Below are 72,089 nucleotides of genomic sequence, written 5' to 3'. Positions count from 1 at the left end.
GGACCGACCCTACACACGCGTGTGTACGGTCCGAACTACTATGGAGTACACGTACGCGAGCACCCCCATAGTGATAGGGACCGTACACACGCGTGTGTACGGTCTGAACTACTATGGCGAACACGTACGCGAGCACCCCCATAGTGATAGGGACCGTACACACGGTCCCTATCACTATGGGGGTGCTCGTGTACGTGTACGCCATAGTAGTTCGGACCGTACACACACGTGTGTACAATCCCTATCACTATGGGGGTGCTTGCGTACGTGTACGCCATAGTAGTTCGGACCGTACACACGCGTGTGTACTGTCCCTATCACTATGGGGGTGCTCGCGTACGTGTACGCCATAGTAGTTCGGACCGTACACACGCGTGTATAGGGTCGGTCCGTATCACTCTGGCATATACGCCAGCACCACCATAGTGATAGGGACCCTACACACGCGGTACGGTCCGTATCACTATGGCGTACGCATACGCCAGCACTCCCATAGTGATGGGGACCGTACACACACGTGTACGGTCCGTTGCAATGCATTTGGGATGCCCTAGGGCTGTGGAACGCACCGTACCTGTGTTGTGACATAGGATTGACATAGGGGACACATGAGGGACAAGTATAGGGGCCTAAATGCATGCTGGTTGTCATGGAGACCGAGTTTCAGGTTTGAACTTTGCATCATGTGGCCAGCAGAAGTCGGTTGGAAACAATATACTTTGTTGCAATGTGGTTGTTGACATTACATCATGCTCAATTGTAAAACCATGCAAAGCCTGTCACTGGGGTAGTTTTAAAATGATTGGAGGACACGTAGGATGCAAATATGACTGAGCCAATCACTCTGTACTCCTGTAAATGAGACAGGCCAGCAAGGAAGATATAAGGCAGCCAGGTCCCTTGAGAGAGCACTTGCCTGCACATCCTTTAATTCCACAACACTGCTGCTGCTTGTGATTCCTCTGGCACCATGTCCAGGTCTGTGGAGAGGGCCCAGCCATTCACCATGGAGGAGAATATGGCTATGGTGGATGTGATCCTCCCACAGCACACCATGCTGTATGGTCGACCAGGGGAGCAGGTGAGTGCAGACTCCACTAGCTTAAACCGTGCCCCTTTTTGTGACTGTGACTTCTGGCATTGTGTCCAGGTGTGACAGACATGCAGGGTTCTTCATAGTGGTTCCCAGGGGGGGGAAGGGCTCATGTCTCCCATGCAGAACATGCTGTAGTTCCTGTGTGCACAACGCACTAGCATGGTGCTTACTGTGACGATCACTGCATGGTGCATGCCGCTTTCAGACTGCCTAATCCTCCTGGAAATGTTGTTTCTACAGTCCTGATGTGAGTCTGTGCTCCCCCAGGGTGACAGGTGCCAGTACCCACAGATGTGTGTCTGTTCAGTGTACCTGTGGTGAGAGTGTCCAAATGATGTGGTCGTCCCCTGGACATTGGTGTGTGTGTGTGAGTCCCCTGTCATGTGGTTGTGTGCATATGTGGAGTGTTGCACCCCAGCTGCATGTGGGATGGATACACCCTGCCCATCTGATGTGAGCAGGGAGCTGTGCTGGATGTCTGCCGTGCTGAGACAGCCCCACATCTGTGACACCCCCAGTCTTGTGGCACATGTGCAGAGTGAGGTTTGTAGCGGCAGTTGCCAATGCCAGGTGATTGTTCAGTGCCTGTGTGTGTCTGTGTACTCTGCTGAGGTAGCGTAAGTGGGATGGGGCATGTGACTGCTTAGGGGTACTGTTCAGATTCCTGTTGAAGCTTGGGATGCACAGTGTGAGCCTGCATCATTGATTGTGTTGCACCCCTCATGCCACCTGTGTACTTTCAATGGCACCTACTGCATTTGCTCATTCCCAGGAGGATGATGTCACTATGACAAAGGTGCAATGAGTTGGCTGCATACTATGGCCAGTTCAAACATGCATGATTTGTAATATGTGTGTCTCTGTATCATTGATAAGGTGTATTGATGTATTGTCACTTTTGCATCCTCACAGGTAGGCGTCTGTGCCAAGGGGGAGATCTGGAAGCAAGCCGTCAGTGTCGTGAGGAGGACGGAGGGTCGGAAGCGGCACCTAGCCCAGGTGAGGAAACGCTGGCAGGACATCCGGTGCTGGACGCGGAGGATCGCACGGGTCCTGCTGGGGGACTCACCTGTGAGCCACAAAAACCGTGGGTGCCGGCGTCTGACCCACATCCATAAGCGTGTGCTGGCGGTGGTCTTCCCCGACTTGGACAGGCGCTTACTGGAGAAGCAGCAGCAGAAAGGGGGTAGGTACATGTGTGTTTGTTGTGTGTGACCAGCTTTTGGAAGTGCGCAGTTGCATGGATACACTGCCAGGGTTTAAATGTGCAGTGCATATCCTGTTCCCCAAAGTAAAGCGGTGCTGTTCTTCCTCCCTTCCCCTCCTTGCCATGTGTTCCCTGGTCTGTGTGTAGTCACTCTTGCACAAGGTCATCTAGGCTGGCAGTTACTCCAAGTGCCCAATGCTTGCAGCATCATGTGTGGGGGTGGTGTGTAACAGGTTTTTGCACGTTGCCTGTGCCCTGGCCAGTTCTGTCATTGTGGGGTCCATGTTAGTTGGCACTGATGCTGAGTCCCGACATGGGAGTTTGTGTTTCATGTGTACTGCCTTACTGCCTGCATGTCGAATGTTGTGCCCTCTGACATGATGTGCTTGAGTGTGAGATATGCATAGTGCAGGGATGGTGGCTTGTGTTCCAGTCATATCCATCCAGGGCCATGGAATAGTGTGGCCACTACAGTCCCCTGGGGCACCTTTTCCTAGGTATCATGTGTGTCATCAGACAATGTGGACATTCTCTGTGTCTTCAGCATAGTTTGGGCCCTGTGGCATAGTACCCTGGCCTCATTTGTATTCAGGTATACTGTGCTACATGTGTCCACTGTACAGGGTGACCTAATTTAGCTGGTGCATACTCACAGGGGCCAGTGCCTGTGTGTCTTGGTACAACTATCTGATGATGGTTGTTTGTCAGTGATATATGTGGACAGGCGCACCAGGGGTAGTTTGTGTACGATCAGGATTAATTGCAGGCCATGTGTTTTCATCCCAGACTAAGAGGTGTAAGTACTTCCTCTGTCTCAATCACATTGTCTCAGGTAGGGGGGGGTTGGTGCGGGCAAGGCCTACATGTCCAAACCTGAAGTGTCCTTGCTCGGTCTGGCCAGTGTGTGATGTTTGTGTGGCCAAACACTCAAGGTGCAGTGCCCCAGTCATGTTGACCATGGTTTTCAGTATTACCTTTGCAGCATGTCCCAAGAGTTGATAGACATGGTTCCTGCTCATCCCTTTCTTGGCTACGCTGTGTGTCGCAGATGCTGTGCTAGATTGTCCCCAGAGCCTGGCTCCTCTGTCCAATTTGATATCAAGTTATTTGCTATTGTGTCATGCTCTCCATATTTTACCAGTGGCATGGAGGGTCAACAAACTGTGTGTTGCAAGGACTACATATGTACCTTGTATTGTAGATGTTACTCTTGTTGCTTTTGAGGCTATGCACTGTGACCTATGTAGAGTTGACTCATGTGACATATGTATACAGGTGTCTGATTTCTCCTGTCTCTTCACCTTGCCCACAGCATCGTCAGGGCACTACGAGGGAGACACTGGCACGGACCGTGAGGAGGGAGCGAGCACCAGTGCCAGCAGTGCTGAGTTGGCTGGCACATCGAGTGGCGCGGAGGCTGACGGGAGTGCAGCGGAGGACCTGTCCAGTCAAACCACCACCGACTATGACGCAGACGGGTCCGAGGCTGAGCACTCCGAGGGGGCGGAGGCTGCTCCCACAGCTGACACCAGCACTCCATCACTACCCGCCCCCTCCATTCCGATCACCGGCCTCCCACTTGCTCGTGTTCCTTCCCGCCGTGCTCGGTCACCACGTGTCTCCTTCTTGCCAGGCACCGCACCCCCTGCCCCTGTCTCCACTGCTGCCAACAATGCCGAGTCTGTGGACATCCTGCGGCAGTTGCAGGTTGGTCAGTCTGCGATGCTTAATGTCCTCCATGGCCACAGCCGTGTGCTCAACCAGATGGAGGCATACATGGAGGGCATTTCAGCTGCGCAGTCTGACCAACGCAACTTGCTGAGGTCCATAGACTCGACACTGACTGCAGCAGTGGGTCTCCTGCAGCACTACGTCCCCCCCTACCCCTGAACCATCCACACTTCCCACTCCCATGCCTGTCCAAAGCACACCCAGACGTCCCCATTCACACACACCACCAGACACAGGCACCACACCACCAGGGAAGGCAAAGCGCACACCTCCTGGCACGCACACACAGGGTGAAGTAGGCACACCCACTGGGTCGGGGGGAAACGGAAGACACGCAGCCAGAGTGGGAGTCAACATTCCTCACGACCACCACCCTCCAAATCCACTCCCCTCAGCTCTCCTGGCCAAGAGTCGGACACAGGGTCAGTCCTGCCCAGTGTGTCCATCAGCCCTAGTGTGGCACCACCCCGCAAGCGGTGGAGGCAGGACACCGGCAGGGGAGTTGGGTCCCCCCCCTGTCCACACCCTCCCCCAGTAGCGCTGCGACCCATCCCTGCGACCCCCCCCTCCTTGGGGCCTGTGGTTCCTTCGGGTGCAGGGGAGACGCTGGGCGACCTGGCAGTAGTGTGCAGCTCCGTGCTCAAATCCACCTTTGGCGCTGCCCCACCCCCTGTGTTGGAGTCGTCCGTCCCTGCAACCACAACACCTACCCTTGCCCCTCCTGTCCCTGCGGTGCCTGGTCCTTCCCCCCACATGATGCCCCCCCCCTTGTGGATGACAAGTAGTCTGAACTGTGCAGGCAAGCTAGGGGACACGCATCCCAATGTGTCCCCCACCTGGATTGGAACTATGTACTGGGCCTTGTGCATATGGAACTCTTCATACAATACATTTTAGAACATTGCTGAATAAAGCGATTTATTTTCCTTCGCACACTACTGCTTTTCTGGCATTGCTGTTGGTGGTGCTGCTCCATGATTTGGGGTGGCGATAATGTGTTAGGTGTCTGGGATATGTTGTAGTGTGCTGTTCGTGGGGTGGACCCTGTTATCTGTGTGCCATCACACGGTATTTGCTATCAAACTTTGCTCATGTGAGCTGTTAGTGCATGGTGACATTGTCCCAAGGTGTGTCCCTTCCTCTGTGGACCCTGACATCTTCCCTGCAGGGTGTTGTGAAGACATTTGTGCAGTGCTGTGTCTACATTTGCTGGGTGTGTGATGGACCCCTTCAACTTTGGCCATGCATGCTGGGCAAGGTCTCCACCTGCATCATTTGTGTCATCCTTGGGGGTCACTGTACTTGTGACTGGAGTATATTGACAGGACTTCATGTGTACATGTTACCTTTTCCGCACTATGCATGTGTGTACTCCCAGCCTCGCACACATGTGTTTCGTGTTCTGCTGGGTCTTTGAGCACCTGACTGACAATTGTGGGCATTGTATCTGTGTGTACTCAACCCCTTTCTTTCCATGGGCACAGCTGGGGGGGCTCTGCACCCACACCTCCTGTGTTTGGGCACTGCTGGGAGGACTCTGCACACACCCCTCCTGCGTCTGGGCACTGCTGGGAGTGATAGGCACCCACCCCTCCTATGTCTGGGCACTGCTGGGAGGACTCTGCACACACCCCTCCTGTGTCTGGGCACTGCTGGGAGGACTCTGCACACATCCCTCCTATGTCTGGGCACTGCTGGGAGGACTCTGCACACACCCCTCCTATGTCTGGGCACTGCTGGGAGGACTCTGCACACACCCCTCCTGCGTCTGGGCACTGCTGGGAGTGATAGGCACACACCCCTCCTATGTCTGGGCACTGCTGGGAGGACTTTGCACACACCCCTCCTGTGTCTGGGCACTGCTGGGAGGACTCTGCACACACCCCTCCTATGTCTGGGCACTGCTGGGAGGACTCTGCACACACCCCTCCTACGTCTGGGCACTGCTGGGAGGACTCTGCACACACCCCTCCTGCGTCTGGGCACTGCTGGGAGGACTCTGCACACACCCCTCCTAAGTCTGGGCACTGCTGGGAGGACTCTGCACACACTCCTCCTGCATCTGGGCACTGCTGGGAGTGATAGGCACCCACCCCTCCTGTGTCTGGGCACTGCTGGGAGGACTCTGCACACACCCCTCCTGCGTCTGGGCACTGCTGGGAGTGATAGGCACACACCCCTCCTATGTCTGGGCACTGCTGGGAGGACTCTGCACACACCCCTCCTGCGTCTGGGCACTGCTGGGAGTGATAGGCACCCACCCCTCCTATGTCTGGGCACTGCTGGGAGGACTCTGCACACACCCCTCCTACGTCTGGGCACTGCTGGGAGGACTCTGCACACACCCCTCCTGCGTCTGGGCACTGCTGGGAGTGATAGGCACACACCCCTCCTATGTCTGGGCACTGCTGGGAGGACTCTGCACACACCCCTCCTGTGTCTGGGCACTGCTGGGAGGACTCTGCACACATCCCTCCTATGTCTGGGCACTGCTGGGAGGACTCTGCACCCACCCCTCCTGTGTCTGGGCACTGCTGGGAGGACTCTGCACACACCCCTCCTGTGTCTGGGCACTGCTGGGAGGACTCTGCACACACCCCTCCTATGTCTGGGCACTGCTGGGAGGACTCTGCACCCACCCCTCCTGGGTCTGGGCACTGCTGGGAGGACTCTGCACACACCCCTCCTATGTATGGGCACTGCTGGGAGGACTCTGCACCCACCCCTCCTGCGTCTGGGCACTGCTGGGAGTGATAGGCACACACCCCTCCTGCGTCTGGGCACTGCTGGGAGGACTCTGCACACACCCCTCCTGCATCTGGGCACTGCTGGGAGGACTCTGCACACACCCCTCCTGCATCTGGGCACTGCTGGGAGAACTCTGCACCCACCCCTCTTGTGTCTGGGCATGTACGGTCGGGACATACACAGGTGTGGGTACACTCCATTCATACACGGGTGTGGGTGCGCTCCATTCATACACGGGTGTGGGTACGCTCCGTACATACACTGGTAGGGTGTGGGTACGCTACATTCATACACGGGTGTGGGTACGCTCCATACATACACGGGTGTGGGTGCGCCCCATTCATACGTGGGTATGGGTACGCTCCGTACATACACTTGTGGGGTGTGGGTACGCTACATTCATACACGGGTGGGGGTACGCTCCATTCATACACGGGTGGGGGTACGCTCCGTACATTCCCGTACCCACGATTTGCAGGCCTGGGTATGTACTGTACGCAGGCCTTGAGAGCGTGGGTACGAGTCGTACCACGCCCACCACTACATACCCACGTTCTAATGGCCTGGGTATGAGCCGTACCAGCATTGTTGGGGTGATGTAGGGGTACGCGTGGTACGACTCGTACCCACGCTCTGAAGGGCAGGGTACTGTGCGTACCCCTACGGCACCCCATTGGGGGTCTGCACCGTACCCAGGCCTTCAGAGCATTGGTACGGGTCGTACCACACCCACCCCTACGTCACCCCAACATTGGCGGTACGGCCCGTACCCACGTTCTTAAGGCCTGGGTACGGACCTTACCAGCATTGTTGGGGTGATGTAGGGGTATGCGTGGTATGACCCGTACCAACGCTCTGAGGGCCTGGGTACGGTGCAGACCCCCAATGGGGTGCCGTAGGGGTACGCACCGTACCCAGCCCTTCAGAGCGTGGGTACGGGTCGTACCACGTGTACCCCTACATCACCCCAACAATGCTGGTACGGCCCGTACCCAGGCCATTAGAACGTGGGTACGGGCCGTACCGCCATTGTTGGGGTGACGTAGTGGTGGGCGTGGTACGACTCTTACCCACGTACGTACCGGTATTGTTGTGTTGCCGGTTCGCGTCAACATCCACTTCCGTTGTGGCGGACGCTTGCGTTGCTGGACACGCCCCCACCCCCTCGAGGTGACCAGGTCCTGCAGGTCAGGTATGGCCAGGGCATGGGTAATTTGTGACTTGTGTGGGTGTTATGTGTCCTGCCCCTGCCCCCCCCTTTGCCCCTGGGTGTTATTCTGACCTTCTGCGGCATCTGCGTCGGTGCCTGTACAGCAGGTGGACTGCTATGAGGGCTGGGATGACACGTAGGTTCGGGTCCATGGCTGTCCGTCGCGTACAGGTGGTCCTTGTGTGCGTCGTCCTGATTTCCCGGCAGTTTTTGGCAGCCGGAAAATATAATCCGTGCGGGGTGACGTCGGTGCGGATCGTACTTCCTGGTTCGTGAACCGCAGCCTGAATGCGTCCCAACGTCACGTCGGAGCATTCCCGGATCACATTCGTATGTATATTTTCGTTGGTCGGTGTTTTGTACGATTCGTACGGAAATGGTGTTTCCATACGAATCGTACTTGCATGTTTGTAATGTTTATTTCCCGGGTACGAGTCGGACGGAGAAAACGCTCCGACCGACGGTTCATACCCGGTTTCTCCAGGATCCGAATCAGCACCTTATTTGTGATTCTTTTTTTACAGATACTGTTTTTCAACGTAAAAATAGAGAAATCATGCCAGAAAAGGAAAAGAAACTCAGAAAGGCACAGGAGCAGGAGTGTTTCTCATCCGTTTGCACTCTTCTCGTGCAAGATTGTTTGGATGAAGGGTCCTTAGGTGTTTCATCACACTTGCCGTGCCGTACGAGTAATTCTTGTTAGGATCCCCTCGCGACAGAACTCTTTTGCAAATCTTGCATGTGACCAAGGTGGCATTGGTCTTTGCTTGCCCCTCTGTAAAAGTAAAAAATTTCCACACCTCTGAACAAAAACGTTGTGGGCATGGTGCCTTCTCCAAAAATGTATCCTCAGATTCGGTGAATATTTTAAAGCGGCAACATTTACAGTTTTTGTAAGTTAAACTTATAAAATTTTGTTAGCCGTAAGCATTTTATATATCTGTGATTTGGATCTTGTGGTATTTTGCTGAGAATAGCATGTTTTTTTTTTAACAGTTTTTCTGATTGTTTTTTTTTTGCCCGCTGTTAAGTGATGAGTACGATTGAAATCACTATTTTTAGTGAAATTCAATATATTCTGAGAACAGCAAAAAAGGCAAACAAATTACTTTGTGGAAATTATGCTGTGTTGTAAAAAATGTATTATTACATGTTATAATTTTTTTTCCCTTTCTTTCACAGATCCAAATTTTAAAATAAGCTATTTATATGAATTTAGATTGCAATGAAAATCTGAAAAAAATGTATACCATTTTTTATTGCTATTACTGTGAAGGTAAGTTTAACTAAGTCTCAATATGCAGAATGAGGAGGTCTGCAAGAAGCTACAAAGTTGTAACACGTTTCTAAAAACACTCTGTTTATACCTATGTAGTTTTGATATCTGACCATAATCAGATATCACGAGACCTGCAAAAAAAGAGATTTGAGGGGTTCATAATATTTCCCATTGTACCTATTGAAGGACCACAATCATTTCAATCATTCTTCTTTGAACATCTTTGCAGACAAAACTCTGTGCTTACCTTCTATCATTCGCAAGGAATTTTAAAACCGGAAGTATGTCACTTTTTGTAACATAGTTATTGCGCAAGATACTCTTTCATATTTACAAAGACAGGAAAAGGCACTCTGTGCACTTTTTATACTCCATGTAAATACAACCTCATTATGCACACCAGTTTGCGTTGAAAGGGTGTTCTATAAGTGTTGTTGTGCATGATTGCACTGAATACTCATAGAACAAGACACATGTCTAGATTTATCAGAAATCATAAATCTCGATATGTGTGTGAATGCTGCACCATTCTAAAATTGGTGTAGGAAAGCACAACAAGGAGAATTGTTTTCATTTCTCCACATTTTTATATCTTCAATGCATGGTACAATGCTCAGCATACATTGAAAGAGAAAAATGCCTTTACTGATTGTTTTTGTGCAGGAAGGTGTGTCTTCCTGCACAAAAACAAACAGCACATGGCACAGATATCCTTGCACTATGGTGCAAGGGTGCCTGTGTCACCACAGGGCTGCAGTTTAAGCAGCCGTGCAGAGAGAAGCATAGATTTGAAACATATTTATGTACATATGTTGCATCCCTGTGCTTCGGAAGTACTACAGCACACTGCAGTTAAAGAGGTTACTGTGTGATGCTGCAGCACTTCCTCATAGTTCTGCACTTATACATTCACCATTCGCTACTAATGCATTCATTCAGTCAATTAAATACTACACATACATTCATCTAAACTTTCACACACTAACAAAGAAATTTTGCTCTTTTTTTAAACCAGGAAAGTTAGTTCTTACAAGAACTTTTTTTTTTTTTTTTTTTTTTTTGAGGGGTTTTCTGAACAATTTTTAATTTATTTTGGTTTTTCTGTAAAAACAAAACAAAAAACAAAACAGGCGGAACCAAACAATGAACTTCAGGGAACAATAAAAAAATAGCAAATTTGACTGTCTTGCCTGCGGCAGATCAGATCGATCGACTACTCACCGTAGCACAAAGTCGCATTGTACTTAGTGCAGAGCACTTTTAAAAATTGAAATTGAGAACGGATGTCCAAATTTTGGGCTGATGGATGCAGTCTTGAAGTGCTCGGCTGCGATGAGGTGGAAGGCGCAGGAGCAGGAGTGTTTCTCATCCGTTTGCACTCTTCTCGTGCAAGATTGTTTGGATGAAGGGTCCTTAGGTGCTTCATCATACTAGCCGTGCCACACGAGTATTTCTTGTTAGGATCCCCTCGCGACAGCACTCTTTTGCAAATCTTGCATGTGACCAAGGTGGCATTGGTCTTATTCTGCCCCTCGGGAAAAGTAAAAAATGTCCACACCACTGAAGAAAAACGTTCTTTGCGTGGTGCCTCCTCCAAAAATTCATCCTCAGATGTATGAGGAGATGCAGGTGATGCCTGCTGCCCTGAAGCCATTTTTAGTTGAAAAAAGTTAGAGCTAAGTGTAAACTTAGTCTAAAAAAATCTTCTTCTCTGCAAAGAGATGCTCCTCCATAGAAGGTCAAAGAAGAATGATTGAATTGGGTGGGGTCTTTCAATAGTTAGAAGAGGAAGTGTAATGAACCAATCAAATCTCTTTTTTTTGCAGGTCACATGGGATCAGCGCACCCCGCGCATACGCAGCACGCACCCAGCGCGCATCCGCGAAATCGAATTAAAAAAAACTATAGGATTAGATGTTAAAATATATTAGTTTTAAGACTAGTTTAGAGTTTGTCTTCAATTAATATTCACATGAAATACATATATATATGTTTTTTTAAATGTTAAATATTTTGCGGGATCCACGCACCTACCACGTCATAGACGCAGATGACGCAACGCGGAAGCGCGTAAACGTCGCATTACGTACATCGAACGTGTTGCGTATAGGCTGAGAGTCGTGTACCTGTCGCATTGCGATCGCGCACTAAACACGTACCCAACGCATACCATGCGCGGATGCTAACGCGTAGGGATCGAGAACGGTGCGCATAGGGTGCGCGGATCCAAAAACATGGAAAAAATTTATATAAAATAAAGTTTTGAACATATAGTTAAAGAAATATTTTTAAAAATACAAAAAAATATGTTTGAAAAACCCAATAAAAACAAATAATATTTTTTAATTTTTAAAAGAATTAATTAAAAAAATAAATTAAAAAAATGGTGATAAAAAAGAATTTAAAAAATATATAATTAATTAAATTGACACTGAATTTGAAAAATATAGAAATAAAATGAAAATCATTAAACATGATATCTTTAGAGATAACTTATAGATAGGAATTAGCATTTAAAAAACCTTTGAAATTCACTGAAAAAACCATAGGTTTCATACACGTTATAGTTAGGAATTGGCATTTAAAAAACCTTTGAAATTCACTGAAAAAACCAAAGGTTTCAGGGGCGTTACAGTTAGGAATTGGCATTTAAAAAACCTTAGAAATTCACTAAAAAACATAGGTTTCAGGGGCATTATAGTTAGCTGGACATGTCCCTCGTACAAAACCCTAGAAATTTCCCTGTTATAGTTAGTTCAGCTAACTATAACTCACGCCCCCGCAATGCACTGCTGATGACGTCACATATTACATCACTCATGACATGGTCTGTGACATCACTGATGACATCACTGATGACATCTCAAATGACATCACTGATGACATCATCCACGTGATAAATTAGTGCATCTTCTCACACCCTAATATAACCTTTGATACACCGACTCAAAATTTCAGACGGCCATTCTCAAAACCATAGATACTCCAATACCAATAACTACATACCCACTCATTGACTCTTAGGTCTACATACATCTCCACTCACTCACCTGTACAGTCACTCATACTTACAGTCACTCCGTACAAGACTATCATATGCATTTATACACCTATATAGACACTCACACACCGCCAATCATAGATTGAGGTACTGACACACCTAGTCAGTCATGCAAATAATTAAACACAGTCCAATTTACTCACCTATACAGTTAAACACACTCAAGTTCACATACTCATAAAAATACTAACAAATTCTGATGCTCTTATACAATTACTAATACAAGCACACACTCATCCATACAGCCACTCCCGCAATCACACACTCTCACATATAGATAGTTATATACTCTTACACACATATACACTGTGTTTCACATATGTAGTTACTGACACATGTACAACTGAGATATACATTCAATCACTAACACACCCATACATACACTCACCCAACCATACAGTCCATCACAAATGCACACTTAAAACCATGCACCCACTGAATCACCCTCTCACACATCTATGCACAGAGTCACACACACCCTACCCACACAAACACTCAGGCACCCATACAGATACTCAGACAACCAATCAATAACCCATATAGACACTCATATAGCTATTTACAAAACCATGCAGCCACTTATACACCAACACACAGACACATACAGACATTCACACAGTTTAGTCACTAGTCTGCAGTAAGATACATTTAATGACTCACTTATAGAGTCAGTTACGCACCTAGAAAATCACCCATTCACACACTTATACACCCACTCATTCTTCCATAGGCCTTTCACTATAAATATATAAAACATATTTAAACTTTTCAGAAAATCACACATTAACTGGATGATGTCATCAGTGATGTCATCAGTGATGTCATTTCAGATGTCATCAGTGATGTCATCAGTGATGTCACTGACCATGTCATGAGTGATGTAATATGTGACGTCATCAGCAGTGCATTGCGGGGGCACGAGTTATAGTTAGCTGAACTAACTATAAGAGGGGAATTTCTAGGGTTTTGTACGAGGGGAATGTCCAGCTAACTACAATGCCCCTGAAACCTATGGTTTTTTTAGTGAATTTCTAAGGATTTTTAAATGCCAATCCCTAACAATAATGCCCCTGAAACCTTTGGTTTTTTTAGTGAATTTCAAAGGTTTTTTAAATGCCAATTCCTAACTATAACGTGCATGAAACCTATGGTTTTTTCAGTGAATATATATATATATATATATATATATATATACAGCAAATTCAATGTCCCATGTCAGTCAACAAAAGTATAACGAGCCCAGATCCGTTCAAGCGTAGTTATTTTTAATCAAACAAGTGGCAAAAACAAACGCCCGAAGTGTTTCGGTGCTGCCGCACCTTGGTCACGGTGCCGGCTCACGGGTACGCTTGAACGGATCTGGGCTCGTTATACTTTTGTCGACTGACATTGGACATTGGATTTGCTGCATTGTTGAAGTTTGCGCCCTCTAATGAGCCTGCCGCCGTGAGAGGCAGAGAGCACACGCAAAGCATTGTGGTGTATATATATATATATATATATATATATATAAATATTACCTACTGGCAGTCACAAGTAGGTAGTTATAGTTAGGACCTATTTTCCATATGAAATCTGCAACATTCTATTTGGAATAACGTTGGCGCCGATTGACGAATCTTCGTGAAAGTTTCCAAACTTTTGGCCAGCTCTGGTCCGCTCCTATCCGGAAAATTTCACGGTGATTCATCAAGCAGGGGCCGAGAAAAAAGGGGGGCCCCAAAATGCGTTTTCCCCATGCATTTTCCCATAAGACCTGTTGATGCAGCTACAGCCCAAACTGCTGAACGGAATTACACCAAATTTGGCAAAGAGGTAGTCCTCAGTTCAGACTCGTGCCTTTTGCTTAAATGGTGTAAATCCGTTTAGTAGTTCCTGAGAAAACTAGAGTTAAAAAGATAGATATATCTGGGTGGAGCCTAACCTCACATCTCATCGTGAGATCTGATTGGCTGTCAGTACTTCATCCAAGAAGTGTTGGCAGCCATCTTGGGACCAATATACATGATAGCACCTCATTAAAAAAGCATTGCAGTTAATAGAAGGTTTTAAGACTTTAGTTACATTATAAATCATTTGTTGATGGTACCATACTCATTTTAGGAATTGTAGTGTGTTCTAAGGTGATTTTACCATGTGAAAAAGCCTTCTGCTGTGATATCATGAATCATGTTTGAGAGAAAACTATTTTCTCATGCTTTTCCCACAGAGGTTTGGAAGGTGATCTATTAGCTAAACTGAGAGCATATTTTCTGTAAATTCACATTATCTTTCTCAGTCATGTGAGAATGAAGTCTGACATTCTCAGTAAAACATGTACATCCAACAAGGGCAGAGACTGTCAGTTGATTCCTTTGTGTTCTACTGCAGCTTCCCAGAGTGTTCTAAAGAACAACTAGAGTGCTAACAGTCCTACTTATGACAAACGTATTGCACACCTGAAGCCATCTTGATTGGAATAAAGTGGTAACTCTTAAAACATTTAATTTTAAAAGGAACACAATGAGGGGGATCATTTTGCCATAGAAAGTATGATTAGTGCTGCAGAAAGAAAACTTAGGGCACATTTTGAGTGACTTCTCAAATCCTCTTCTATAAAAAAATTCTGACATGCAGACTGAAACATGCACTTTCAATACCAGCAGCAGACTTCGCTGGTGAGCAGTAGCTTTAATACATTGATCTAATAAGCAACTAGAGTGCTAACATTCTGAATTTATGGCAAATGTGTGACACATCTGAATGCCTTCTTGATGGAATCAAAGTAAAAAACTGAAAGTATTTCCTACTGAGGAGACTGTAGTAAATGAGGAAATTAGGAAACGTCATAACAAATATGGCCACCAGAGACAAAGAGCCCAAATGTAGCACAAATATCACCCAGATGTAGCCCAAGTATAGCCCAATGACAGAATGTCCCAGAGTGTTTAAACGAACAACTAGAGCGCTAACAGTCTTACTTATGACAAAAGTATGGCACACCTGAAACCATCTTGATTGGAATAAAGTGGTAACACTGAAAACATTTAATTTAAAAAAGAAACAAAATGAGGGGGTTCATATTTTGACTTCTCAAATCCTCTTCTATTTCATAAAAAAAATTCTGACATGCAGACTGAAACATGCACTTTGAATACCAGCAGCAGACTTCCCTGGTGAGCAGTAGCTTTACTACAGTGATCTAATGAGCAACTAGAGTGCTAACATTCAGAATTTATGGCAAATTTGTGACACATCTGAATGCCTTCTTGATGGAACCAGAGTAAAAAACTGAAAGTATTTCCTACTGAGGAGACTGCAGTAAATGAGGAAATTAGGAAACTTCATAACAAATAAATCTCCCAAGATGGCCACCAGAGACAAAAGAGCCCAAATGTAGCCCAAATATCACCCAGATGTAGCCCAAGTATAGCCCAATGACAGAATGTCCCAGAGTGTTCTAAAGAACAACTAGAGCGCTTACTGTCTTACTTATGACAAAAGTATGGCACACCTGAAGCCATCTTGATTGGAATAAACTGGTAACACTTAAAACATTTAATTTAAAAAGGAACACAATGAGGGGGTTCATTTTGCCATAGAAATTATGATTAGTGCTGAAGAAAGAAACATTAAGGCACATTTTGAGTGACTTCTCAAATCCTCTTCTATTTCATTAAACAATTCTGATATGCAGACTGAAACATGCAATTTTAATACCAGCAGCAGACTTCCGTGGTGAGCAGTAGCTTTACTACAGTGATCTAATGAGCAACTACAGTGCTAACATTCAGAATTTATGGCAAATGTGTGACATATCTGAATACCTTCTTGATGGAATCAAAGTAAAAAACTGAAAGCATTTCCTACTGAGGAGACTGCAGTAAATGAGGAAATTAGGAAACTTCATAACAAATAAATCTCCCAAGATGGCCACCAGAGACAAAATAGCCCAAATGCAGCACAAATATCACCCAGATGTAGCCCACATGTAGCCCAATGACAGAAGTGTGCAAAACACTTATTTTTTGTGTATGTGCAGTTTTATATAGTGCAGACTTGTCAGGTATTGGAGTGCTCTACATGAGCATTGGTTACATCACACAAGATCAAATTCATTTTGGTTGTAGACATGGGGAGATTAAGTGATTTGACCAGAATCACAGAATGTTGAGCTGAAGCAGAAACTCCAACCTGGTTCCCCAGTTGCAAAGTCTGCAGCTCTGGAAGTAACACCACATCCTCTCCCCTAAGTGCAACATTTAATCAAGTGGTCAACTGGATAAAAAAACATAAAGATTACAAATAATTTAAAAGTTCTTTGTCGCTATTTGAAAACTCAGAAAATATGTCCTCATTTTAGTTTTTTAGAGCACTAACCATAATTTTGATGCAAATAAGACCCTCTCATATATGTAATTTCTAAAGGAAATGCTCTAGGTATTACAGTTTTGATTACATCAAGATGACGTCAGGCGTTCCACACTTTTGTAATAAATATAGAATGTTAGCAATCTAGTTGTTCATTGGGATACTGTTGAGAGGCAGAGGCCTGGGGCACAGACTCTGAAAATTGAAGGCAGGTAGGAGAGGGCAGAGGCAACAATTTGACCACACTGGGCAGGCAGAAATGGCAGTGGCAGCACAACAGACTATGGAGGGCAGTGGAAAGGGGGGCAGGGGCAACAAACCAAAAATACAGGACTGGCAAGAGAGGCTGTGGCAATATAATAGACCATTATGGGCAGAAGGAAGAGGCAGTGGTAGTACAACCATACATGCCAACTGACCCGTTTCAGCCAGGAAACGTCCAATGTTGTTAAGCTCAAATGGGCTTTATTTGATCTATCTCCTGTTTCTAATCTCCACTTTTTCAATGTAACTCAAAGGGGAAAATCAATACCCCAGTTTTTTTTCAAAATATCCCTCTTACCAAGTTCAAAATGTTCGCAAGTTTGGTACATTGGATCATGGTAGGCAGGAGGATTTGGGGTAGGGACATGGACTCGTATAACAGAGGACAGGAGGGACATGGAGAGGTGCACCAAACTGACTCTACAGGGCAGGGATCAGGGTTTGCAGCAGCACAATACACCACACAGGGCATGCGGGATGTGAGTGCAGCACAACAATCCATAGAAAGCAATAGGGAGGGGACACGACCATGCACATGGACATCAGATAACAGAGGGGAAAGAGGCAATGATAGCTAGCTGACCATAATGGACAGACAGGAGAGAAAGCTGCAGCATAACAGACCATAAAGGGCAGGAGGGACGGATCAGGGGCATTACAATGGAACAGACAAGCCAGGAGGAAGGGAATAGGGGTCTGCACATAGAAACAGAGGGCTGAGGGCAAGGGGCAGGGCAGGAGCAGCAAGATGACCATGGAGGTCAGGCAGGATGGGCACTAGAAACAAGACACAGCATGGAGAGCAACAGTGAGACTATGATGGCATACACACAGACCATGGAGGGAAGGTGGGAGGGGCCATGGCAGCACAGAAGACCATGCATGGCAAGCAAGAGGGTTAGTGGCAGCACAATGGCTATGATGGGCAAGAAGGAGGGTGCAGGGGCATGCACAAAGGACCATGGAGGATAGAAGGGAGGGTCAGGACCTGGGCACAGACAAGAGAGTTCAGGGGAAAGGGCCTCACAACAGACCGCGCGGGGCAGGCAGGAAGAGCAGTTGCAGCACAACAGACCAGGGAGGACAGAAGGGTGTGGCAGTAAAATGGACCATAGAGGACAGGAGGAAGGGGATAGGGGCATGGCATGTGGACAGGCAGGGTGGAGGTGGCAGGGACAGGTTACAGTCATCTGACAATGCTAGGCAGGTGGGAGGGGAGGGGCAGCTCAACAAAACACTCAGAGTAGATAGCAGTGGCAGGTCCATGGAACATGGTGGGCAAAAAGGATGGAGCAGGGGCATGCACAAAGATATCGGAGAGCAGGGGGAAGGAGAATAGGGGCAGCAAGCTAAGCACAGAGGCTAAGCAGGAGGTCAATGATGGGCCATAGAATTGGGCAATGGAGGGCAGGAGGAGTGGACTGGTACATCATGCTAAATGGAGGGCAGTGGCAGCACATCAGACCATGCATGGCAAGAGGGAGGAGGCTAGTCCATGGATTCAGACAACAGAGGATAGGGAGGAGGTAGATGGGGCAGCAAGCTAACTGTTCAGACAAGGTGGGTATTAGGAACATTATTGTTTTCAAAATGTGTGTCTGTGCGAACTACCTAAAATATGAACAAGTATGCAGCATAATCTCACTGTTATTCAGGAAGAAGAGGACGTTTGTGACTGTGACTCCAAACACCCCCTGACCCTCCACCCCCATCGCAAAATGTAATGCCCGTGAAAAGGGTAGGTGGACGCAGTGTTATATGGAACATAGTCCTGAGAGCACGATTGAAAATGAAAACTAGATATAGTATATGGTATAAACTATGCACCAAAAAGTGCGATATAAGATGAACCTGGGCGTGAAATATAATATGTAATACATTGTGCGCAATGACAGATTCCTTGGAGAGCGTGAGATAGCACAGGCACTAGCGCGTGCTATGCGATATGCGCCTTGGAGTGTAATATGCACAGGGCAGTGTTGTGTAACCTAACTAGTCTCTAAAGTTGTAATATAAAATATGTGCTGGGGAGTGTAACGTTGCATATGCACTGTGACAAAGATATGGATCCCAGATTGTAATATGTATGGCATAGCGCAGTGCGTTATAACATAGGCATCGAGGAAGGCACGTTAGATGGGGCAATATAACCTGTGTGAAGGCAAGTGTGGCATGACATATTCACGGGGTGGTGTTACAGTGCACATGGGCTAGAGAGTGTCATAGCATACGCACTAGCTGGTGGAATACAACACAGAGGTGTGTGGCACTCGGCGGGCACTGGTGGGTGTAACACAGCATTGTGCTCAGCCAGGAGCACGCTGTGACTCTCAAGTGAGGTTTGTCTCCTTTCCAGAGAGTGAAATAAAAAGTATTACACATTCGGCGGTGGATGTGTGTTTTATTAACCGTGAGGGGGGTTTCTTGCATAGTTTGGTCGAATTTTTGTCGAATCCCCTTTGAATGGCTTGGTGTGCGTGTGTATTAAATGTGCCCGTCAATAGCTACCCATGTTTGTATAAATAAACCACAAGGGTGTCTACTTGGAGAGTACCCACCGGCGGGGGCGCCGGGATTAGCCACGGTAGGGCGTCAGACACGTCAGAGCTTCACTAGCGGTGTAAATACATTCCACGTGGGATGTATGTCGTTACAACGCACACTTTTACAACGCATGCACTTACAATGCATTTTTTACAACGCAAAATCCATTACAACGCACTACACTTACAACGCATAACACTACAACGCATTTTTAAAAACTACCTTTACAACGCATACCATTACAACGCATAATAGTAAATTGCATTTAAGGTAAGTATTAGATAGCATAGGGGTAAAAATTACTTTTCTAACTCCAGGGGGTGCAACAGTAGGGTAGGTGTTGGATAGTATAGGGGTAAAAATTACTATTCTAACTCCAGGGGGTGCAACAGTAGGGTAAGTGTTGGATAGTATAGGGGTAAAAATTACTTTTCTAACTCCAGGGGGTGCAACAGTAGGGTAAGTGTTGGATAGTATAGGGGTAAAAATTGCTATTCTAATTCCAGGGGGTGCAACAGTAGAGTAAGTGTTGGATAGTATAGGGGTAAAAATTGCTATTCTAACTCCAGGGGGTGCAACAGTAGGGTAAGTGTTGGATAGTATAGGGGTAAAAATTACTATTCTAACTCCAGGGGGTGCAACAGTAGGGTAAGTGTTGGATAGTATAGGGGTAAAAATTACTATTCTAACTCCAGGGGGTGCAACAGTAGGGTAAGTGTTGGATAGTATAGGGGTAAAAATTACTATTCTAACTCCAGGGGGTGCAACAGTAGGGTAAGTGTTGGATAGTATAGGGGTAAAAATTACTATTCTAACTCCAGGGAGTGCAACAGTAGGGTAAGTGTTGGATAGTATAGGGGTAAAAATTACTATTCTAACTCCAGGGGGTGCAACAGTAGGGTAAGTGTTGGATAGTATAGGGGTAAAAATTACTATTCTAACTCCAGGGGGTGCAACAGTAGGGTAAGTGTTGGATAGTATAGGGGTAAAAATTACTATTCTAACTCCAGGGGGTGCAACAGTAGGGTAAGTGTTGGATAGTATAGGGGTAAAAATTACTATTCTAACTCCAGGGGGTGCAACAGTGGGGTAAGTGTTGGATAGTATAGGGGTAAAAATTACTATTCTAACTCCAGGGGGTGCAACAGTAGGGTAAGTGTTGGATAGTATAGGGGTAAAAATTACTATTCTAACTCCAGGGGGTGCAACAGTAGGGTAAGTGTTGGAGAGTATAGGGGTAAAAATTACTATTCTAACTCCAGGGGGTGCAACAGTAGGGTAAGTGTTGGATAGTGTAGTGTAATATTATGCGTTGTAATGGTAGGCGTTGTAATGGTATGCGTTGTAAAGGTAGTTTTTAAAAATGCGTTGTAGTGTCATGCGTTGTAAGTGTAGTGCGTTGTAATGGATTTTGCGTTGTAAAAAATGCGTTGTAAGTGTAGTGCGTTGTAAAAGTTGCGTTGTAAAGGTTGTTCCCCTCCACGTGGATTGATTGTATGCATAGTCCCCTTTTAATGAATATCACGCTAATCGTCATGGTGATAGGTACATACGGTTTGTTCAGCATGTCCTAGGTGTTTCTATAAATATATATATTTTTTAAAATAATAAAAACAAAGGCCGGCCCCGGGGGATGGGGTCCCTGGGGCCATAATTGGCCTGAGGAGGGGGGCAACGCGGCCCCCTCCTAAAGAATTAAACAAAAAAGGCCATGACCCGGGGGTTGGGGTCCCCGGGGATGATTAAGGCCTTGGGAGGGGGGCCACGCTGCCCCCTTCCAAATTTATTTTTTTCAACAAAGAAAAGTAGGGTGCTGGCCCTGGGGGATGGGGTCCCCAGGGCCTTAAAAAAATTTAAAAAATAAAAGACCGACATCACGCCGGAGCCAAGCCACCTCCTTGCAGCACTCTGCAAACGCGCCCCCTGGCCAGTTGTAAGTTGGGGAATTAATTCCCCTTCAATACAGAGGGTCCCTGAGGGCCAACTAGCCCAACAGGTATCTCCAGTATGCACCAGGGAGCTGCGTTGCAGACAGGTGTTCTGAGGCCACGCCCCTTTTTACACCTCTATGCAACGCAGCTCTGTGGCGCTTACTGGAGGTACCTAGTGGGCTAGTTTGACCCTAGGGACCCTTAGGATTCAAGGGGACTTAATCTCTCAACTTAGAACGGCCACAGGGCGTGTTTACACGGTGGTGAAGGGAGGGGACGGGGCCGGAGGTGACGTGGGCAAACACGCCCTGTGGCGCCTTTTAAGTTGGGGAAATAATTCCCTTTCAATCCTGAGGGACCCTGGGGGCCAACTAGCCCACCAGGTGCTTCCAGTAAGCGCTACTGCTCTGCGTTGCAGAGAGGTGATGCAGGCCGTGCCCCTTTCTACACCTCTCTGCAATGGCACTTACTGGACGTACCTAGTGGGCTATTTTGCCCCTAGGGACCCTCAGGATTCATGGGGACTTAATCTCCCAACTTACAACGGCCGCAGGGCGTGTTTACACAGTGGGGAAGGAAGCGGACAGGGCCTGAGGTGACGTGTGTAAACACGCCCTGTGGCGCGTTTTAAGTTGGGGAAATAATTCCCCTTCAATCCTGAGGGCCCCTGGGGGCTAACTAGCCCACCAGGTGCTTCCAGTAAGCGCCACTGAGCTGCGTTGCAGAGAGGTGGTCCAGGCCGTGCCACTTTTTACACCTCTCTGCAACGCAGCTCTGTGGCGCTTACTGGAGGTACCTAGTGGGCTAGTTGCACCCTAGGGACCCTCAGGATTCAAATGAACTTAATCTCCCAACTAAAAACGGCCACAGGGCGTGTTTACACAGTGGGGAAGGGAGGGGACGGGGCCTGGGTTAACGTGTGAAAACACGTCCTGTGGCGCGTTTTAAGTTGGGGAAATAATTCCCCTTCAATCCTGAGGGACCCTGGGGGCCAACTAGCCCACCAGGTGCTTCCAGTAAGCGCCACTGCTCTGCATTGCAGAGAGGTGGTCTTGGCCGTGCCCCTTTTAACATCTCTCTGCAACGCAGCTCTGGGGCGCTTACTGGAGGTACCCAGTGGTCAAGTTGGACCCTAGGGACCCTCAGGATTCAAGGGGACTTAATCTCCCAACTTAAAATGGCCACAGGGCGTGTTTACACAGTGGGGAAGGGAGGGGACAGGGCCTGAGGTGACGTGTGCAAACACGCCCTGTGGCGCATTTTAAGAGGTAGTTTTAATCCCCTGCCCTATTATATACTAGGGGCTTACAGAGGAGGTCATGCTAATCACATGGGGACCCCAACGCATAGTGTTCCCTAGTGTATGTAGGTGTTTTCACTGTATTCTGAGTGTCTTTTAACATAGCACTGGCTCTAGGACTGGTTAGTCAGACTCAGTTACCACCAGTATCCGTCTGAAAAGGTTGAGGGTACAGGATGATTTTGCAACAAGGCTTCTTTCTGCTCTTCTGTTTGTTCTTTCTGCACGTTATCCTTCTTCCTGCACTTTTCTTCGTCTTTGAGGACTTCTGTTGCTTCTTTCTGCATTTCTTTTTTTTCTTTCTGTGCATTTTTTCTTCTTTCTTCATATGTCCTATCTCTGTAGGCATACTTAGAAATTAGCATTTAAAAAACCTTTGAAATTCACTGAAAAAACCATAGGTTTCAGGCACGTTATAGTTAGGAATTAGCATTTAAAAACCTTAAAAATTCACTGAAAAAACCATAGGTTTCAGGGGCGTTATAGTTAGCTGGACTTTTCACTCGTACAAAACCATTGAAATTCCCCCGTTATAGTTAGTTCAGCTAACTATAACTCGCGCGCGCGCAATGCACTGCTGATGACGTCACATATTACATCACTCATGACATGGTCAGTGACATCACTCATGACATCACTGATGACATCTCAAATGACATCACTGATGACATCATCCTTGTGATAGAGTGGCAGACCTCCTCTCCCCCTAATATAACCTTTGATACACACATTCAAAAATAGAAACTAAAATTTTCAAAACAATGGACATACCAATGCCAGTTACAACAACCTATTCAGTAATTCTAAGATCCACATACACATCCACTCATTCAGCAACAGTCCTATACAGTCACTCATACATGTACTCACTCATCATATGTACTCATACACCTATACATCCTGTTACACAATGCCACTCATCCATAGAGTTACTCACACACATAGTCACTCATGCTAATAAAGAATCAAACATCCAATTACTTGCATATACCGTTATACACACACCACCACACTTACTTCTACAGAAACTTACACATACTTAGTCTTTTAAACAATCACTTATAGAAACACATACTTATTCATACAGGAACTCTTCCAATCTCTCACTCTCACATATGCTCACTTATATACACCAATAGTCACATATATGTAGTTACTCATAAAGACACTATTGAGACAGTCATTTACTCACTAACACACCCATGCACACACTCCTCCACCCATACAGTCCTGCACATATGCTGTTTTCAACACATACAAACAGTGAGTCACTCATTCATGCACCTATGCACTACGTAATACCCCCCACCGAACCATACAGACACTCAGACACTCATACGGATACTCAAAAAACCAACTAATAACCTATATAGACACTCATGTAGCTACTCACCAACCCATGCAGCCACTTATACACAAAGTGAGAGACTGATACAGATATTTACATATTTAAACATTACTCACTAAGCCATGTATTCACTAAGATACACTTAATCAGTCAGTTATACAATCAATTTTTCAAAAACAAATCATCCATTTAGACACTTATATACCCATTTATTCTTCCATCGACCTTCAGATATACATATATAAAACATATGTAATTTTCAGAAAAACACACATTCGCTGGATGATGTCATCAGTGATGTCATTTGAGATGTCATCAGTGATGTCATGAGTGATGTCACTGACCATGTCATGAGTGATGTAATATGTGACGTCATCAGCAGTGCATTGCGGGCGTGCAAGTTATAGTTAGCTGAACTATCTATAATGGAGGAATTTCAATGGTTTTGTACGAGTGAAAAGTCCAGCTAACTATAACGCCCCTGAAATCTATGTTTTTTTAGTGAATATATATATATATATATATATATAGTCTTGCATTATTGCTCTTAGTTGTGGTTTTAAGTGTTTGATGATGTACCATGTATTACCATGTATTTATTTATCAATAATTTACCTGCTACAATTGAAGTCACAATATTTGTACATTTTGTGAAAGTTTTGCACTTGCACTTTATTTCTGATAAGTACGACTATATGGTTTCAATTGGATTTCAATTACAAAAGTGAAATATCTGCAGCATTTGTGTATATATATCATCGTGGTAACATGGTTTACGAATCACCTACACTTGGGATATTATACATATGAACCACATTATGACCTTATGAGACAAGACGATTTTTAATGCAATTAGCACGCAGTGTAAAGACGTTTCTCAATTATGATTAGAATAGCATTATTTGTATATGTAATCTCATTTACAATATGAAATGCTCCAACTTATGTTGAAGGTATGCAAGTAGTTCTATCGGCAATATAGTTTGTTTTGAGTCTGTTTTCCATTTTTAGTCACATGCTATTCACTGTTTACAGCCAATAGTGCACATTGTCGTATTTATCTGTTTCGTATCGATGAGCGCGTCATGTGATCAAGCTCGCGAGAGCGAGCGAAACACGTCAATGGTGGGCACTAAGTCCGAAAATTCCAGGATGTATTTATTGCCTGAATAAATCCTTGCACTGCTCACCGCAAATTGGATGTAGTTCTTTTAAGTCTGTGAGGAGATTGAAAAAGAGGTCCGTGCCAGGAATCCCTGGCAGAACCTGTTGTACAGGGCTGGACTGTTGTTTGTGAAATATGTCATCCGGGGCAGGCTGACTCCGGATTCTCGGATTCTCGGACCCTCCCACTTGCAAGCGGCACAGCGCTGCTGTCAGCCGTCTGCGTCTCCAAACGCATCGTGTTTAACTCAAGAGGAGTAAGCCGTGGCTGTGCCCCCCGACTGTGCATCAGCGCATTCAGCGACAAGCCATTCGGTTTGCGGCAAGGAGGTGGTAGGTTTTCATGTAGTCGGAGGACTAGTGGGGACTACAATGTTTATTGCTGGAAAGAGCGACTGGTGCTGCGCTAGAATTGTTGGACAAGTACGGGTGTGGGATTGAACTGCTATGAACTTTAATTATAACGACAGTGCAAAGGCAGCCAATACCATCCAAATATGTCAACCAATGACGCGCTTCGTGATAGGGAAGTGGCGGAGGAGGCACTCTTTTTAAATTTGCCAAGTGTTCATACCGTACCAAAACCATCATCAAGTAACTCTGGCAACAGTGATATAAGATCATTAATGAAAAATTTAGAGAAACTGTTGAGAAACGAACTTACAAAGTGATGGGAAAATAAATCCCTGGAAAAATATAGGGATGCAAATCGTGTATCCAGGGGATTACGTGTGTTGATTGCTCCTACCTTCAAGAACCCAAACCCTGCAATGTTAAAAGAGTGGGCAGACAACAACCTTCAAGCGTCCATGAAAATGGTCCACATTTTATTAAATATGCCGAAATTGATAGGGAGGCTATCTTACTGGAAATTGAGCGTATTAATGGACTACTTGATGCTGCTAGTGAAAAAGACCTAATTATTAAAACGCGCAAAGCATTCAAATTTGCACGCGACCTCAATGACTATTCAACGGGGAGGATATTTACTTTCTCCAGAAAATTTGACAACTACAAACGTCAGGCATTCACTAGTAAGGCATCAGGCCGCCACAAGTACTGCTGTAGAACAAACAATTACTACTATGGATTCAGACATGAACTCTCTGACATCTAACAGCGACTCTGATGAAAGTGGACAAATTGCCTCAACTTCTGCAAGTTGCAATATAAGTAGACTATCTCCAGCAGAGGAACTTAACTTTATAAGGGAGGATCGAAGACAAATCTTGCGACCGAGGAATCCTCAACAACAGCAAGGGTATCAAGGACAATCCTCAACCGAAGCAGGAGGGAGAGGCGGATCAAATTCCGCAAAAGGTTCCAACAGAGGGAATACGGCAAAGAAATGGAGACAAAAATGAGCATTTCAAACAACACAGTAATCAATCTTACTAACGAAGTACTCACTACTTCAGAAATTCAAATTATAACTTTAGGACTTTCTTACTGTCCCATCAATACATTTTCATACAATCAAACCAGAATTGATCTTTTTAAATTCGTTAGAAAGATTAAACTTAGGAAATTTGTTAGAAAGATTAAACTGAGGAAATTCTTTCAACTCAATAAATACACCCCCTCAATTACCCCACATACTGTTAACACCTCTGACAGCAACTTACAAGTAAAATATGTCCCCTTGCTACAAACTTTTCAACATCTTTCTTATGCTGAAAGTAAAAATGACTCAACCCAAGATATGATGAGGAATATGGGCATCAACACTAATCAGGCGGCATCTAGTCCTTTCCGCCCAGTTTCAACTTTTCAACCGCTAATGCAAAGAGATACAGTTGACATTTTCAGTGAAAGGGTTATTGACGAACTTAAACTACTCTACATTTCTGTAAATAATTTTAAAAAGTAGAAATTTCAAGAATTATCAGTATCATGCTTTGATGAACAAACTCAAGAAAAAACATGATATTATAATAAATAAATCTGACAAAGGCGGCAATGTCGTCTTATGGCATAAAGACCATTACATGATTGAGGCCAAACGTCATCTCTCAGACACCTCTTGTTATAGGAAATCTTCTAAACAAGAAATAAGACTTGTTCAGGACAAAGTAATAAAATGTCTTATTCAATGGAAGAGAAGGGGCTCCTGACTAAAGCCGAATTTAACTTTTGAAAGGTGGATTTTCCAGTCATCCCTATCTTGTATTTTTTGCCAAAAATACATAAGAAGATGGTCCCAGTGCCCGGAAGGCCAATCATTTCTGCAAAGAAAAGCCTTCTTGAACAAATTTCCAAATACGTGAACCACTTTCTCCAACCCCATGTCTCTGCCTTACAATCATTTGTAAAGGACACCTCAGACTTCTTATGCAAAATCAAGGAGGTGGTGTGGCAGTCAGAGTTTCTACTAGTAGTGATGGATATTGAATCCCTTTACACTAGCATAAACCACAGAGATGGTATGACTGCGGCTAAATACTATCTGGCTGAAAGAGGAATCAATATGAGTGAACATAAGAACATGTTAATAGCCATGATAGAACTGTGCCTTAACAATAACTGCTTTCTCTTCAATCAAGAGGTATATCAACAACTAAGAGGTGTCGCCATGGGGGCATGCTTCTCCTCCAGCTATTCATGTTTACACGTTAGCTGGTGGGAGGAGCATGTCCTGGGGGCAGAATATCAAAGAGAATGGGTTGAAAATATTATGTATTATTGGCGTTACATCGACGATATATGTATGATCTGGAAAGGGAGCAAAAGCATGGCTAATGATTTTGTAAAGTCTATCAACTGTAATGATCTAAATTTGAAATTTACAGCAACTGTCAATGAGCTTAATGTTGAATTTCTTGATGTTTCTGTTTATGTAAATGAGGGCAAACTACACACTAAATTGCACCGTAAGGTTACTGCGGGTAATTCAATCCTACATGGGGAAAGTTCTCATCCCCATCACACCATATGGAGCATACCCCACGGCAAGTTCTTACAAATTCGCCATATCTACAGTGAAAAGATTGAATGTGATAAATATCAAAATGAAGCCTTTCTTCATTTTCTAGATCGAGGATATACTAAAATGCTGCTCAATCAGGCCCTGGTAAAAGCTAACAAATTTTCCAGGGATGAGTTGTTGATTCCCAAGAATGACCGTGTTACCACCTCGGTCTTACCCCTTACTGATGCTGACCATGACAAAAGAAATATAAGAATACTTACTACTTTTAGTCAGCAGGAGAGTAAAATATGCACAATCATAAATTCTCAATGGCCAATTGCATTGACAGACATTACACTTAGATCCATTCTTCCCGATACACCGGAGATTACATTCAGAAGGGCTCCATCAATGAGGGATGCCCTTATTAAATTTAGCCGAGAAACAACTCTTAAAAGCTCCTGGCTGACCAAGAAAGGGTTTTTTAAGTGTAATTCATGCCATGCCTGTACTTTTGCCACAAACAGCACTGAACACTCTACGGTGTTCAGTGAGAAAAAAATCGCCATTAAGGAACACTTGACTTGCCGCACGGAATATGTTGTATACAAACTGCGCTGCACATCCAGCTTAAATTATATTGGCAGCACCAAGCTCCCTGTGCACAAGCATATTCTGCAACACGTGAGGGTTATCGTCAATTCTGATCCGAACTATCCAGTGGCCAGGTATTTTAAGTTGGTCCACAACAACAAACTTAAAGATCTGGAATATACAGTACTGGGGGCTGTTCCCATGTCCGGACGGGGTGGGAACCGTGAAAAACTCTTCGGCAACTAGAAACTCATTTTATCTTATCAGTCGACACTAGAATGTCAAATGGCCTCAATAACAGCAAAGATATGCATAATTTCCTGTAACCTAATGCACAGTAATCAGATTCTTTACTCTGTGTTTCTCGCTGTCTTTAATTTAGGTAGTATTTTCTTCTACTGTATGATCTTATACTTGAACTGTTCCATGAATGTCATTGTCCATCTTCGGCATTAATATTATATCCTTGTTCAGGCTTGGACAAGGATTTACCGCGGCCTCATAATATGTCGAATTTTCTTCTTTTTGCACTGTTTTCACGCATATTTGCACTGTACATAGCACTTTTTAACAGGCTCCACTTTTAGGCGACTTACTCTGATTTTAGACTTATTATTACCTTTTCAGTTTTTTGTATTCACAAAAAAATATGCACTGAGTTGAGGCTATTTTTAAATAAGGTTAATTTTACTGGTTTTCATACATAGTATTGAATATTAGTGCACTTGCACTTTATTTGAATATAGTCCAATATATGGTCTTGCATTATTGCTCTTATTTGTGGTTTTAAGTGGCTGATGATGTACCATGTATTACCATGTATTTATTTATCAATAATTTATCTGCTACAATTGATGTCACATTATTTGTACATTTTATGAAATTTTTGCACTTGCACTTTATTTCTGATAAGTACAACTATATGGTTTCAATAGGATTTCAATTACAAAAGTGAAATATCTGCAGCATTTGTGTATATATATCATCATGGTGACATGGTTTACGAATCACCTACACTTGGGATATTATACATATGAACCACATTATGATCTTATGAGACAAGACGATTTTTAATGCAATTAGCACTATGTGTAAAGACGTTTCTCGATTATGATTAGAATAGCATTATTTGTATATGTAATCTCATTTACAATATGAAATGCTCCAACTTATGTTAAAGGTATGCAATTAGTTCTATTGGCAATATCGTTTGTTTTTAGTCTGTTTTCCATTTTTAGTCACATGGTATTCACTGTTTACAGCCAATAGTGCACATTGTCGTATTTATCTGTTTCCTATCGACGAGCGCGTCATTTGATCAGGCTCGCGAGAGCGAGCGAAACGCGTCAATGGCGGGCACTAAGCCCGAAAATTCCAGGATGTATTTATTGCCTGAATAAATCCTTGCACTGCTCACTGCAAAATGGATGTGGTTCTTTTAAGTCCGTGAGGAGATTGAAAGAGGTCCGTGCCAGGAATCCCTGGCAGAACCTGTTGTACGGGGCTGGACTGTCGTTTGTGATGGATATATATATATATATATATATATATATATATATATATATATATATATATATATATATATATATATATATATATATATATAAAGTCACTTAAAAAACCATAGGTTTCACACATGTTATAGTTAGGTGGATATTTCACTCGTAAAAAAACAATGAAATTCCCCCGTTATAGTTAGTTCAGATAACTATAACTCGCGCGCCCGCAATCCACTGCACATGACGTCACATATTACATCACTCATGACATGGTCAGTGGCATCACTCATGACATCACTGATGACATCATCCTTGTGATAGAGTGGCGGTCGCGCGAGTTATAGTTATCTGAACTAACTATAATGGGGGAATTTCATTGGTTTTTTACGAGTGAAATATCCACCTAACTATAACATGTGTGAAACCTATGGTTTTTAAAGTGAATTTGCAAGGTTTTTTAAATGCTAATTCCTAACTATAACGTGTGTGAAACCTATGGTTTTTTCAGTGAATTTGTACGTTTTTTTAAATGCTAATTTATTTATGTATTATTCTTTTTTTTATATATGTATTTTACAATAAACTACGTATTAAAAATTATTTTTATTTTTTGGGGGTTTTCACCACGCGATTTTTATTTTTTTTTTCAAATTTTTTTTGGGGGGGGGGTTTCTGGGTGCGCGCACTGTGCGCGCACCCCCGTGATTTTTTTTTGCCTTCGGGGTCCTTCAGGGACCCCCTGACAAAGGCTAGGGGGTCAGGAACTCTCTACCCTGCCCCCTTTTCACGTTCGCCACCTTCCTTTTTCACTCTCGCACTGAAAACAAACAAAATGGCGGCCGACACTTCCTGATTTCGACCGATTCGAACGTTGACTAACATGTAACCACCAATCAGAATTACGCTCGCGCACGTTAGGGTGCTCGCACGGTGCGCGCACCCTGCGCGCGTATAGATATATATATGCTTTTAAATGCTATTTTCTCCGGAAATACTGAACAGATTTACACCAGACCTGCAAAAGGCACTTCCTTGACCTTATGGCTACCTCTCTGCCAAATTTCAAGTAATTCTGTTCAGCCGTTCGGGCTGTAGCTGCGACTAAAGGTCCTATGGAAAAATGCATGGGGAAAACGCGTTTTGGGACCCTCCTTTTTTCTCGGCCCCCGCTTGACGAATCACCCTGAGACTTTCAGGGTAGGAGCTGAACGGAGCGCCCCATTAGTTTTGAAAATTTCGCGAGGATTCGTCAACCGGCGCCAAAGTTATTCAAAATAGAATTTTGAGATTTCCTATGGAAACACGGTCCTAACTATAACTATCTACTGGCGACCGCCAGTAGATAATATATATATATATATATATATATATATATATATATATATATATATATATATATTCACTGAAAAAAACATAGGTTTCGGGTATGTTATAGTTAGAAATTAGCATTTAAAAAACCTTAGAAATTCACTGAAAAAAACATAGGTTTCATGGGACGTGATAGTTAGCTGGACATTTCACTCTTACAAAACCATAGATTTTCTAAATCATTGACACATCAATACCTGTTACTGCATATGCACTCACTGATTCTTAGGTCTACACACAAATCCACTCATTCATCCATACAATCACTCATACATGCAGTCACTCATCAATACAACACTATCATATGCATTCATACACCTATACAGACACTCACACACCGCCACTCATCCTAGCAGTTACTCACACACCTAGTCAATCATGCTAAGAATCAATCACACTCCCATTTACTCACCTATACAATTATACACACACCAACTCACTTATTTATACAGATACTAACGCATACTTACTCTCTTATATAATCAGTGATACAAGTACACACTTATCCATACAGCCAGTCTCACAATCACGGACTATCATGTAGAGTCATTTATATACTTCAACTCTCACATACACTGCCTTTGACATATGTAGTTACTTGGAAATGTACTATTGAGACATCCATTCACTCACCAACACACCCATACACACACTCACGCACCCATCCAGCTGTTTCCACATGCACTCTTGAACCCATACACCCAGTGAATCAACCACTCACACATCTATGCACAGAGTCACACACCTCCCACTCACCCAAACACACACTCAATCTCCCAAAACAGTACTCAGACAACCAATCAATAACCTATATAGACACCCATGTAGCTCCTGACCAACCCTTGCAGCAGCTTGCACAACAACAGACAGACTGATACAGACATTCACACAGTTTAGTCACTAACCCATGAATTCAGTAAGACACATTTAATCACTCACTTATACAGTCAGTCACGCACCTACTAAATCCTCCATTCAGACACTTATACACCCACTCATTCTTCAACACACCTTGGAATATATTTAAAGTATATTTAAACTTTACAGAAACACACAGTCACTGGATTATGCCATCAGTGATGTCATCAGTGATGTCATTTGAGATGTCATCAGTGATGTCACTGACCATGTCATGAATGATGTAATATGTGACGTCATGAGCAGTGCATTGTGGGTGCGCGAGTTATAGTTAGCTGAACTAACTCTAACAGTGGAATTTCTATGGTTTTTTAAGAGTGAAATGTCCAGCTAACTATAACGTCCCTGAATCCTATGGTTTTTTCAGTGAATATATATATATATAAAATGTCAGTGACAACATTAACGTTTAGAACTAAAAGAACATAGAAATTTACCAGTTATAGTTAGCAGAGCTAACTATAACTTGCACCCTCAATCATGGACTGCTTATGACCTCCTTATTATATCACTCATGACATGTTCTATTACATCACTGATGACATCTCAAATGGCATAGTTGATGACATTGCTGATGCCATCATCCAATGAATGCTTTAATTTGTTTCATAGTTTACATAGTGGCAGGTAAATGCAATATTACTTCTCAAACTTATTTTGTACAGCCTGTGTCTAGCTAAAGAGTGTAAATGTTTAGAAAACACGTGTTCCTAATACATCATAGGTGTGTAGACACCTGCAGGAAGGCCTCCACATGATTTGCATCTAGAAATGTGTAATATTAAAGCCCAGATCCATATCCAAAGAGTGACAGCCACCCCATGCCTTCAATGCACATGTGCCATGAATTAGGATGTAGGAAGCAACTGAATGGTTGGACTAGGTCAAGCACTCTCCTTCAGTGTAGCAATGGGTCAGTGTGGCAATGGTTGAGTCTGATCTTCAATGTGTCTTCAAGCCCTGCCCTCTACGTGTGGTGGGGTGGCCTGTGGTGCAAATGCAGAAAGCCTGGGAATGGATCCCAGTGGCACCCGAGGAAGTCAGGTTGTGGTGGTTGAGGAAAGGTTCATTGAGAGGTCACCCAAAAGCAATCACTTAAGCCTGTAGATGTTTACATTTTCCACCCTATGCATAAGGAGAAAATGAAGAAATATATGACGGAACAGAGAAAGTGAAACAGGACAAAAATGCCCTGTTGTCGGTAATAAAAACCAAGGATAGAGAAGCAATTAGAATAAATCGTTCTCTATATAAAAAAGCAACTAGTGACGCTAAGAAAGAAGGGGAGGTTGAACTGTTGGAACAGTTGGGCCATGCGCTCTGTTGTAAGGATGCTAAATTATTTTGGTCTATTGTTGCAACTGGAGTCAGTGGGTATTCTTCTGTACCTGCCCCAAATATCGCAGCCTCAACTTGGGAAAGACACTTCTGTGACTTGTATGGCACACATGACCTTGATAGATTCCCTGTTGATATCCTAGACTTCTCCCTCGTCCCAGTGGATCATGCCCCTACCGAACCCTTTACTCTGATTGAGGTGGAATCAGCAATTGGGAAAATGCTTTCAAATAAAGCACCAGGCTTGGACAAACTGCCTGGAGATCTATTTAGGGCCCAACCAAAGATTTGGGCACCCTACCTGGTTGTTTTATTTAATAGCATTCTACAGGGGGGTGAAGTACCCTATACCTGGCTTGGGGCTGAAATAGTACCCGTTTTCAAAAAGGGCTGCCCACTGATTCCCTCCAACTATAGACCTATTAGTCTAATAGACACTTCACAAAAATTAATGGGGAGAGTCCTTCTGGACAGGGTCCTTGGCTGGATTGAGGAGAACGGGATTTCGACCACTTTTCAGGGAGGCTTTAGGGCTGGTACTTCCACCCTAGATCAGATTTTTCGCCTGCAGGTCTTGTACTGGAAAACAGCCTTGGTTGAGGGTGGCAGCCTCTACCTGGTGTTTGTGGACCTGCGGGCAGCTTTTGATCTAGTCCCCCGCACTAAACTATGGCAAGTTCTGGCAGACCTGGGCCTTCCATCTTACTTATTGGCTGTCTTATTTAGGCTTCACGCCAATAATTACGCCCAAGTAAGATGTGGCAAATATGGTGAACTTACTGATCGTTTTCCCGTTCAAAAAGGCGTTCGCCAAGGGTGTGTTCTGGCCCCCACATTGTTCAGCCTTTACATTAATGGTCTCATCGACCATTTGAATTGTATAGTAAATAATGACGCCCCTAGACTAGCATCAGGACGTGTGCCCGCATTGATGTTCGCAGACGATACTTTGCTACTATCTAGAACGTCTTCGGGCATACAAAATACGCTGAACGGTTTTGCAAAGTTCTGTGAGTCAAGAGGACTTGAAATAAATCTGGGGAAAACTAAATATATGATTTTTAACCCCCCTAAGCGGGTGCGTCCCAACCCAGTTTTATTTGATATTCCCCTCGAGAAAGTTAAAACCTTTGTTTATTTGGGTGTGACTTTAACGGAGAATTTTTGTTGGAATTCTCAGATCGCTAAGTCAACGCTCAAGCTTGTTCAATTGGCAGGGGTTTGAATAAAGTTTTTAAAAGATCGAGTTTTAAACCAGTGTTTCCCGCCCTTGAAATCTACTGTAGACAGGCAAGAGTAGCTGCAATTTACGGGGCCGAACTCTGGGGACATAAGCAGTCAGTGTCTCTTTCAAGGGCTGAGCAATCTTTTTTAAGATCTCTTTTAGGGCTTCCCTCCAGTACACCGTTGATCCCCCTTAGGTTTGATCTTGGGTTGGTCCCAATAGAGGAGATCATCAGTGCAAGACCTATTTTGTACTGGAAAAGGCTGTGGTCAATGCCCAAATTGTCCTCGTTTAAATTAGAATTTGCTGAGATCTGGCCTGCACTTAAATCTAAAAAGATCCCTTGGCTTCTGCACATTAATAAAGCTTGTACCCAACTAGGACTTTTGGAAATGTGGGCAAACCCGGAGGCAAGTTGCCTCGCGATACCAAGGAAGGAAATCCTTTCTTTGGTGTCCTTGAAAAACTTTTCTTTACATTCGAGTTCTTCAACTACGGGTAGGCTGACCCTAGAATTCCTCATGGTTAAACAAGATCCTAAACTTGAGGAATTCATGGATCAAATAGAACCTCCACTTGCTCGCAAACTGTACATTCAGCTAAGGTATGGTACTTTACCGGTTAGGTCTTTTTCCTACAAGTGGCAGGCATGAAATTTGGAAAGCTGTCCTGCTTGTAACTACAAAACAGAGTCTGTTGTACATGCTCTGTTTTTTTGTCCCGCTTACCACTTAATTAGGAAAAGTTGGCTGATCCCCATTTGTAGGAACTTGGGTTTTCGCCACTTTAAGCAGGCTTGCAGGACCCTAGTCTATGATACTGATCCAAATATTGTTTTTGCTGTATCCCGCTATCTCTACAGTATGTGGCGAAGGAGACAAACGTTCTTAACTTAATTATTCTCATATTGATGACTCAAAGTTTAATCTCTTTTTTTTAAAAGAATTTTTAACTTTAAATGTTATTTATTGTTTTATTTGTGCCTATGTAATTGAGGATGTATGTATGTACACTTTTATGGTCTTTTGACCGAAATAAAGTTATCAAATGAAATGAAATGAAACAGGACAACTTATGCCAGGAATAAAGTGGTCAGTATAAATCATGCAACAAATGTGAATTACGCAGAAAGTATGGTATGTATGACTAGATTGTAAAAAGGAAAAAAGACAATATTGTAAGTTCACAATGGTCAACTGACCGAAAATTCAGTAGGGACCCTGACAATTATAGTCTGAGCCACTAAAACAACTGCCATCATTATACGTTCTATCATCCAATCACTGGGCTCGCCCAGTCTGAGTTCCTTTACAGCCATTATATACAAAGAAAAAACCTGGAACTGACATGATACACATCCTACACCACTAAACGCCTGAAACATACTGTAGCTACCGAGATCATCAAAACGTAATAAATAGTGTTAAGAGCAAAAAAATGAACGTAGGCCATAAACGGCTCCAAAGCGGAAACCTAATATGCATTGAAGGTGTAAACCTTGCAGTGTAATTGAAAAAGTTAACAGTTGGATTTGAAGTGAAATGGGTTGCAAGGTCTGTTTTACATCCTATGTGCTCCTTAAATAATTTCATAGAAGACATGTTAAGCCAACTTTGTGCTGTGATTCATTCGTTGTATTTCTCTGACATCCAAAAGCACAGTATAATCGACAATGTGGGTTTTTCAAAAAAGGGAAACTCCCACTTGATATCACGAAGAGCTAAAAATGAACATAGGTGGATATTATAAAATAAATTGGTATACAGAGTTTAAAGCGTGTGTTCCATTTACATCAATAGTGCTGTCCTTGGGCTCCTACAATTTGTAAAATTGGTTTTGATAGGTAGAAATCTCAAAAATAATGTTGCACTGCTATAGGAAACTTTATTACAAAAGGCATTTCAAATTAAAGTATGATTATTGTTAACATCACTTAGTATACCTCAACGAAATCCCCGGTGTAATATCTCGGCGCTTCAGCTGAAGTATAAGGCTAAAGACTAACTGAAACTGCCACGTTTTCAGATTTATTTATTTTCTTTAGTTTCCAAGCTCTGAACACAGATTGGTAGGGGAAGTTGATTCCAGTAAAATGGGGGTCGGTTAATAGAAAGACATGGTTCTCGAAATTCACAGCCTACACACTAAAAAGTATATTTCTTTAAAGTGCATGAAAATATTATATGGAAACAACTACAAGAAAAAAACTGTTGTCGAATTAATATGCAATTCTTAAGAGGTCATAATAGGTTACCCGCCTTCCTTTGCCGTCTAATAGTAAGGCGTGTTAGGAACACATTGCAGCGACGTTTGGTAGGCCGCAGGTTACTCCCCTTGCATGGATATCTGTCCCTTGCCGTGGCTGGAGCAGGGATCTCGTTTGCTTAAGAGTATGACGGGAGGCACACCGGCTCTGCGGGAGATCTGCGAGGTAGCGGGGCTAGGGAGGAATATTCCAGATCCCAGCAGGCCTGGCTCCCGACGGCCACCACAAACACACATCCGTGTCGCGTCGTCACCTCCAGTTCTCCGTGGTCTCGGGAAAGAGAAGCGCGTTTCGAGGGTCTTGGAGATGCACTTCGGTCTTCATGCTAGTGCCTGATGAATGCGTTGTCCGCCATTATGAGTGAAAGAGGCGGTCTCCGAGCGAATCGCGAGGTCCGTCGAGAAGGTGCTGAAGCTCGCGCATGAATATGTACCGTAGCTGGGTAAGGCCCGAGACTTTCCTGCCACTTGTAAAGCGGGACTGCGGTTTACGGATCCTCATGCATTGCTCCTCAAAGACCTGGAAACGTGAAGCAAACACGTCGGCCCCGGGAAGCTGGTGACTCTCCGTGAAAGCCACAAATATGAGCACATGAACAGATCGCCTAATTTGCTTCTAATACCACCCGCCATTATGACACCAAACAGTGGTTTAAATGGGCAGGTACTCAGTACCTCCACTTCTTTACATGTGGAAGGGATAGTACTGGTATTTCTCAGCACTCACTGCTCCAGTGGTTTTAATGGGAGAGTACCGGCACGTCTCAGCAGCAAGCAGGTACTCTGGGATGGCGAGTATCTTCAGTTCTATATTTCCATTCCAAGCACTGCCCAAACCCATTGTTCCGATGTACAAGTGCGCCATAAAAGATGACTGTGAGGAACCGGTGTTATACTTTCGGCTTCTGACTGTAATGTCTGTTTTGCTACTGTGTTTTTTTTTCCTGTCATAGCTGTCACTTTCAATCTCCTCACTAGCGCCCAAAAACCTTGTGGGTATAGGTACATGTTACAAGTGCGGATAACATAACATTTTTAAATGACACCTCATTAAATACTGGCGTGTGCAGCCTATGTTGTGATGTTAGGCATGTTATATAGCGCGCATTCTTCCCGTGTGTGGTCTCGCGGCGCTAATTATGCCGAGCAAAAAAACATAAAACTTGTGAGCATTTGTCCCGGGTTTTCGATGCTCAGATACAGTGTTGCGTATGCTTTTAGTTCACGTTTCCGATACACTCTCAGTCTCGTCAGCTTTCCACGCAGTAATCTTTCACTCTGGCAAATGATTTACACATATAAATAAATGCAAGCAAAACATTCGGTAAATACGCCTCTTCTCATTTACGTACGCATCACACGCAGATGTATAAAATGAGATTTTTAATTTGCAACATATGGTTGAAAGTAGAGCTTTTACAATACATCAAATTGGTAATAACGCATGTTTTTAATTTGGTTAAGAACTGCAGTGCGCAAGCTGCAGAGAGGACTTGAGTATTGAAGTGCATTTTAAGTTACGTGTGCAACGGGGAAAAAAGACTAGAAAAAACGTTAACATTTTTTGGGATGCAAAACTATATTTCAGACTGCTTTTTTCCAGTTGTTATTTCAAAGATTGCCAACAAATAATAAACGTCCAAAACGTCCCTCGTCGTTCCCAAGAAACGGTATTATAGTTAATAAAAATAAAAGTTCAATTTAAACTTCATTGAATAAAGGCAAAGTAAAGTTTTGAATATTCACACATATTGTACATTGTATTAGAAGAAGGTCGGTATATTTCCTGGCATTTATTTGGGCCACGTGTTACAAGAGCAAAACAAGCATGAAAACAGTTAGCAGCCTTGATTAAAGTCCACAAGCACTCAGAATTACACAGAAATAGTAAATCCGCGATTCAGCCAGGATTGCCTGGACAAGGGCCGACAGTGCTGTCCGCTGGTACAGCAAGATTTGCAACCCACGGAATCCACGTGGTGAAAGAAACTAGTTTGTTGTGTGGAAAAAAACACAATGGAGATCTGCGGTAGGTGGTCTGAATCAACAGTACCAAATAATAAATTTGAAACCCTAAAACAGCGCTGCAATGGAAATAAAAGAGGGATATATCCGGTGATCCGTAGTGGACTGGCACCTTTTCAGTACGTCAAAGAGAAGAAGCATTTTGTGAAGGGCGGCAGTGTGGCCCCTATGGTGGGTACAAATAAAAGGTGACTGGCTGGATGTGGTTGTTGAAAGCAGGTGTCTAGGGTCGGAGAGGCCGAGTTCCCGTCGTTGGCGCTCTCTGCCTCCCTACAGTGTGTGCTGTCCAGAGCTCTCAGGCGCAGCAGGGTTCACGTACACGTGCAGCGGCAGCCGCAGCCCCCTCCCGTGTGAGAACGTGCCCTCTACAGAGGGAAGACCAGGAAGCCGGAGAATGTCGAGTACTTCCAGCCGCCCATCAGGTTGCCCCGCTCCAGTTTGAGGTAAACCCGGTCGCCTTTCTCCATCTCGATCAGGACCCCGTTGCTGGCGGCTTCCCGGGTCACGTCCTGGTCCCCGGCGAAGGCGGAGATCACCGGCCACCCGTTGTGCATCAGGCTGACCTGTAAGAGAGAGAGAGCGGATTGAAGACCGGGCGCTGGGGCAGCCAAGGGGGGGTTATAGCACTGAGGAGCTGGGGCAGACTAACCTTAAAGGCTGGGTGAGTTCAACCTCGGGGAGCTGTGTCAGATTAACCTTTAGTGGCTGTGGAAGGCTAACCTCAAGGAGCAGTGTCAGGCTAACACCAGGAAGCTGTGTCAGGCTAACCTCAGGGAGCAGTGTCAGGCTAACACCAGGAAGCTGTGTTAGGCTAACCTCAGGGAGCAGTGTCAGGCTAACACCAGGATGCTGTGTCAGGCTAACCTCAGGGAGCAGTGTCAGGCTACCACCAGGAAGCTGTGTCAGGCTAACCTCAGGGTGCAGTGTCAGGCTAACACCAGGAAGCTGTGTCAGGCTAACCTCAGGGAGCAGTGTCAGGCTAACACCAGGAAGATGTGTCAGGCTAACCTCAGGGAGCAGTGTCAGGCTAACACCAGGAAGCTGTGTCAGGCTAACCTCAGGGAGCAGTGTCAGGCTACCACCAGGAAGCTGTGTCAGGCTAACCTCAGGGTGCAGTGTCAGGCTAACACCAGGAAGCTGTGTCAGGCTAACCTCAGGGAGCAGTGTCAGGCTAACACCAGGAAGCTGTGTCAGGCTAACCTCAGGGAGCAGTGTCAGGCTAACACCAGGAAGCTGTGTCAGGCTAACCTCAGGGAGCAGTGTCAGGCTGACACCAGGAAGCTGTGTCAGGCTAACCTCAGGGAGCAGTGTCAGGCTAATCCCAGGAAGATGTGTCAGGCTAACCTTCGGAAGCTGTCAGGCTAATCTTAATGGGCTGGGTCAGGCTAACCTCAGGAAGATGTGTCAGGCTAACCTCCGGAAGCTGTCAGGCTAACCTTAATGGGCTGGGTCAGGTTAACCTCAGGAAGCTGTGTCTGGCTAAACTCAGGAAGCTGTTAGGCTAACCTTAAGTGGCTGTGTCAGTCTAACCTTAAGTGGCGGTGTCAGTCTACCCTCAAGTGGTTGTGTCAGTCTAACGTCATGAAGCTGTGTCAGGCTAACTCCACAAGCTGACAGGCTAACTTTAAGGGGCTGGGTCAAGCTAACCTCCGGAAGCTGTGTCCTGCTACCCATAAGGAGTTGGGCCAGGCTAACCTTAAGTGATTGTCAGTCTAACCATAAGGGGCTGTGCCAGTCTAACCTCAGGAAACTGTCAGTCTAACCTTCAGTGGCTGTGTCAGGCTAAGCTCAGGAAGCTGTGTTAGGCTACCCATAAGGAGTTGGGCCAGGCTAACCTTAAGTGACTGTCAGTCTAACCATAAGGGGCTGTGCCAGTCTAACCTCAGGAAACTGTCAGTCTAACCTTCAGTGGCTGTATCAGGCTAAGCTCAGGAAGCTGTGTTAGGCTAACCTTAAGGGGCTGAGCCAGGATTGCCTCAGGAAGCTGTGTCAGAATAACCTTCAATGTCTGGGTCAGGCTAACCTTACGTGGCTGTGTCAGGCTAACCTTAAGGAGCTGTGTCAGGGCCACTGGAATTATGCAGTTCAACTGCCGTGTCAATTTGTGCATAATTATGGATTTGCCACATTTGCCACATAATCCAGCATCTGCTTTATTATCTGTAAATTTTAAGAAAGCAATTCTTTCTAGTTCAAATGGATCAAAAGTTGCTAAAATGTTGGCTACCCGTGTTGCAGCACAGTGGAAACCCTATGCAAAGGTTGCCTGGTCATCTGTCAGTTGCCTGCTGCTGTATTTGGATGCTAAACCAGTACTAATGAGGCAAACCCTTTGCCTAGTGTTAATAGGTGAAAAATGACAAAATTATGAATGAAAGGCTATCACAAATGTGGTCCTCCTCTGCTGCATAATTCCAATGGCCCTTCCTTAACGGTCTGTGTCAGGCTTACCTTCTGGGGCTGTGTTAGAATAAGTTTAAGGAGCTGTGTCTGGCTAAATTTAAGGGACTATGCCCGGCGAACTTTAAGGAGCTGTGTCGGGCTAACCTCCAGCAGAATTAAGGGTTATGTAATCGCCAAGTTTAAAATAAGAGCTTTGTAATGGTCTATTCAGACACCACTGGGCAGTACTTAATTTGCAAAACATAAAATATTTACATAAATAAATAAAATCATAATTACCATGAACACTACTAATAATAATAAATAGTAATAATACATAAATTGGCCCAACTTTTTTCCTTGGGGTCTGCTGCTGATGTTGCGGAATACTGGGGTTGTCAATACCAAGGCTGCCTCCTCTTGATTCCACTTCATGATTTTTTCTTCCACCCTCTCCACTTTCTGCCTCGTTATCTTACTTTTATAGGTTCTTTTTCAGCCTTTCTCCCCCCTTTTGCTACTGTTTTTCTGTGTTTCTCTTCTTCCTTCTTGTTCTCTTTTATACCTTTCTCTCTCTTGGCCAAAGGCTGATGATGAAATGTAAGTCACAGTCTGCAAAACGGAGTGCAGGTGTGCACCTACTGTAAAACCTGGCACACACTAAGCATGAAATAAACTTGTCTCAGGTGTTTGAACCCGCTCTAGTTATCAGCTACTAGCACTGCTGGCTGTTCATGAGCAGAGTCAGTCCCACCCATCCATGGTAATCTCACTTCACAACCCAGAGGGTGTTAAAGGAAGCCTCCTGTCATTGTGCCTGGGAGAGGTGTGCATCCCACTACAATGTGAACTGGTAGACCCCCCTCTGATATCTTGCAGGCAGTGTTTGCCTCAAATAGACAGGTATTTTCCAGTACGGAGTATCTTTAGTTTGAAAAGATGAGTCCCTGCACGTAATAGCACTGATGCAGTACATTTAACAGGAGAGTACTGTCAATTATCATTAGCAAACAGGTACTCTGGACAGTGAGTACCAGCACTTCTATATTTCAGATTAAAGCACTGATGCTAAGGTGTGTTGATCATTCAACATTTTATTAACTGGGACCAATACCGTATATTTGGAATTTAAGGATCACAACAGGACAGGTCCGTGACCACCATCACAGTGTTTAGTTTGTGCCAGTGTGTGAGTAGGTGGTGCACACCAGCTCTCAATTTTGGGAGCCAGAACTTATTTTTCATTGTCAGACTTTGTCCTGGAGCAAGAGGGAGAAATGCAGGAACGGGGGAAAGAAGAAGGAATGGAAAAGAATGAAAGAAGGGACAAAGAGAAAGGTGGGATAAAAAGAACCAGCAACATTGAAATAGAGAAATAGGAAGTGAGTGCATAGCAGTGGGTAAAATGAAGCATGAGGGGAAATCAAGTCTAGGCAGCTTTGGTATTCATCAATTGGACCATTTGTCAGAGCCAGTGGCGACTCCAAAGAAAACCCCTGTGTTCTTTCACTTATAACTGTTTACAAATTAATCTCTGCAAAGCACACCTAAGTTCATTGGCAGCCGTGTTGCGAAAATGTCTGTGCTTTGGAAGGCAAAGAAGAGCAAACAGATTCTCTTAGAAATGCACATTCAGAACCACACAAAATGGAAGCATGCTGAGCTTGTACTCTGTTCGTTAATTCATATCATGGCCAAGTATTTTCGAAAACAAAAGCCCAATATAACGCAAACATCTTCTATTTAGAAAGTCAGCTAACCCAATCAGGTCATCACTGGAAGACCCCTCTCTGCTGGTTGGAGACAGTAAACTGAATTCTGTGGGTGGAAGACACCGGCCCATGAAGTGCAGACAAGCCCCACATATTATGTTATAGGGTCTTGTAAAGTGCACTTACACCAATTGGCGTCTTGGTGGTAGTATCCAAAATACTTGAATAGCATAAAGTGGCGGTGAGCAACATTTCCTGAAGCCCGGTCTGTGTTAAAATAACCAAGTTTTTAGCGCTTTTTCTGAATCTTACAAGGTTGGGCTGGGATCTAGGATGGTCGGACAATTCATTCCATCATTTAGAAAGTGGAGCCGGATACCAAACACTGCTACCCTCCTCGTGCACAGGCTGCAACACCCTGTGTCTGCAGCGAGGGAGCCGTTTGTAATCACGTGACCACGCTTTTATGCGCAGTTAATTACAGGAGCTTCTTTATTAAACTGTGACAATGCTATGTTAGCGTCTAATCAATGTTTATTTGTCTGTGACAGGTGCCTTTCATGTGTCTAGAATCTAAAAAATGTAAGATGCATAAAGTGCAGCCTTCACTAAGAATCTTCGGAAAAACCAAGGGCAAGGCACGGGACAGGATCTGATGAACTATTATAAAATGCACACATGTGATCTTGTGTTAATCACCCAATTTCAAAGGTACTGAGATTATCAATCTAGTGTACTGTTTGGAGTTTCTGGCTAATATATTTATCTGCTAGAGTCTTCTATTTCTCCATACATAAAGTCGACAAATCACACACAATTATCTTAACTACACAACAACTCGATGAAAAGATGCACACAAACCCTGAAATGAAATGAAAGTATAACTTGTAATGCACACTAATAGGCGTCCCTTAGACCATAAAGACGTGTTGTAGCGAGACTACCAACAATTGCGTGTATATTTTCATAAAGGTGAATATTTCACTTGCATTATTGTACAAGGACAAAGGCCAGTTTCAGAACATGAACCTCAGCTTATGGTAGGCTCCTTTGAACATGCATAATTTGTTGATAAGCCTCAATCATGCTGTAAAGGCTGGAAAGTTATCAAAAAAGACATCCCAAACCTGAATTGTCTGCCTGTTGTACACTTTCACCACGTGGAAATTAAAGCTGTAAATCCCCTTCCTGGGTGATATAAAAGTGCTTCTCTCAGAGTCGAAGTTGTTTCCGATGTTCACTAATATCTGCAATAAAGGGAGAGCAGAGCACATGGAGAAGGGTTAGGGCGTGAAAACCCGTCTGTCACAGCCAGAACAGCGCGCACTGACTGACATTCACTACAGTTTGAGTGATGGATTCACGCTGCAGCTTTGTACAAAGACGGGCGGCGAGCACTACATGAACAAGACATTAGCGTGTATTTTTAGATGTAGAAATGTCTGGGTTGCTGCTGGTATGTCATCGTGAAGCAACAAGACCAGAAATGAAGGGACGCTCGCCTTTTGATGGATCTCAAAGAGAGGACGCTGTAAATTGCAGGCATTTGTCGTCTTGGTTTGACAGCAACTACCTCGTTTGCCCCCACCCCATACAACCAGGCATGGACACGTGTGGTTTTCACCTTCCTATCCGTGCTATTTTTAAACTCTACCTTCACAGAATTCCCCATTTGGGGTTCGGAAGAATCAGCCTTTATTTCATCCATCAATCAGCCTGTCACCCTCCTTCCTTCAATTAGAGATAATCTAATAAACGGCAGAGCCTCCTCCTGCTCACCTCCCCATCCACCCTCACCCAAATGTCAAATCCCGGCAGAGGAACGTGTACGCGCTTCAGAAGAGGCTCTTATTAAAGAGGGGCGAATCCCTCGATGGTCTAGCCCCCCTCCCTTCATGCCCTCACGCACAATTACCATGTATTCCGAGTAGAAAGCTGAGCTCTTCACCGGGGTCCTAGTAATAAAGCCAAGTGAGTGATGATAAGTCAGTGGCGTAGCCAGTGTGTCAGGGGCACTAGTGGAAGGACGGAAATGGCCCCCCTGACCGCTGTGTGAATTGAGAAATGCAGCAATAATCAGTGTTTACTGGGACCCTCATGCCACTGGTCACTGGTGCCACTGCAACTACTGCACCAATGGAAGCTTTGCCTCTGCTCTGATAGCAATGGAACTATTGTAGGGAGGTGGGATGTCAGTGTCAATCTTGCTCTGCTTCTCTCCAGACTGGCCTTCTATAGGTCCAGTGCACATTTACTCTATGATGCAAAGGACACAGTTGATGTCCTTGCTTTTAAATAGGCACTGCCCATTCTTTCAATGAACACTTGTCTCCGTTTCTGTATCTAAATGGGTATATAGATGGATACATGCACACACATGGATTACTTGAAAAATGACATGCTCAACGGTACATGAAGACAAGCATCTGTCAGACTGCTAGCATCTTGACTACTTCTTGATCCAACCTTCCTCCAGCCCAACCCCGTGGGAGATGAAGGCCAATCGAGTGTGCCGTGTGGTCTGGAACCAGTCTGCGCTGGTATCTAAAGATCTTCCTGATCCCTTCAGAGTGCATCATTAAAGGACCATGTAATTATTATCCCACTGCTGCATAATTATGAATTTACTGCCCTAGCCACATAGTCCACTGCTGCATCATTTGCAGATTTCAACATGTTTCAGGTTTGTAGATCAAACAAATCAAAAGTTAGGTAAAAAAAAAACACTAAAGATGCACAGTGAACGATCCTTTGCAATGGTTAACTAATCAGCTTTGAATTGCTGATTGCCATTTTAAGTATTAAACTGGTACTAATGAGATGAATATTTTGCTCAGACAGCATTGTGTGTTAGAACACCAAAGTAACGAAATATTATTTCTACAAAATGTGCTAAACTATGCTGCATTATTTTCCCTTTACTTGCCTTATAGTGTAGTCAACCCAGTAGCATAATTCTAGTGGCTCAGTCATAATACAGTTATCACGTGTCCTCTCCTTGTGATCATCCTCATCGGTGAAAGCTGCAACTCCACCCCAGAATAAATTATCTTGGTACTGCTTTTCATCGGTCACGACAAGCCACACCTGGCACCTCACCAGGACAGAAGAAAATGCAGAGTTTGATTTAGCCTCAATGGTTGTCTAGATCAATGCTATCTGTCCATCTTGTGGTTTGCTATCCACCTCACCAAATGCCAGTATGTTTTAATTCACCAACACCATCCCAGAAAAGGCACCTCAACATTTTCAAGGACGAGATTCTGTGGTGCTACTGCCCCTTGCCTTCTTTCACATTGCACACCATCATGTGACTGCTGTTAATCGCCCAACCTGTGCCTCATACTGCAAAACCTGACTCTGAGGAGACATCAGTTGTTGTAAGTAGACATTTGAAATCCTGTGCCCTCAGACTAGATTTTGGTCTTCCCATAGGCCTACGCCGTGTGTTAAAATAGTCTTGCTGCTTATAAAGATCACGCCATAAAACCAACCAACGTATCAACCTTGCCTCAGCACCTCTGGGAACTATTCCATGGTCCCAGCCCAGCTCCTTCTTCGGGCTGAAGCACATCATTTTCTAACTTATGCTCAAAAACCTACTACCCCTGTATTTTTTAGGTCGAGCATTCAAGACCTCTTGTATATACTTTAGTATATACTTTTATACTTTAGTATATACTTATATGTGTATGTACTTTGTGGGCTCTGGAGATCAGCCGTAGGACGTGTCTGCTTCCGCTTAGGGACTTTTTTTTCTGTCAACTGCCTCTATTTAACTGTCTTGATAAAAAACGAGCAACAGAGGTCAGTAAATTACCAGAATCGCTTTCTGCCGAGGGGCTTTCTTTTTTTTATTTTTCTGGCAACTGCCTCTATTTAACTTTCTTGATAGAAAATGACAAGCAGAAGTCAGTAAAATATCAGAATCACTTTAGCATTTTCTAGATTCCAGTCTATAGAAATTGTCTTCCACAAGCACCCGTAGACAATAATATTTTTTTCAAATCTTGCATTTTCAGTGATATGACCACCGAAGGCCCTGATTTCAAACTAAACACAGAGCTTTGGACTATACCATTTCCCACTGAAAGGCAATATTTCTGTCCATGTGTTCCCATTCCTGGTGGTCACGCAGTTTGGTGCTTACTTTACCTCCATGTTAAAGAACAGTAGATGTTTCAGCACCCAGGCTAATGTGCTGCATAGCTAAATACATTTAATGTCCCAAAGGCGAGACCGATTGCATTGCAGATGCTTGTTTTTTAATGCTTCACATCACTTCTCAGTTCCCCCATGTGTTTCTCCCAATGTTCCTCTTGCCAAAGTTCATAATTGTGACATTACATCGGATTGTCTCTGCCATGAAGCATGTGGCTGGTCAGTCCCCCATCACCTGGCTGAAGCAAATACTCATGTTACAGTTGCTTAATTAAACACCACATCTGGAAAATCAGGAACACCTGCATTGTTTCTTTGCCTCTAAGCCCAATTTACCTGGTTGAAGTAGATAACCATGATGCGGATGCGTGAAGAATCATCACAAGTGGCTGGGCCGCTGCGCATTGGCCTCCACCCCCACCCCCCTGAAAGCCCTCTCACCTCGTTGAAATAGATGATCATGGTGCGGTTGCTCATCTCGGAGGGCTCATGGTTGGTGCTTCGGATGGCCGAGAAAGCCACCTTGGCGCTGCCGGAGCGCACAGAGATGCCCAGCGCGGTGCCTGTGGGGTCAGAGGTCGGGCTGGAGTCGCACACCACTAGACACTTGCCCTCCAAAATGATGGGCTCCGTCTCATTCTGCGCAATGACCAGCGAGGTGGCGGCCCCCAGGAAGGATAGCCAGCCCAAGATCGCCCGCTCTAGTCGCGGAGCCATCTCTAATGCTCCCGCGAAGGCGTCAAAGCGGTGCCGCTCCCTCGTGCCAGCTGCAGCCGCGTGCCTCAAGCGCGGATGAGCGGGAACCAGCCCAGTCCTCGGGCGCGCGAGATCTGTAGCTCTCCGTGAACGCTCGAATGGCACTTCGTACTGAGCGCTCAGCTCCGCGCCCTGCACGTAACCCAAAAGAAGGACCAATCACTTCTAGTGTGCGGTGACCAGAAGGAAAGCCCTTTGCAGATCGTCCACCAGCCGTGTCTACGTGAAAACGAGTCCCGGCAGCAATATTTCCGCCTATTTTACCCGTGGCACCGTCGAGCCCTCTCTTCTTCACTTTTTGCACGACTTTATCGTACGCGTTCTCTCCTCCTGCTGTGTCTCTGCTCTGTTCCACCAGCGAAGCCAACGCAGCTTATTTCAAGTAAGAGAACCGACTAGGGAGAGCGCAGACCGGCTCCGTGTCCCTGGGCAGGTACCGCGGACTCACATACATTGCGCAGCTTCCAGTGTCAGCCGCGCTCAGGTGTCGATGTGCTGGAGAGCTCCACACTGCTCAGAGAGCGGGAGCAAAGCACGGGGGCCCGCCCCATTATTCTGCCACAGACCAATGCCAGCGCGAAACCGTGATTCAAACATCCAATGTCAGGGAGCGACGCCGAGGCTTGCAACCAATCAGCGCTCGGTCCGCCTCCTCCCCCCGCCAGGCGGGGTCTCCGTTATAGGTACGAGGCACAGGTAAATGGAGTTGCAACGGGGCCCGGTGAAAGCCCTGCGCCGTAATAGACGGAGGTGCGCAGTCGAGCTTCCATTCCGCGCGTGGACAACAGCTGGTCACTGGACTTGAACCTGGACCCCAGGAACTAGTGTTCCCCAGGAACACTAGATTTTGGTCCTGTCGTCTTTACGTAATGAGGGTAGCACCCCATATCCAGGAGCAAAGTCAGAATTTTTGAGCTTCATTCATACCCAGAAATCGGCGAAACCACCCCTGAGCGGGAATTTGGATAGCAGCCATGAACCAGAACCTGAGGCAATGCACCTGCTCCGGACCTTGGACCTGCAGCCACACACATGAGCTCGGGACGACAGACGTTAACGGTAGCTGACACAGGAGTCCTGAACTTCCGCCACACCCACTACCCTGCGACAATATCCCTGCTCTTGCCCGGCACTGCAGTGCCGCCAATGAACTAGAACTGCATCCCTGTTCCAGAACCTGAGACTTAAGAACTGGCCATGAGGTCCTTCGTGGGTCTGGGTTGAAACTCTACCCAGGGTCCTTACCGGAGACAGGAGCTAATACTAAGCCCTGGAAATGAAGACCTGCCCAGGTATTTTGGGTTAGTCTTTGAATGGCAGACTTCGTCTACACTCCTGCCTAGTAGCCTAGCCAGGCATCAACCCGGGATGGGAATAGGCAGCACTTCTATCAGCACGGGACTGCCTCCCGTCCCAGAGCCAATTCAGAGGATTAGGGATGCATAACTTTCTAGAATGTGGCAGATTGATATCTTCCCTGCTCAGCTGACTGGCACTGCGGTACTCTCGAGAAATGCTCACAGCGACCGGGAATGCAGCCTAATCCTGGCGCCTGTGCATTGCGCAAATACTCATGACTAGGTGAATAAACCTGTGCCACAGGTGACCTCCTCATTTAGAGGTCCCGTGCCTGCTGGCAAACACAGGGACCCGTCTGCCAGCACCTAAAATAGTGGGCCCTGAAACTGGGGTCTACGTCCCTGCCCACGAGCTTGGGAAGTCACTCATACCCAGGAGTATGTGACCTCAGTTACTGCCACGGAGCCTGGTGCTTATCTCCTGCGCCCCCGCCCAAGAACCTAGTAAGCCCTTTACCTTTGGAGCCTAGAACTTTTGATTCTTCGGGAAGTCATAGGCTGCATTCCCGCGCAAGAGTAAACACGAAAGTTTGCAACTCTCATCCTGCACAGAATGCAGTCCAGTACACCGGAACAAAGTACAGCACCCTGCCGAGTGAGCAGCCATGGGAAGGGTCCAAGAGTTTTAGCCCTGATGAGGAGCAAACCTAGTAAGTAGTCTGAAACCGGAGGGTTGCAAGAGAAGTGGTAAGGAGAGCTGCGCGGCAGCCTACAGTATCCATACAAAAGGGCTGCAGCTCTACTGAAGATAAAACTGGAGCACTGCGCCGACCCTTCCAGGTTCTTGGGCACCGTGCTTCCGATGAAAGAACGACCAGGACCCAGCCTGTTAGAAAGCAGTCCTTCCCAGGGACCACCGCTGCGCTTTAGCACACATTGGACACAGCCTTACGCCTGAGTCTTGCCTCTGATCGAAACGCGTTCTCTTCGGGAGACTGCCACTCCTCGTAATGTCAATGAGAGGGGTCAGTGGTAGAAAAACGACTCGCATTCCTCAACTAGGATTGTAACACATTATTTCATTCTTGAGCATTCTCTAAGCTGCAACACTTTCTGAATTCTCAGAAAATACGCCTATCCCCAGTCCGCACCTTCAGGCGTCGAACTCCTAATACCCCCGAATTGCCCACTCCACATAAAGGGGCAGATTTACAAGCCCCTTGCGCCACTTTTGCGTCACTTTTAACATGGGAAATGTGACGCAAAAGTGGCGCATGGGGCTTGTAAATCTGCCCCAAAATGCGGATGTTATCCTTCTGCTGTTTACCGGGAATCTAAAGTATTAGAAAAGGCTACACTCTTAAATGATGTCTATTTTTCATAACAGCTGAACAATCATCAGAATCTCAACTACAGGCAACAATTTATTTTGCTTTGACATTTCTATGCTTTTTTTTTTACTCTGAAAATTTTTGAATGACCAGGTCCTTTGTAGGAAGCGTTCCTCCGAGGCTCAGTTCACCAGTGATCCGATGCTATTTGTGCCAGACTGTTGCAGTTGCGAAAGATGACGTCCAGTAAGTCTTATCTGTTCTTAACACATGTAAGTGGGATCGAGGGACGCCGTCTGTTTCGCTGGCTTTGTTGTGCTAGCGTTCTTTCGGAATGCGCCCCTTTCATTTTTGTGAAATTTTTGCCCATTTTCATATGCACAGTAAAATTTGACTGTCTCTCTCCCGAAGCTCCTCTTCGGTTTTATGCTCCCGCATCCCCCAGGAATCCAGGATCCGGTTCTGCCATTTACCCTTCAGCCAATCACAATGATGCAAGCAGTCTTCGCATCTGAAGCCCCCGAAGAAAATCTTTGGGTACCTGTATCTCGGTGACGTTGCCAATGACTAGTAGGAGATTTCATACCGGCACAGCAAGAATTAGTTCACTAAAACAACCAACGTATGCGGATTTTAGATGCGGGTCTTAGGCAGGGCTGGGACTGGGAACCAAAAGCAGCCCTAGAAATAATGTTCACTTCAGCCCGGCCCCGTCGTCTCCTCGCACAGTCTCACTCTTTCATCCATTCATTTTCTCTCGCTTGTTCTCTCTTTCTCATCACTTTCTCTATACTCCCTCCCTCCATTCCCTCTGTTTTTTACTCTCTCTTGAAGCCCCCTGTGCCTGCTGCAGTTAACCATGGGTAGCTAGGGAAGTGACAGCGGCACCAGGAGTGGCCAGGGGCTTTCAAAAGCTGCATCCAAAGGCTCCAGCCTATCGGGGAAATGCCCGGTGGAATAAACGTCCTGTCAACTCTGGACTAACGTTGCTAACCTATTGTTTTGTCGAGGTTGCTGTTTTATTTGGACGCAGTAAGTATTTGTAAGAACGTTCTCCAGAGAAGTGCAGTATAAACCAATGTCGACATTTGACATTCTCCCCTTCAAGATACTCTTAGCCCACGCTCCAAGTGGCTCCAGGGAGGAAAACTCTCTGCTTTAATATAGCATCACCCCTTTCGGGCGAGTTCAGTCAGTTAGGGAAAGAGTGGGTCGTGCTCTGAAGGCAATGACACTCGTGGGTAGTTTATATTCTCTGACGTAAACGCGCTCTTTGCGTGATGCAGTGCAGGGGTGTGGTTCGAGCTGGGCCAACAGTCTTCCGCTGATATTCTTCGTAAATGGCCCGCCGTCCAATTCATTGCAAATAATGCATATTGGAGTACTGGAATAATGTCTAAGTATCGGTTTACAAAAGCGTTTCGCCATCAAATTTTCAATTTTAAAAATCCGGAACTGTTTCTCCTCATAAGGCCCTGCTCACGGTGTATGAAATGGTCGAAGCACGCGCCAACACCTAAAGGAGATGTAAGAGAAACACTCACTGAAAACAAATCAGTGGGTTAGGTCAGTGCTAAAGGAGCTGGCGACGTGTGTTAAATATAGAAAACACGCACTAAAAACAAACACATGCACAAACAAGAGGGACGGAGGGTGGGGGGAAAAATTCAGAGAAAAACTGCACATTAAAGCTGCGTAATGATTCCACACGTATAAAAGGGGCCGTTCAACAGGCTACAGCTGTATTTTACAGTCCCGTAGACCCCCGTACCTAGCTCTTCTCCGACCCCGGGCCCCAAGGGAAATGAAAAAACACACTGTACAGGAATCCAAAGCCTAACTACTTCTACCTTCTTCACCAATTCCAGTTGCAGAACTTATCAGTTATATTCAGTTGACATAATTAAAGCACAGCTTTCGATAGCGCACACGGCGCAGTGCCCGGAGGTAAGGTGCCCGCCATTATTGTTTAACTTACTTGTGAAGCTAGGCTGTTCTCATACCTCCCGTACCTGCCAGTACTAATATGCATATCATTTCTGTTACATTGGATACTTTATAGACCACTGTGAATATACCATATATTTTGTAAGTATGAGATCCCCTTCAACCACACATTACTTATTATATTCCAACACCCTGAGCCTGCATTAAAGGAATGTTTTTTAAAATTTTATTTTTGCCTACCATAGGCCAGAGACAGATAGTTTGTGTTCTAATGCCACCCGTGGATAGAGTTTATTTATTCATGCAATTTTAAAGAGCTTATACTCGGCCTAGGGCATTGGGGTGCTTTAGACAAGCACCAGATTAGGCACACAAAGGCAGATTCATGTTTTTTAGGCGCGGGAGATTAAGTGATTAGTTCCGAATCACAGCCAACACCAGGCCTTAAACCTTGTTACCCAGTTCTAAAGTGCAGCTTTGGCTGTTAGGCCACATCTCTAGAGTCAAAATATCTCCAATTACCCAATTCTTACACTGATCAGAGCCACTTTGATTTTATGAGTCATCACTATCGGTTCTATTTTGCAGTCCATTTGGAATTGTACAGTAGTTGGCAAGAATTGGTTAATCTATTTCGTAAGCATCTTATTACTATGTGCAGCACCATCTGCACAATACATATCTATGTTTTGATAGGTCAATTGAGTATAACTGATATCCCATCCATAGAGGCATTTACATTTCTATTAATGGGATGGCACAAAAGAATTGTACTTTTATACATATGTTTTACAATTTGGGATACAAGAAATAGTTTAGGTACTTTTTTGTCACCTAACTGATACTTTGGGAACTCCTGTCTGGAATGTTAACGCAATCACTGCATTAAACACTCTGTAAATGCATGTCACGAATTATATTGAGCAAAGAGATTGAAACACACATACATGCAACAGAATTTTAATGTTCAGTGTAAGAACTTTTGAAGATAGAGCAAGATCATTTATTGTTCAGATAGAGAGGCTAAAACGGTTAACTTACACTAGTAAGGAAGGTACACCATATTCGTTTTGGAGAATATGCATGATCGAAAATTAAAAGACTTATTTCTCACTCATTTGAAAGAAATACATGTAGTGATATAAGCCACACACATATTCTAACTAGACTAACCAATAGTGTGCTTGTGCAAAATGAACAGACTGGCTTGATGGTCCCAATACTTATTCTCAGTAGCCCCACAAGTATACTCCAACATAATAACATTCACAGGAAGGGCAAATATTTAAGTACATCTTAAGATTCTTTATTATTTAATTTTTCTTAAAATGTAGACAAGTGCTTGGCCAACTCATGCTTCATGATTCAAGAACGCTTCTTCAGGTCCAGGAATTTTAAAGCAACACCATTATGCTAAATTATAAAACAAACACAAAGATTTATATACATAAAACAACACATTTGATACATTAAACCATATATTAAGGGAGACTCTCAGGCACAGCACAGCCCGCAACGCCAACTCTGACATCCCACTAGGGTGGTACTCGGTCCCCCAGATGGCACCTGTGTTCTTGCTCGCCATCAAAGCTTATGCCAGCATACTGCAGCGTGGGACGCATGCTGGTGCCCCCCAGCAAAGCCTGGGTCAAGGGCGGGCCCGTCTGCACTTGTCAGAGACCGGAGGAGGCCCCCCATCTTGGTTTTTGCTCTTGGGATCTTCTTCGCCCCTTTACAAGGTTAATTACATGGACTTGGATATCACCCATCTTTCAACTATGTCTGATCACCCTCCAGGCTTTCAAGTTGTCACCCCGGCAATACGTCGCAGCTACGGAGGGGTTAGAAGGCAGAAGCAGTCAGAGGTGGGCTGTAAGTGTTTCTAAATCTACTTTTTCTTCTGTTTCCCCTTGTATTTGCCTCTTTATTACTGTTTAGGGCCTTTCCACAAGCACAAAGCCTAATACATTTTTGATCAGGGGTGGACTTGGGAGAAAGGGTATCCTTGCATCCCTTAAAACAGACGATCAAAATGGGGAAACAATCTAATAATGAGAAACACCAAGTGCAGCCCCAGCCGCACCCCCCCCCCTCGCCCCTGCCACAAACCTCAATTGACCGTATGCTCCAGAGGGCCATAGGGGTGGTGGCCACGGAGATTCAACTCACTGAAAGGTGTCTGTCTCTAACCCCAGACCTTTTTGGTACTATGACTGACTCGGCCCCGCTCTTAGCCAGTAGTGACCTGGAATGTACCCCTGTAGTGTCTGTGCAATTACCAGGTACCGAAATGGGAACCGTAGCCAAACCATTCCTGAGGAAGAAGGGCGAGAATAAGGGTTCAGTAAAGACCAATAATCCTAAGCAAGCTCAAAGAGTCAGGGCAAAGCGGAAAAACTCAATGACGGGGCATTTATAAGTCCAGACCCGCTGAGTATTCAGGCCTTGGATATTGGCCTAAGCCCGCAACAGGACAAGACCTTTACGCCTTGAGTGGCTACCCTGATGGAGGACTTGATGGCCCAGATTAGAATCATCGTGAGAGACAAACTTGTACCCTTGGTAGCCCGACTTGACAAGCTGGCTAATGTGTGGGACAAGAGGGATGGAAATACCCTCGAAAGGCTCACTCTGCCCAGAGCCTGCGTATCAACTCCTCTTCGCCTACAGACAATGGTGTGGCAATAGATATGGGAAAACAAAATAAACCGCGAGAATAAAAATCGATGTGGGTATCGGTTCAGGATAGAACAGACTCTGGACACAAGCAGGGGGAGACGGTCCAAGGGTATTGTGAAGAATAACATGGACACTGTTGGGTCCCAGGAAATATGAAGTGGGGAAGGGATTGGGAACATGAGTAGGGGTTTAGAACAAGGAGACGATCTACCATCAATAAACCTCCCTCCAGCCTCAACCCCCTATATAATTGTACTTGCAGGCGCACCTTGAGCCAAAGATGCCCAGAAGGAAACTCAGTTTGAGCTAAAAAATAAATGCCTGTTTTGGCTGGTAAGGCATCGCCACTTTTCCTACTCCCTTGCGGGTGAAATTCTTATGACCCGTAGAGTTAGTTGGGTGGGCAACAGGCCAAAAGATCTACAAGGGGACTGTGTAATAATTAATTTTGAAAGCCCAAACCTTGTACAACCCTCTTGCAGATGAATAATTTTGCCCAGGATGCAGACACAGCATTAATCTCGCTCCGGCTTACTTTTATACCCCAAGCTCTATGGCCAAAACAAGGGTTGGCAAAAGTCCAATGCAGTACGGGTGGCACCAAAGCAGATCTTTACTGGGTCAGGGGAACCAACAACTGAGATCTCTAGTCTTCAACCTGCCAGTGGCAAACAGATTTGGGGCCCTGGAAGAGGTCGATTGACTTGTATTAAAAACAAACCATGACCAGGTGACTACCTGTCAAAGGGATGTACGGGAGAGTGACACTTGGTTAAATTTGGAGTATAAAATGGGTGTCCGACATGGGAGACATTGGATAGGGTTGGAATTTAAGACGGTTCAAATGAGAAAGACCTCAAAAGACAGGGACAGGGATGCGTTAACTGAAAGGGAGATGACCTTGAGCAAACTCACTAAGGTCAAGCACATGAATGTGCATTCCATCCTCACTGGCACCCACACTAACTTGCCAGGTTAATTAGAAACCCAAAGTTCTGACACAAACATGATGCCACAAGAGGGAGACTATTTTAGTCTTACAAATCCACGTGCACAGACCAGTTTAGTAGGAACCCAAGAGAACACTAGTTTTGAAATCGACTACAGCGACTGGATAGGGAGTGTATTATTGTCTAAACCTAATACCCAGGCTAACATTTTATCTGGCCAACCTGGTATGAACAAGCTGAAGATTTTGTCCTGGAATGTTATGGGCCTTAAAAGCAAACTGAGTTGTTCCGACTGGGGGGGGGGGGTTTAGATGCATCTGACACTTGTCTGTTTCAGGAAACATGGGCAATAGAGGAGGTGACATGTATGGGATTTATGGCACATAGATTAGCCGCCTCTTCCCGTGGCAAGGGTAGGCCTTCTGGGGAGCTATGTACCTGGGTAGGCTCCCATTTGGGTTGTATGACCATACAATTGGAGTCCATCTCTGATGACATCCTCTGTGTTTTGCTAACCTTTCCTTTCAACCTTAAAATAGTACTGGTTAGTTTATTCTAGTTCCGTGAAGACCAGCCAAGAATCTTTGACCCTAGACCAACAAGATTGTTTTATTCACAGGCTTCCTAAAATGTCTGGGTGGTCATAGGGGGTGACTTTACCTGTCAATTCGAGCCCTTGAATGATTCCAATGGCATGTTACCCTCTGATGAAGATGAGTTCTGGGCCATTCCTGAGCCGAATATTTCTACAATCAGTGCATGGACACCTCTGGCCCTTCAGATCAAGTCGATCACCTTAAATCATTCCCTGAGAGCCTGTAATGGCCGAACTAAATCTGATTCTCCCAGGACCCATACCTTTAATAGGACTGGCCATTCTTCAATCCTATATTACATCATGGTGGAAACCAGGATATGGGACAAGGTAATTGATTTCACTGTCTTGACTCGACATGCTAGTGACCACAATGCCTTGATCCTAGAGCTGCAGTTGCCTGCCACTGGAATTAATCTTGACTTCAATACACCAGCATATGACAGATTATCTCTTACCAATGACAGGAGGAAAATCAGATGGTCATGGATCGAAAAGTCGCCCGAACGACTGGCTTCCCTTTATCAATCTATTATACCCATTCTCCTGAAACAATATAAACTTTCTTCCGTAGATGGTAGTGCCTCATCGGTAACAAATGTTGCTAAAATGCATAAGGCATTGGCAGTTATCTTGGTGGACACGTTCTGGCCTGTGGGCACTCAGGGGGAGAGGGTAAAAGCGATCTTGGTTTGATGGTAGTGGGAATTCGATCAACAGGCATCCCTGAAACAAGTCTTAGATGCTAAGGATATGAAAGCCTTCTGGAGCATTGTTAGCACAGGTAGCAATAATGGAAAGCCGGCCGTAGAGCCCAACATAGTAGCCGACAGCTGGAGAGAGTACTTTCAGGCCCTCTACTCTCCGTTAGATGCTCAGGCCAGCGTTTTGACCGTAGCAACCCAGCCACTACCAAACTCTTATGCGATGACCCCTAAGTTGACATTAACCAAGGGTATTAGTGTCATAAGTCAAATAGCCCCCAGTAAAGCTCCAGGATTGGACAAGATTCCTGAGGATCTTCTCCCTGCTGAGCCTAATGTTTGGGGGGCCTACCCTTTGGATGCTTTTTAATGCGCACTAGAAGGGATGGCACTCCCTGCAACCTGGGTTGGAGCTGAGATTTTTCCTGTGTATAAAAAAGGGTCCCCTTTATTACCCGCTAATTATAGGCCAATCAGCCTGATTGATGTAACCCAAAAAATCTTTGCACAAATCTTGTTGAGCTGCCTACAGGTATGGTCTGATGAACACAACGTGATGAGTACACTGCAGGCTGGTTTTGGGAAAAAAACAACCGCTATCGACCAAATATTTAGGCTCCACCTCCTCTATTGGAAAATGGTGCATTTGGAGGGAGGTAGCCTTTATGTGGTTTTTGTGGATCTAAAAAAGGCCTTTGATTTGGTGCCTAGGAATGATCTTTGGGTGGTATTAAGTGACCTTGGAGTCCTCCACTATCTTTTGAACATGTTAAGGGGACTCCATGCAGACAATTTCACCCAAATTAGATAAGGGAAGCACGGGGAACTTACCTCACCTCACCTATCCCAGTCAACAGAGGAGTTAGACAGAGTTGCATCCTTGACCGTACCTTGTTCTGTATTTATATCAATGGCTTGGTCAGTGCTTTGAGCGGGCTTAAAGATATTGACGCTACCAAGCTAGAACACAAGATAGTGCAGATGACACCCTTTTGCTCTCGAAGACACCGATGGGTATCCAGAGAATCCTTGACAGTTCTGGAGAGTTTGTAGAAGCAGGGGGTTGGAGATTAACATACAGAAAACCAATTATATGGTCTTCAACCCCGCTAGCACAACCCGACCCAACCCATGCATATGAATGGCATCCAATTAGAAAGGGTGCCTGTCTTTGATTATCTAGGACTCACCCTAATAGAAAAAATGGACTGGGGGCCACAAATGGATAAGACAAGTCTTAAACTGGCCCAGACCATAGGTGGGCTGGCCAAACATTATAGGAACTCCTTTCATAAGCCTATACGCCCAGTCTTAGAGATTTATAAAAGCCAACTCAGGGGTGCTGCTTTGTATGGGGCTGAACTCTGGCGGAATCGCATACCAAAAACTATTGCAAAGATTGAGAACAACATTTTACACAGGCTTTTGGCCTACAAGTAAGTTCTCTACTCACTCCACTGCGCTTGGACATAGTGGTACGACCACTCGCAGAGAAAATTGGTTGTAGACCCCTAACATTTTGGCGGAGATTATGGGCGACACCTGCATTGTCTGAGTATAGGACGGAGTTAAGGGAGGTCCTGGGGTTCCCTGGTATAGGGAAGTTGGCATGGTTTGCATATATCAAGGCAGGTTTTCAAAATTTAGGCAGGGAGAGTCTGTGGAGAAATCTGGAGGTAGCCTTCTCAGGAATTTCTCGCAAACAATTGGTTATCAGTTTTCGGGCGGGAAAATTTGCACAACTCTGTGAAAACTCAGCCACTGGGCCCTTAACAGACAACTTCCTAAAAAGTAAGGACACCTATAATTTGGAGCCTTGTCTAGATGAGATAAAACCAGCATTAGATAGGAAACTCTATCTACAGTTCAGGCATCACTCGCTCCCGCTTCGTGCATGTACCAATAAATGGACTGGCAGCTCTGTCCTGCGGAGCCCTGCATGCAGTAGCCTAGAGGAGACTGAACTACACGTATTTTTCTTTTGTCCTGGGTATAATAAAATAAGGCAAAGATGGTTGATTCAATTGTGTAAGAACCTCGGTACAAGGCACTTTGAGGAAGCATTTAGACTTCTGAAACATGATACCCAGATGCCAATTGTATATGCCGTATCATGCTTTGTAAACTCCATGTGGCGGGTGCGTAAGGTTTTTTTGCCGACTGACTTTTTATACATGTATAGTATTAATTTTATTTGAGTTTTATTGGCGTTTTAACATTTTTAATCCGTTTTTATATCACTGTGTTTTTTTATTGTTCTCTTATGGTCCATGGACCGAGAAAAAGATTTATATGATGATGACATATTAAGATCAAATACTCCTTCAAATAATTACTTCAGTTAGGATCAAGCATGTATTCTTTGTATACACAAATACATTCTGCAGAATTTAAATCTTCTAGTATTTCTACAATTTGGCTCAAAATTGATAATACATTATTCCAAGGCGTCTTAACGTGCACATATCACAATCTCCAATACATATTTGATGTTTTAATAATAATGCCTTCAATGTATTACTTCCTTACTTAATAACCCAGAGTCATTGTAAGCATCCAGATGTAATATTCACTATAACTATTCAGTGAATCACACACACAGTAGGTTATCATATGTTCACATTTCTCCATTAGTATATATTCCACAATTTCTCATGCATTATTTTCAAGTATTCAACAACCCTGTATGCTTGTTACCCTTGTCATGTCTCGATTTGTAAAGCTCCATCCTATAGCAACGTTTCCCATTCAGAGCCTATCATATGTACAGTGTTAATTATATTAACAAAATATATTCTTTACATTTTTTACATTTTCTACCCATATTTCTCTGGTACAATGAAGCTTCATATAAATGACACCCTGAACCTCAAATCACACTACCTACTGCAGAGAAGAGAGAGTGCAATCTAAGTATGGCTACCCCCTTAATTCCCAGTAATTGGTAAATATCAGTAACATCTTTTCATTAGGGGTACATGTGATTCGCATAATTTGCTGTAGCATAATTATGCAAAACCCAGCATTTAGCGCTACTTTCTTAGTCCAAAATGCAACTATATGTCCAAAATGGACCAAGGATGCATTTTGTGTGTAGAAAAATGCACTAAATGCAAATGAACACTAACAATAGCAGTCACTTGTGCTTGCTACGTTCGTTTTTACTGTTCTCCTAAATAATTGATAACTATGCGAACAGGCATAATCACATAATTCCCAGTTATTTCGGGTCAAAAGAATAACACAAAATTGCCAAAATTACTCTGATTACTCAAGCATGATAAAAATTTCGCCCAGGCCTAGTTTTCATTCCATGATTCATTAACTCCAACAAGTTCTAAAAAAAAATAAGAACATCATTATTGCTATGCTCTTACTACTCTTACATTCTCTTTCAAACCACCATTAGGTATCAATACATCAATACTATAGGCTTAAATAAATTGGCACAGTGCCATGTCTTCCTTTAGTGACACTTAATTTACCTATACCACTAATTTCAATAAAATTCTACAACAGCATAACACCAAACAACCTGTTTATGCTTTCCTCTTTTATTTCACATAATTTGTGCCAAACAATAAACACGCAGACTTAATTTTTGACTCACTGAGCAACCTTAACTAAGAGATCTCTGATTTATAAAACAATTTATAAACAAAGATTGTACTGGTAGTATTTATGATTTTTACTTGTAGTACTCCTTGCTTACTCCTGAAAAAGAAAACCATGAACAAGGCTCTAACAGGATAGATACATTCAATTGAAATATAAGGTCAACTTACTATTTGTAGCCTCAATGGTGCAAGAGACATCCTTTGGAATTAAACCATTATTATTCTAATAATCTGTATTTAATTTATATTAGCGGCATTGCTGTGCTGCAGGAAAGAAAGCCACTGACAAAAATTGTAGTTTTCTCAACACAATTTACTTATTTTAATGTGGCTTGTACACTTTACAAAAGGAGACAAATCAGCAACTGATTGAAAAGTCATAAAGTCACCTGGTCTTTTCGAAGTTGCTTTTACTATATATCAACACAAATGTTAAGAAAAACAATTAGTATCTAAGTAGACATTGTAACCACAGTGACAGACAATGTACCATTGTTGATGGTGAAAAAAAATAACCGTCTCCTGGTATTTGCACCTAATTGCAATAGACCTACTAATATGGTGCACAATTAAATTGCATGACACTACGACTATAGCATTGGTCTATGAAAACATTTGAATTCTGTGTTTCTTCTTCTTGTTAGTTTTTGATCCTGGGTGATATAGGTTGACACATTTTGGCCTTGTGCTTTATGGCCTCTTCACGACTTTGCAGAACAAATGTCATCCAAACATCTCACCTGATTGGGAAGACTATCTAGATGAAAGTTGGTAGCTTAAAAGAGGGAATTGGAGCGCCAATGTAAAAATCTCCTAGGGAGAGCAGTGAGATGCTTACTTTTCATAATGACATGCCCTCTGTTAGATGCATTACATGGAGGGCCAGGGACCCGTGTGGTGCGATCAGTATAAGAGATGACCCAGGGACGATGCGGCTTATATGCAAGTACTGGGTCAGGGTACCCTGTAGAGTAGCAACAAAGGTGAGTGGATTGCTATCGTTAGCTGGTTTGGGCACGGTCCACAAACCGCCGTGTGAAGAATCACTACGCCATGCACCCAGTTAATGATGGCAGCCATCTTGGGACTTGGGACTCAGCCCGAGTCCCCTAGAAAATGCAAAAGAAAACAGGAGAGGGCAGAGTAGGAATACCCTGACCCCCTAGGCCTGGTGGTGAGGTCCCACAAGAACCACGCAGGGGCCAAATTGTTTTTAAAACAACATTTCCACAAATCCATGTAGGATCCATCGATCTGTGGTCAAATTAGAAAAAAACAAACGTGGTTTTCTGCGCTTGTTTTTGCTAGTCCCTCGGGTGACCAAGTCCCGGGGGGGGGTATTAATTATTATATAATGGGCAGGGGGTTGTACGTGGCTATATGTTATGCCTTAAGGTAACTATAACTTGTGCCCTCACCATGCATTGCTATTTATCCTACATCAATCATGACATCTTCTATGACATCATTGATAAAATCACTGTAACAGTTCCAATAAAAGTTTTGACGAGAAAACTGCATGGTGGGGTGCAAGGTTTGGTTACCATAGGGCACAAATTATCGTTTCTTGAGCTAAGTATAACTATAACTGCTGAACATTCTATGGTTTTGTGTCTATAAAATCTGAACCTAACTAAAAGGTCCCTGTAACCTTTGATTTTCTTGTGTGAATTTTTACAGTTTTTTATATTCTAGTTCCTAACTAAAGTGGTGGAAGGAAGCGATACTCTTACCCCTGGCAAAAAAGTATGGCATGGATGTGTCAATCCTCTACAATTACCGACCAATATCTCTTCTTCCCTTCATGTCCAAAACTTGTGAGAAATTTGTGAATAAACAATTGACCAATTGCGTGAGACTAATAATGTGCTGGACCCTTCTCAGACAGGTGTCTGAGCAAACAACAGTACTGAATCCATGCTGTTAGTGATGTTAGTTGATATCATGTCAGTAGTTGATCAGGGCAGGGCAGCAGCCCTGATCCTGCTGGACCTGTCTGCAGCATTTGCTACTGTCGATCATAGATTGCTGATAGGCAGACTTCATGAGATTGGCTTACATTCTCATGCTCTCAGGTGGTTAAGCACTTTTTTTATTGAATAGCATACAGAGAGTGCAGCTGGGTGCTTTCATATCCCACTCTTGTATGGCTAAATGTGGAGTTCTAGTCACAAGCAAAATTCCCCTTCTTGGCACACTAAATTTCTATAGACACACACAAGGATAACGCCATTCTGTCACCAGAACAAGACACCAAAAATAGAACCTAATCCAATATTCATATGAAAAAAATCAATATATTTTATTAAAATATAATCATATAGCTTTATACAATAACAAGTTCATACACCACAAAGATAAAAAAAAAATTTAAAAAGACAAATAGATATACATAATCATGAATACTCAACAAACAAGGACGTGGGGAGAAGTAGTAAGAAAAAATATTTTCTTATCGTCAAAGAGGGAAGACATATGATCAAGATCAGCTCTTTTCCTAGGTAGTAATACAAACACTTAATAATTCGGAAAAAGAGATGTCATTATAATCTATAGTCTCCCTTCTAGACTTGTGTCGACGCATTTCGGTGGGACTCAAAGCATAAAAGACCACCTTCTTCAGGACAAATATTATATTCTCCCATGGAGTATACGTGCAATCTGAATCAAATGACAAAATATCAACATTAAAAACATATCCAACATTTTACACATCAAAGAATAAAACACTCTTCTTATATACATGGGCATCTCTGTCCAATTACATTGATTACATTCACAAAAACAGGACTTTACGACACATTACAAAACTATTTTTATATATACACACAACAGTGTTGTTCTCCTGGTGACTCCTCATACCACTCATTCAATCACAAACAGTAAACACTGTGCCATCCTTATAGGATTCTATTTAGACGAAAAGGATGATAATAAATCCTATATGTTTGTACCTTATAATTTTGGACAATACATAAAAGTATGGTGACTGCTCAGGGGTCCTTGCCTCCTCATATTCCACCACCAATGACACTAGATGGAGTCGCACAAAAATTGACCTGTCCGTCTAAAAGAATTAAGAGACTTGTACTTTAGATAGAGTCTCATTAATTCCACAGTAGGAGACTGTGAAACACCAATCTTAGTCATCTGTTTACCTGTCGTCCTGTGCTCATGGGGTCACCAGGTTCAGGTATTTAAAAGCAACAACCAAATCTGGAAAAAAATCCAAAAATATATATATTTTTTCTATTAAGAAAGCTGGAAACCTCCATTAACATCACTACATAATTCAGTAGTATCAGACTTGCTAACACAAAACACATTTTTTTGGAGACATGAATTTACGTTAATCGATTTGTGGAAATTGAGTGTTTCTTTAAAAAAAGACAAAATCCTGGGGAGGCCTTTATTAAATTCACTCACTCCCTCAGAATATCTCGATCACAACTTAATTTTGAGTTTCTTTTGTTTTGCTGAAAGGACAAGAATACCGTATTCAGTCGTTATTTCATCAACTACTATGGCGAAAATACTAATGGAACAGCAGCATTGGCTCCTTCGTATCAGTCAAGTAATTCCCCACGAATGGCTATACTTAGGGAAGAAATCTCTTACTTCTACACTCGACCCATTGTCGGAGAACCAGGGTAGAACTTAACACCAAAAACTCCGACAATCTCTACTAGTGCGGGATGATTATTCTACCCCTGCTTTACCTCAGTAGAACTAAACCTCCCCCAGGCTCAAACCTTCTCTGCTGAAGCGGTGTGATTATACAGGCACCTGCTCAGCCTTATAAAGTATCTCTATACGTTCCGCATTCCATGATTGTAACAGCTATTAATTTGGGGCCAAAAAAGAAAAGGAAACGGCTACTAATTTGGGGCTAAAAAGAAAACCTCCCACACTAAACAGAATGCCGATCTAGAATCTTCCTTCTATTTACCTCATATTCAAACCCCTGCTCTGCCTAAGTAGAGTTAAACCCACCCAAGCTAAAACATTCTCTGCAGAAGCGGTGTGATTATACAAACCCCTGCTCAACCATGTAACGTATCGATATGCGTTCCACATTCCCCGATTAAAACGGCAGTTGACCAGGGGCTAGAGAAGAGGACCTCCTACACTAAACACTTCGCCGACCTTAAGTATTCCTTCCAATCACCTCATCTATCGGGCGTAAACGCCTCGTAACGCTCTACGGGTCCACACGTCTCGACAACTACACCAAAACGAAACCCCCTTATATACCACATAAATCAAGGACTTTCTCGATCAACGAGCAACAGCTGTCTTGTGTTGACTCGATGGAGACACAGGGGTTCCACTATGGCGGCCATCTTAAACTACCTTACGAAAAGCCACAACCGTATGAGAGTCCCGAGCTTTCTCGTCTGACGTACAAATGACACAGCAACAGATAATCTCAATATTGACATCACAACTGAGTGCATGATAGAATAGTCACTACTAGTCTTAAAAAACGCCCACTACAAAATAAATCAGAAACTTACTCCGGCGGCCATCATTAAGTTCCAAAGTAGATCGGCCCAGCTTAGTGTTGTTCCTATTAAGGTATAACACCCACCCAGCAGTGATTCTACCAACTACTATGGCGGCCATCTTAAACTTCCAAAAGGCTCAAAAGGGCTGAGTATTAATACTTGACCCTAACAATGGTCGTTTAAGTTGCACACATAACTCCACCCAGATATACCTCAGGACACAAAATATTCAAATGGAAAATTGCTTTCTAGAGGATACTCTAAACAAACTGCAAACTTGCAGTCAAAATTGCCGTTGTTAAAGGATATCAGTCCTAATCCAGACCTGTGTACACCATATGCTATACTCTATTATCAAAACGGCAGCATTTCGAAGGTAGACATCACTACATTCTTACCCTACTTAGTATATACTCATAATGATCGCATTTAAAGAGCCCCACAGAACACTGCAATACTACTGTCAATAAGATGGTTATTAAAGAATGCTCAAAACCTAATATCATTTAATCAAGCGTTCCCATTCTTCCTTAGAGTTAAGGCCATTGCGCACTGTATTAAAAAGAGAGATGTACCATTGCTCTCTCAGTTTCCTTTTTAATTCCATATTTCCACCACGAGCCCCATCCAGATTTTCTCTAGTATGAACCACTGTATGTCACAGTCACTATGACCCATTTCAGTGTATTGAGCGACTAGAGGGGCATTTACCTTCCTCGTTCGAATGGCAGAACGATGCTCTTGTAGTCTGATCCTCAACACCCTACCTGTTTCCCCTATATATCCTTTCCCACACGGACAACGGAGGAAGTACACAATATTTCTACTTCTGCAATTGTTCAAAGATCTTGAGGACACCAAACACCCATTATGTTCCAGTGAGACAGATTCAACACATAAGGAACAAACATTGCATGTACCACATTTTACATTGCCCAGTGCCGGAGTTCTCTCTAACGTGCTCTGTACCTTGCCCTGGTTTTCCCTATAAGTGTGGACCAGCTCATTCCTCAGGTTCCTATTTCTTTTAAAAGCAAAAATTGGTTTATCTAATTTCCTCTCTTCTTCGTTATTAATGATGTGCCAATTGCTGTTAATAACATTTTTAATCCTATTACTGATGTGAGAATAGTGGCTCACAAACACAATCTTCTCAAAATCTTTTTTCCTTTTATCTGTCTTTATGAACATAGCTTCTCTGTTATAAAATCTCGCCCACTTGAACGAATGCGTAATCAATTTTTTCGGGTAGCCTCTTTCTTTGAATTTCTTTTTCATTATCTCAGCATGCTTGTAAAAATCGTTAATATCTGAACAGTTTCTCCGAAGTCGGAGAAACTGACTAAAGGGTATATTGTCACGTTGAGATTTAGGATGGAAGCTTGAATATTGTAACAAGGTATTTTTCGACATGGGTTTCGTAAAGAGTTCCACTGCCAAGCAGCCTTCCACATCTTTGATTGAGATATCTAAAAAGTCTACTGTTGATCTACTCCACTGAGACGTAAACCTTAGATTGGAATCACCAAGATTTAACCAGACTAAAAATTCTTCAAAAATTTCAACTGCCCCATCCCAGATGAAGAAGAAAATATCGTCTATATAACGATACCAGCCTACCACATTTTCAAAGAAGGGGGCAAGTTCTATAAAGATATGCTTGCTCTCAAATTCTCCCACATAAAGGCATGCTAGGCTCGGCGCACATGTAGCCCCCATGCTGGTGCCTTTCTTTTGCTTAAAAAGCTGATCTCCAAACAAAAAAATGTTGTTCATCAGAACCATCCTGGCGCAATCCACTATGAAATTCCTCTCAGCTCCTTCTAGATCAGAGGTCTTCAATCTGTGGGGCGCGACCCCCAGGGGGGCCGTGGAGTCATGGGAAGGGGGTCGCGCTGTTCCTTTTCTAAAGATAACGTTCCAGACAGGGTAGTTAAAATGCCTTCCCTGGAGCGTTATTTAGTGACTCTCCTGTGCTGGGAAACAGAAGCCAGGCAGACAGTTAAACACACCTTTCTGCCAGTGTACTGCTGGCCTGAAAGAAATGCAAATGTGCACGAGTTAATCTGCAAAAGTAAAGGATTTGCAGATTAACTGGTTGTGCACATTTGCATGTCTTCCAGGCCAGCAGCACACTTGCAGAAAGGTGTGTTTGGCTTTGATTTCTCAGGAAAGGAGAGTGCTGTTGAGGTTCATTTATTGAATCACTTGAAACTTTTTGAGTGGTAGTGCACAGAGTTAACTGAGCTGTGAAGTGCTTGCTTTTAATTGTTATCGTATTTACATAGCTTTAACTTTCCCTGAGAATGTGTTGAAGGGACAGTTATGTTAAAAAAGAAATGCATTACATAGGGTACAGATATTACAAAAATCTGTGGGCTTCATTTACAATGAAATGGTGTAGGGCAGCTCTGCAAATATTTTTGCTGCGTAGCCCTATGCCAATTCAAAAGGGCAGGAATGGACTGTATTCATAAAATACAGTGCATTCCTGTCCTTTCTGCCAGCACACAATTTGGTGCCGAGCGCCAACGCAGGCACCCTTGCACCATGGTGCAAGGGTGTGTGCAATGTTTGCAGGATTGTTTTTGTGCAAGAGGGCACGCCTTTCTGCGCAAAAGCAATTCATGGAGGCTTTTTCCTTTTTCTATGTGTGCCACACATAGAAAGAGGAAACAACTGAGGAGAAATAAAGATATTTCTCCTCGTTACGCATTCCCTGGGGCAGTGTACAGTTTTGACGCATCCTCAGGTTTACATATGCTTGTAAATCTGGGAATGTGTCAAAACCCATGGGAAAACCCACCGCAACGCCCATGGAACGCCCCCCTCCCCCAACGCAGTGTAAGGCAACACATCAACTCGCGTAGCGTTTCCTTACACCATATCTAGGAGGCCATGAAATGCCATGCAAAGTGACTTCACGTGGCCTCGTAGATATGGGTCTGCGCAACCAGAGCATCATAAAAAATGATGCAGTGCAAGGGGCTTATAAATAAGCCCCTATATTTTGAAAGCAGCCTGTATATTTTGGAAGCACCATTTTATCGTAACATTTTTTGTAACAGTCTATCTTATACTGTGTGTAATGCAAGTATAAAATAAAGACTTACATATTCAAGGTGCTTTCTGTCACAGGCTGTGAACTCATAGCACTAAAACTACACAAGTGACTATTTTCCACTGCACCAACCACGATTTAATTTGGTGGCTCTCTAGTTTCACACAGACCTTTGCAGTGCATTAACTAATAGAGTTTTCATAATGTATTATAGTGCATTTCTCACTGAGTAACAACTTTTTAAAATGTATTTATTATTCATTGAAGCTGCCTCCAGTTACATGCAGCTGTAAATGCCACTGTCAGCATCCCATGAAATATAATATGGTTTTCTTCTAATGCCGTGCAATAAAGTTGCAGCCCATGCATTACAGCTATTATACCAAGGGGCACTGGAATTATGTGATTGTGATGCCGCAGCAATTTTAGCATGATTATAGATTCATCTCATTTGCCACATAATCCATCATCTACCACATAATCTGCTGATTTTAACCAACCAAAAATGTATTTATTCAAAAGGTTCAAAAGTTACTAAAAAGCAGCAAGAGGTGTTGACACTTCGTAGAAGGCCATTTGTAAAGCTGTACTGGTTGCTTATTGCTATATTTGGGTGTTAAACTGGTACTAATGAGGTGCAACCACAGATTGACCATTTCTCTGGTGAACATTTATGGTTGTCAGTGATACAGAGTACCAGGTTCTAGAAATTTTTGTTGGGTCCTTATGCCTAAAAAATGTTGATGGGGGGTCTCGGCATCAAATAGTTTGAAGACCACTGTTCTAGATCAATCCCCTCAATCGCTCTACGAACCACCTCCACTGTCTCATGCTGCGGGATATTTGTGAATAGGGACTCAATGTCCAGGGTAACTAGACACTGAGTCAGTTCCAGTAAATAAAAGTTTTGATGAGAAAACTGCACGGTGGGGTGCAAGGTTTGGTTACCTTAGGGCACAAATTATAGTTTCTTGAGCTAAGTATAACTATAACTGCTGAACATTCTATGGTTTTGTGTCTATAAAATCTGAACATAAGTAAAAGGTCCCTGTAACCTTTGATTTTCTTGTGTGAATTTTTACAGTTTTTTATATTCTACTTCCTAACTAAAGTGGTGGAAGGAAGCGATACTCTTACCCCTGGAAAAAAAGTATGGCATGGATGTGTCAATCCTCTACAATTACCGACCAATATCTCTTCTTCCCTTCATGTCCAAAACTTGTGAGAAATTTGTGAATAAACAATTGACCAATTGCGTGAGACTAATAATGTGCTGGACCCTTCTCAGACAGGTGTCTGAGCAAACAACAGTACTGAATCCATGCTGTTAGTGATGTTAGTTGATATCATGTCAGTAGTTGATCAGGGCAGGGCAGCAGCCCTGATCCTACTGGACCTGTCTGCAGCATTTGCTACTGTCGAACGTAGATTGCTGATAGGCAGACTTCATGAGATTGGCTTACATTCTCATGCTCTCAGGTGGTTAAGCACTTTTTTATTGAATAGCATACAGAGAGTGCAGGTGGGTGCTTTCATATCCCACTCTTGTATGTCTAAGTGTGGAGTTCCTCAAGGCTCCTCATTGAACCCTACTCTTTTTAATATTTATGTAGCCCCATTGGCTCAAATTATCAGGAATTGGGGTTTTGAGGCTACATCTTATGCATATGATACTCAGTTACTGATATCACTGGGGGAGGGTCACAATGAGACTCACTGTAATTTACGGAGTTGCCTTATTTAAGTAGCAGATTGGACGACGTAGCTTTGTTTAAAGCTCAATCCAAAGAAAACAGAGATCCTGCTGTTCAGAGGAGCGGTTCGGATATGGGATGCCTCCTGGTGGCCGGAGATAATGGGGAGATGTCCAGGCCCAAATAATCAGCAGCAAAAAATCTAGGGGTAATCATCGATGACCAACTTTCCATGCGAGAGTACGTCAGAGCTACTCGCAGTAAATGCTTTGGCACTCTTAAGCTGCTGAGAAGAACCTTTAAATTGATTCTAATAGCTTGGTGAAAAACCATAGTCCAGACCCTAATCACAAGGATATTGGACTATGGCAATGCATTATTTGCTGGAATGGCTGATTACCTCTTCATAAGATTGCAGGTGATTCAAAATGCCGCAGCCAAGGTAATCTGCAACATGGACAGGTTTGGTTCCACATCAGCTGGCCCAGCCTCTTTGCACTGGCTGCCTATGCAAAAGCAAGCACATTTTAAACCATTATGCTATGCGTATAAAGGTTTGCACAACGAAGGCCATGGGATATTTCAAGCCAGAGTGGATTTTTATCAACCGACCCGGGACTTGAGATCTCATAATATGGCCCTAGCTAAAATTAAGCAAATAAGGAGAGTGAGAGCCGGGGACCAATACTTTTTATATTTGGCTGTTGCCCAATGAAATTTGCTCACTTTGGAGATTCGACTCATTGAGAACTATATCGGGTTTAGAAAGAAATTGAAAACTTGTCTCTTTCCAGGCTAATGGATGTTAGCACTTGTATCATGTTTAATGTAATCTCACAGTGGCTAGGTAAAGGCAACAACCCAGCGCTCTGTTATCCCTTTGAAGATAATTTTGGTGCTTTAGAATTAAAATAAATAAATAAATTATAAATGAATTATAGCGTTCCTGTAACCTTTGTTTATCTATCTATCTATCCGTCTGTCTGTCTGTCTGTCTGTCTGTCTGTCTGTCTGTCTGTCTGTCTGTCTGTCCATATGTCTATCTGTCTATCTATCTATCTAGCTATGTAGCTAGCTATCTAGCCATCTATATTCACTGAAAAAAACAAAGGTTACAGGGATGTTATAGTTAGGAAATAGAATAAAAAAAATAGAAATTCTTTGAAAAAACAAAGGTTTACAGGGACATTATAGTTTGGCTCAGATTTTATACACACAAACCACAGAAATTCAGCAGGTATAGTTACCTGAGCTAACTGTAACTCACGCTCCTGCAATGCACTACCTATGACCTCATATATTACATCACTGATGAAATGGT

The 72,089-nt window shown here is 43.9% G+C and overlaps 1 protein-coding gene across 1 annotated transcript; it reads right to left on the bottom strand.

The window, feature by feature from the left end:
* Positions 1-38,714: 38,714 nt before the first annotated feature.
* LOC146776270 (cerebellin-1) lies at positions 38,715-48,878 on the bottom strand. The gene is made up of 3 exons (XM_085637889.1): positions 48,070-48,878; positions 44,595-44,714; positions 38,715-39,936 (listed from the first exon to the last, which is right to left on the bottom strand). The coding sequence occupies exons 1-3, from the start codon at positions 48,343-48,345 to the stop codon at positions 39,739-39,741; spliced, it is 594 nt and encodes a 197-aa protein (XP_085494015.1). The 5' UTR covers positions 48,346-48,878; the 3' UTR covers positions 38,715-39,738.
* Between the last annotated feature and the right edge of the window lie 23,211 nt (positions 48,879-72,089).

The sequence above is a fragment of the Triturus cristatus genome, chromosome 12, assembly GCF_964204655.1.
Source record: "Triturus cristatus chromosome 12, aTriCri1.1, whole genome shotgun sequence".
Taxonomy (NCBI): domain Eukaryota; kingdom Metazoa; phylum Chordata; class Amphibia; order Caudata; family Salamandridae; genus Triturus; species Triturus cristatus.
The sequence above is the reverse complement of the archived record's forward strand: the minus strand, read 5'-3'. Positions and strand labels throughout refer to the sequence as shown.

Coding starts and splice junctions, on each gene's coding strand:
- LOC146776270 (XM_085637889.1), bottom strand. CDS start 48,345: ATGGCTCCGCGACTAGAGCGGGCGATCTTGGGCTGGCTATCCTTCCTG. Junction 44,715..48,069: donor TGATCATCTATTTCAACGAG/GTGAGAGGGCTT, acceptor CCTTTATTGCAG/ATATTAGTGAACATCGGAAA. Junction 39,937..44,594: donor ACAACAGGCAGACAATTCAG/GTTTGGGATGTC, acceptor TCTCTCTTACAG/GTCAGCCTGATGCACAACGG.